We start from the raw sequence: 72,089 nt of genomic DNA on the forward strand, positions 1-72,089 counted from the left end.
CCACATTTTGGAAATGAAAACACTTTCACCAGAAAAATTAAAACTAAATGGAGGAGGGACTCACTGTGGACCCCTTCCTGCTCTGCTCTGTTCAGATTGGATTACTTACAGAAACACAGAGAACAAACAACCTTGTTACAGGAGACTTGGCCCCAGTAAATAAGTGTGAGCTACTTAACAATTAGCGATATGGCGAGAGTTTCTTAATTGTTCTTTTCAAACAAACCTGTTCTGCCATTTAAATGCAGGAACGAAAGGAAATATAATGCACAGATGTGTTATCAAAGGGAAGACAGAGATGCTTGGGAAGGAAAAGTGTCTCTTTGCTACAGTATGTGGTGGGGGTAGAAAATGTAGTGACTAAACACGTTGTGTTATTACATGACCGGGATCATTAATATGAGCACCTGAATAATTCACTAAGGTTAGCAGTTTTCCATTTTTATGTGATTATGTTACCTGTCTGTGTGCTATAGATGAGAGGAAAAGCCCATTTCACTTTCAAAATGTATTATTAAAAGGAATATTACTGTACCAGAACTTCATCATCCAGCTGTTTAACTGCAGATGCCATTCTTATAACAAGGTGCTGTTGCAACAGAGTTTCCCTTTAAGTCAGCAGGAACTGATTGTTGAATCTGAGTTATAGAACTGTTTTTAAGTGGTCGTTCCTTGGATAAAAGTGATCTAAGGTACAGCTTTTCTAGATATCGATGCTTTCCTGGTGTGAGAAATAATCCCCTTTTAACTCTATTTAGCTAGATATAGTTTTTCTTGTTTCTAGGTTCATAAGGATCCATAAAAATAGCTCAGATATTTGACTGAACTCATTAAGAGGACTGTGGATTGATCTAGAAATGCACACAGAAGTTCTGGTTCCAGGTCTTGTATCTCTGACTAATTAATTATTTGTGGATGTGAATCACTCTTTGGAAAGGTCAGTCTTAAGCACCTCAGATTATCTCAGCTCAAAGCAATGATATTAGGTGCACCCTTGCAGGCCTAAGTTAGCAAGAAAGCCACTTCATAGTGGAAGTGGATGACACTCTACACCTAAGCCCAGAAGTTTTATCACCCATTGAAGATCATCAAGTGCACAGGAAATGATTCTCTGGGTAGAATCTAGCTCTCCTTATCCAATGAAATGCCAGTTTACTGAGTATCCATAAAGGCTGCTCTAGGTAGAGATGTCTCTCTTGGTTGAACTTTGTACAGACACCTTTGTCTGTGATGTGTATTCAAGAGTGGGCCTTTTAAGGAAAGGCTGAGCCAACTTCATATGGTTTGCTCCATAGCTGTCAGTAGGGTGGCTGATGTGTCCTGTCCTTGCAGAAGCAGTGGCTGCTCAGTGAAAGTATTCCTTTATGGCCATTGCCATTCACCCTTTCATTTTGGAGCAGCACTAATCTTTCTCCTTTTAAGGTGTGTCGGTACATTTACAGACTATGATAAGTTGCCTTGCATTGCAGGATTTACAACTGTATGTATATTTTTTGATTTTGGGACATATATAGATCATGTTAAAAACCAGAAGTCCATTGTTCAATCAATCAAGTTAATCCTGGTGCTCCTTGATAACTATAGCTATCGCATTTCAGAGTGATTTTACTGGATATTACTGGGATTACTTGTAGTAGCCACTCAGTCTAGACAGGGGTTTCTATTACAGTGAACACAGACAAAAGGGTAAGAAATATTAATGCCCACCATCCATTACCATGCACAAACTGCATATCAGAGAGTGGATCCTGTTCTCTTGGCCATGGTTCTCCCTCCCTTTTGTTTCTCTCTCAGGAGGGTACTGCCTTTTCTTAATTAAAGAGAAGCAGGTTGTCCGAACAAAGAAAGAAACAGGGAAATAGCTGCTTGGAAGTGTTGCCATTTAGAGTTAAGGGGAGACAGAGATCTTTTGATGAACTGTACCAGTATGGACAGATTTTGGCCCTAGAGCTGTGTTTAGGATGGCCTGTTATGGCCTTTCTGCAAGATGTGAGCAGGATCCTCATCATCTTTCTGAAATGAGCAGCTTAGAAAGTTGGAGGATCTTTGAGAAACCTGTAATTGTGAGAAATATGGTGAAACTCACCTCAGAACTGTCAGCAGAGCCAGGTAAAATTGTGCTACCTGCCATTTCTTAAAGAAAGCCACTTAGAATGAGAGGCACTGCAGGAATGCTGCTCCTTGGGTAAACCTGGCGTGGCAGTGCCATGTAGTTCCCACCATTCCCTGGCAGACAACTTCACTAGTTAGTTAGGACATCTCTGCCCTTATTTAGGATAGTTGGTGGGTTAAAATTAGGCAGAGTTAAGAAGGCAAAGATTGGGATAATTAAGTTTTGAAGCAATTCAAATACTCATTTTATGTTACTCCACGTGTTCAAACTCATGATACATGGACAAACACTGTATTTGCTGCTTGTGTCCGAGTTTATTTTGGGTATGGCATATTTCAGATTGTTGTCAAATTGCCTATCAAAACTGAAGCTCCAGCAGTTTGGCTCTTCATACAGTTCTGGGTATGATAATAAGTGACTTGCAAAGTCTGTGTTGGAGCAGGGCAGTGCAGCTGGATTCTAGCAAATTTTAGGCTTAACAGTGAACATCTTTCTTTTGATGTGAACACGATTATTTCATGGTATTTAATTAGCTGGCTGGATGGGAGATCCTGATTAGCAGTTTGTGAAAGGCTGCCTAACAAGTAGACGTTTAACTGAAAATCCATAGCAGCATTCATCTCAGCTATTCTCTTGGCAAAACTCTTGTTTTAACATTGACTTTCAATAAAGATCTGCCATCTTCAACTTCTGTTTTATAGGGAAAAAAAACAACAAAAAACTCTTTTAAAGTTCTAGATTTAGGAGTTTTTACAGAGCTTAATAAAAATTCACTTTTGGGGCAAAGCACAGTTGACAGCTGCGCTGGTACTGATGGTTTCTATTTAAAAACACGTTCCTTTCATAAGCTGCATCTTGCAGCTGCTGAAAGTCTTCTGTCTTGCTTCCTCTATGTTTCTCTTGCCATCTTCCAGGCATCAGAGAGAGGAGCAAAGTGCCTTCAGCAGCACCAATAGAGAGAAGCTGCATTTCCTTTCTCTATCCCTCGACTCGGCTCTTTGTATCAATGTGGGAAAGATATACACAAGCACCAGAGATGGGACAGAGGCTTTTTGTTCTTCTGAAGCTGCATCTTTTCTTGAGCACTAAGGTCTAACAGAATCAGTTACTATGGGACTCCTGCTGAAGAAGTACACCTGTATGTGTCCAAACAGAGATGAGTTTCTAACGCCTGCCATGAGGCCTTCATGCTCCATTGGCTTTGGACTGACACTGAAAGGACAGGTAGGCAGCAGCAAACCAATAACCAGAATGAGATGTACTGTTCTGGGAGAATAACAGGGAAAAATGACACATGGGAATTTTCTGGGGAGAACCTCTGTCTGGGGGGTTTGGGATCTGGCTCATGCTGCTACCGGGTTTCTGGATGCCCCTTGCTTCCAGGAAGTGCTTAGCAATGTGAAGAAAAGGCAATCAAACGCTAATCTCTTGCCTAACTGGTAGCTGTATCTCTTTACCAGCTTAGCACTTCTGGGCCATATATCCATGTAAGAACCCCAGTTGTACTTCTTTTTATGTGTATTGACTTAGTGGAGTGCAAACATGTTAAAAAGTTCACTTTCTCCTTTATACGAGTCTATAAAAAAGCTCTTAAAATGGAGTCATAGGGTTTCAATGAGACAAATGAATGATCAGCCAAGACCCAACAGTCCTTTCTGATGGATTAGGTGCTTTACTGTGAGAAATCTGAAGATGCTAATCAGCCTGGGGAGTTTCCATGCCTCCAGCACTACGTAGTGACAGCAAATAGTGTGATCTCTCCAAGCTCTAATGGAATAGGATGCAGTAATAGGCATCACTCATGATACTTGATTCCCATTAAAACGATGTTTTCAGAAGTCTCCAGGCAGCAGAGATTTCATATGCATTTATGGGAATTTTAGTAGAGCTGGAGATACACACTCAAGCTTGGAAATCTTTCTAACAGCTATTTAGACAGTCATGGGCAGAAATAGCAGTAAACACTTGCACGAGTAGAGCAGTGTGTGTTTTCAGTGCCTGCCTTTAGGAGAAATAACACATTAACATATTCTCTGCATTTTACAAATGCGCTGCAATTCTGCAACTCAATAAACTTGACTTTATATGTTCTTATGCTGCGATGACACAGTATAATGTCAAGATGGTTTCCAGTTGGAGGTTTAGGAAGCTGTGAGACATGGCAGAAGTGTTGGTAATCAGGACATTTCGGCTCTCCAACAAGGGATGTATCTGTTTACAAGACTGGCTGTGGAAGGGTTCATTCCCATTGCCAGAGCAATAAAACACCCTCAGTGCAGTAGAACAGAAGCGGGTTGCAGCTTACCAGAAGGAATCATTTACTGCATGTAAGCATTACATTTTATATCTGCACGTTGGAAAGTTTGACTTGCATTCTGTCACACTTGCAGGCGTGTCAGTGCTGTGTTTGTATTCCATGATGGTCACTGAGATCACAAACATGCTCAGACACTAAGAAAACAAACAGACTATTTCATCTGCTCACCCCCCTCCATATTGGTATCATTATTCTGGGGAGATAAAGAGCGACAGCGGAGTGTTTGGATAGCTCTCTTTTGAGAGACTTTCTACAAACAAACATGGTGAAAACAGGAAAATTTAGCTCAAAAACACCACTGTGTCTTCTGGGAGCTCCTGGAGGTTTTCACTCTGAGAAGTGCCTGCTGAGCACCAGATGCACCTGAGCTCTTGCTGGGATGCGCTACTGATGAAGGCTGGAAATGGTCCCTAGCATGGGGCAAGGAAATCAGCATCCATCCCTGGTGCAGCTCCTGTGGGGACATGTGCCAGGAACCAGGAGCTGAACTGCTCACTGAAAACAAAGGGCAACACCATGAAATGCCTGTTGACTGAAGTGCTTGTCAAGGTGATGTGCCTGTGGTCTCTACTAAAGCGCCAGCTGAGAGGCATCTCTGTATTTCAGAGGAATGTGTGCCCAGTGCAGCCTGTGAGCATTTCTGTTGTCATTACAGTAGCAAAATATTATCTGCATAATTACAGAGTTATGTTCTGATAGGGATTCTTATTTAAGCCTGTTACATGCTCCAGCAAAGCAGAAAATCCCTTACTGAGTACCGTTAATAATGGAGCATTAAGAATACACTGTTTTCTTTTCTGCTTTATATGCATCTATTTATTTTTCAAACAACTGTGTTTTGGTACTTCCTAGGGTTTCACTCCCGGGTGTTGGAAGGATCTTTCCCCTGGAGCTGACTGTGAGAGGGGCTGTCGCTATGACCAGTTCTGGTGCTGTTCACTCTACCTTCAGAGCAATCCTTTCCTGTAAGGATTCAACAGCTTCTGGTGATGGTGAGACTCTCCTGGGAATCCTCTCTGGGGGCTGTGCAGATGAGTGGGGTCCTTGCAGCTCCTGGTGAGGCACTCCCAGTGATATCTGGCCATGTGGAGCACGGGGCTGCACACCCAGCTCTGCACTCTCCAAATGGGGAGAGTAAAGGTGCAGCATCCGGCACAGGTGTACCATTAGGATTAGGAAATATGAAATAAGACTCTTTCAAATGGGAAGAGAAGGAGCATGAACCCTTCCAAAAGAAGTGGGTGATAAGGAAGGCAGGTGGGAACAGGGCAGGCTGGGAACACTTTCTAGGTAGGCCTACCTTAGAGGCAGCCCTGATCCCAGAGCAGAACCTGCCTGGAGCCTTCTGGTGCTGTTGCTTAGGTATAGCACAGGGACTGGGGGAACAACAACAACAACAGCTAATAATAGTAATAATAATAGTAATAGTAATAATAATAATAATAATAATAATAAAAGTCCACTATCAATCAAGCTTTGTGTGCTGAGCCAGTGGGACTTGTACCCAGAAAGGCAGAGGATGTTGTTCTTTTTCACATAGAGCTACAAGTAACTGAGATACTATGGTGACACACATTGGAAACAGCAACCTGAGGGGCCCAGTTTCCTACTTGGATTCCCACACGGCAGAGTGCTATATCAGGAGGATGACCCAGCAGTGTATCCCATAGGATAGGCTTGACATAACTTGCTGCTGAGATGCATCTTCTCTGTACTGTGGGAAATGAGTTTTCTCTGCTGTTTAAGTCAAAGCTGTAAGTAAGCAGTGGAAAAAGGACCCCGAGTCAAACCCTTTCCTGAGCTGGGTGCTTGCAGCACTGCTGGTGTAACGTTAACATTACGTGGCTTTATAATGAACATGTGCATAGTTGGATTTAACAGCCAGCCACTCGGCTGAGCAAACACTTAGAGGGAATGGGAGGAGGGAAAACATCTATTTTCTTTAACCAATACAAAGGATGACTAATTACGTCAGGAACAGCTGCGGTGCCCCTGAAAGGACAGAAGACCAGCTGATTTCTGCCACGCTTCCCCAGCCAACTGGCAACACCTGAGCACTGCAAGGTAAAAATCAGGCTGTGTGCTTCGGCCAGGTCATTAGGGCTCCATTTGGAGAGAAGCGAGCAGGGAACAGGCTTTGCTTCACTGCTTAAAGAGCTACTCAGAAAGGGGTGTGTGGGTGAGGGGGGGGGAAGGAAATATAGGGGAGAAATATTTCAGCCCAAAGTAATATTTACTTGGGTGCTTAAAACTTTGTAAAATGCCCTGGAGGTCACAAGCCATTCATCCTGCTGTGTATTTCTCTTTAAGAAGGTGCTTGTAAGTAGTACTGGAACACGTGTGATGAGGGGTTGCCATGGCAAACAGGTTTTGGCAATATTTAAGACAGAGTTTTATAGCACGGCAGAATAAATAAGCATGTTAAAGCCACATACAGTAACTTGTTGGCACATACATTAATGCTCCCAAGGGCTGCAATAACTTAAGCACCCTCCCTTTAAATATTTTTCAGAGTTGTTTTTTTTTTCTTTTTTATTGACTACATGCATTTAGTATTAGGGAGAGGAATGTCCCATTTCCACTCCCTTTTGAAGTGAGTAATTGAGGCAAAAAAATAAATAAATAGAAAGGAGGACTGTCTCATAAATCATAAAGGGCCGTTGTATGCAGACAAGAGGGGCAATATTTCCTACCATACACGAGGAGAAGCCAAATCCTAACTTGCTCTCTCTGGACATGGGGTAGATTGGTGCATGTTTCTGATAGAGCCTGAATCATCAGAAATAGCTTTGCACCATTTTCTGTACTTTCTGTCTTGCTGTTCTGTGCCAAGCCTGTCTCCCACACCGTGGCACTGAGATAGTGGCTTGAGTGTTAGTGTTTTATGAGCCACCTGTTCTGTTCCCAGCTTGGCTCCCAGTCCCCACCAGTGAGTCCCTACCAGATCTGGAAAACCTCCCTGTAGCACTTCCTCAAAGCTGGGAGCAAAGAGGCAAATCTCTGCTTGTAAGAGGGCTCAGGTTTGTGGTGCTCTTAAAGGTGAACATAAATTACTCTTTATAATGAAAGCTCTGGTTTAAGAGTTATTAGTGTGTTAGACCTGGCTTTATTAGCTCGGAGGTTTCAGAGCCATGTGGGAGGTGTGACACTGGCTCCCTCTTCTGTGGGAAGCGGTAACCTTTCCGGTTTGGAGAACTGAAGCTGCCAAAGGCAGGCAGAGCCCGCAGCATCTCCCCATCCCCTCCCACCTCCGCTTCATTGGCATGAAAGTGCATTAGTGTGGACATGATGTGAGAATGCCCAGCCGTAAGGCAGGTGGCACAACCCTGCCTCTTCCCTGGGGGAGCAACGGATGGCTGAAGCCTTCAGCCAGAGCTGGCAGTAATCATTTCCTGTTAAAAAGTGGAATATTGGCAAGAGAGATGGACCTGATTCTCCTCATGAGCAAGGATGTTACTTGGGAAGGGTGACAGAAAGTACACACACTCAGACAACAAGAAGGCTTTGGTCCATACTTGCCCCTGCTATGCTCAGAAGTAGAATGTTTTGCATACTCCATATGGGGTTAGGAGGACCAAGAAGACCCCCGGTCCTCTCTGCGATCGCCAGAGCTGCTGGGCTCTCCTAATGCTTTATGTACACTCAGCAATTGCCAAACCACGCTCAGAACTCAAGAAACAGGGGAGGGGGAAGGTCGGTTATTTTTATATGTAATCTATATTTATAATATCGCATGCTGATAGGTTCATTATGAGTTGCAATTCACTGAGTAAAAGAATCCACGGGGGAGGGATCCTGCATGGAGAGAAAAGAAAGAGAAAGGCAGGAAGGTGATTTCTATGCCTATAAAGGCATCTCCTGGGCATAGACAGTGTGAAGACCTACCGCGTCCTTCTGGTGGTTTGGCTCTGTGTGCAATTAAAGCCTAGCGGAGCTGTCAGGGGCTGTTGACAAATATATTATCAGCAACTCGAGTTAAGCAAAAATGACTTAAAATTAATCCATCTCTGCCCGGTGTTCCTGTTTCACATCCGAAGAATGTGCCAGGAGGGGGAAGTACAAACCTGACAGCGTTAGGGGAACCTCCTCAAGGTGGAAATTTGCAAATAGGGCTACTGTAGTAAGTAATGAGAAGCTGCAGGGCTTTCAATTATCCCACATAGTCTGTCTCCTCGCAACTTGACTGACAGCTAATTATGCTGGTGCCATTTTTTTTTTTTCTTTTTTTGGCAGTGGAATTTAATCTCCCAGATGGAAAGCGAATCAATCTGCCCATCGCTGCAGCTGAGCTGTACTTTGGCTCAACTTTAATTTATTCTCCGAAGCCGAAGGAGGCTGGTCATTTCAAGGTACAGAAATATCACATTTCTCCTGTTAACCAGCCTGGTAAAAGGAAAGGGGGAAAAAATAAAAGGAAGAGTTGGGATTTTGAAGGCTACGCTTTGAAATGTTGTCCTTGCTTTGCATTAGGAAACAGCAGCATCATCTCCCTTTGATTCCTGTGCGTGGAATCTGACAAGGAAGAAGCATTTATGAGCCGGGTGCTAGTGATAATGGTTAAACATGAGTTGTGGAGGCATTAAGTGGGATTCTATGGAGGAATGAACTAAATCTCCGAAGAACTCAACACAAAAAGGAATTGGTGGCAATTCTGAAGCACTTTAGCCAGTGTGCAATAGTCTGGTTCCCATTGGGTTTCACACCAGGGATATAAATACAATCTTTCTACTTACCTGCGCTCTTCAGGCCTATCAATTATGCTGCTCCCTCTGAGTTGCTGTTACAACTGTAGGTATTACTGTCCTCTGCAAAACCAGCACAGAGCAGAGTATGTGACTAGTTACCATCGGCTGCAGACCTGATCTTTGAGCGGCCAGGCAACTACAGCTCCTGTCAGCGCTATTTTTCAGGCTGGAAACCCAATTTTAGCTGGGATCAAAGGGAAAACGAGCTCACAAAAACTTGAGGTTAACAAACATGGGGGAAATTAGAGCCTGGTTTTTCTGCAGACTTCTGCTTGTTTGGCTAACAAGGAATGTTCTCCCTTGTCAGCCTGTATGCGGTACCTACATTCCAGCTGAGTTCTTTACCTTCTGGTGTACCTTCTCTGAGTTCTTAATTTCTCAGCCTCGTTGGCTGTATACACTTTGGCTTTGGAGAGTTCACAGACCAAAGAGTTCCTGATTCCTTTTGACTGGAAAATAAGCATTTCTAAGAGTGCTTTGCTTATGCCTTGTGAGTCAGATTCCAGCCTCCTTGCACTTGTACAAATACTTGGCTGTTTTACTGCACTAAGTCCGCAGGCTGAAAGATGAGAAGCTCTCACATCTCGCTGCCGATAGCCATCTCTTCTTATTTACATACAGTAATTGTAGCCATGATGCTGCTCCCAATGAATCATAAACTGATATTTCACAGTTATCTTGTCCGTAGAAGCATTTGTTCATGATAAATCTCCCAAGATCAGACGCTCTGATGCTGTCCCATCAAGTGCATTCATTACTTTGCTGAGTGCTGTGTGACACTTTAAAGATGGAGCCTGTGCGATGCCCTCACAGTCTGTAGCAGAGAAGAGATATCACTGAATGGATGATCAGAATGTTCATGAATTGTGCTCTGTGGAAATAATGATCAGTACCTGGGGAAAAGCAGCGCAGGAGAACCAGAACGTGGGATTGGAAAGTGACATTGTGTGTTTTGTAGCACATATTTGTGGTTATAATACCACTGAGAGGTATTTGTATCCTCGGGTTGAAAACAGGGATCAGAACAGGGACAGCCCCCACTGCATTTCTGTACCTCCTGGCACCCGTGGTTATAGAGATCAGTCCTTGCTTGGCCGCTTTACTTTTCCAAATGCCCCGATCTCTGTGCAGCGCTGGATGCCCGAGGAGGCAGTGGAGAAGGAAGAGATGAAGCAGGCAGGTTTGTTTCCAGACTTCTGCCCAGGGCACATCTGAGAACAAGGGGGGAGATCTCAGTCAGGGTTGCAGGACAGATGTGGATGTTAGGAGCCTGCTCGTAGCTCTGCATCTGCCAGAATGCTAAACCCAAACTTCCGAAAAGGTTGAGATCTAGAAGGGAGCTGAAGGAAATGCAGCAAGATTTGTTACTGAATCTTAAATTAATCATGAAGGATGGAGGGCTGATTCCAGTGGAATGTAACATGAGACTGAAAGTCTAACCTGTCCATCACGGCGCTAATCATCCAGAAGACACATCTGCACTGCGGTTACCAAATACTCTGCCCTCCTCCAACTGCTTTAGGAAAATAAAGGTTACACAAATGTTGTTATTCATTGCTTCCATTTCTCCAGGGGGGAAAAAAGGACTTCAGGAAAGAAGGATTCAAAGGGGCAGATGAGCTGCAGTGTGATTATGAATTCTTCCCCTTCAGTGGGGAAAAGAGAGAGACCCCCAATTTGCATTTTTGCTTACTTCCTCTCAGGGGCAAAGTAACGCTTCTGTTAGCAGCTAATTGCATCTGAAAGCCAGCCTGGCAACCTGACCATGACTGCGGTGGGGTAATTATACCTGCTCAGCTAATCATAGTGGCTGACAACTTAGGATGAAAAAAGCTTTGGCAGGATGATAGCCTACAGAATTAGGGGGAACTGCTAAAGTACTACAATCTTTGATTCACCCAAAGGACAGTATTACAGCGAATTACCTACAGGAGGAAAAGTCAGTGGAGTAGAAGCAGAAGAGCAGTGGAAAGCAAGGCTCGGGGCAGCGGATGGAAAACGCTGCTGGCTGCGATGTTGTTTTTAACACCTTAAAGGATTCCGAGAACATTCATTTTAACCATTGTTTTCAGATAAGTTCCCTAAAGGACTGCAACAACGAAAGAACAAGCAGTGAAGACAAGTTGACTGAGACTTTAAGTGCTGGCCTTCCTTAAACGATTAATTTCTTTTTGCATATGGCACGTTCAGCTGTTAGAAATGCACGGAAGACAACCCCCAAAGTGATGTTGTTTTGGTCCCAGTACACATTAGCAGCAATTTCTTCTGTTTTTCTTGTTATACATGTAACCAGATACGAGTCTTTCAGGTTATCAAATCTACGCCACAATGTGCTGGGGCTGCACCACGTGGCCGAGTTCAGACTTGTTCTTGGATCTTTGGCTTCTGCTTTCCCTGCACGGCCTGCTGGGTTGCAGGACCTGAGAGCCTTGTTCTCCAGGCTGTGAGGATGGTGGGCGATTCACAGTAGGCAGTGGAAGCACCGGGGGTTTAGGAGCTTTTGTATGAGTGCCATGAAGGAGAAGGATGCTCTGGAATTTGTACAAAAGGAGAACGCAGTGATGCTCAGTGCTGTAAGTGACGTTCCACAGCTGAGTTATAATGAGAATAGAGACCTTCTTAAAGCTCTCAGGTCAGGGTTCTGCCTGCTGTGAGAAGCAAGGCATTGCACTGCTCACGGCCACGTGAGAAGCATTGATAACAGTTTCTGTTTACTGTGGAACATGACGCTGAGAGCTCTGATCCTCATCAGGTGGGAGATATTCACGGGTCCTTTTGCAAATCAGGGGCTGAATTCATACAAGGCAAACTCTGCACATCACAAGCGATGATGTGAACTGCACACAGAGCCAGTGGCTGAAGAAGTGGATGAGATCTGCAGCCAGAAGAAGCAAGTCCGTGTCATTTGAATTATGGCACAGTTTGCGTTGAGATTTTCTCAGTTCAAAGTTGACATCTCTTCATTTTGTGTAACAGCATAAAATATCTGTTAAATACCACTGCAGGCTCTATTTCTAAAGGCTCTGAAAATACCAGTGATTAAATACGTTAGAATTTACTGTAATGTGTAAAAAGACCAAGAAGCTGCAGTCTGTTGGGTACGCACTTGTTAGGATGTGCCCGTTCCTTCTGCAATGAAAAAGGAAGGGTCCTTCTCATCCCAGGCGTCCCCTCAGGACCCCCCTCCTCCATGCTCTTCTCTGCTTTTCAATCCTTTCAGTGACACCTAGTGACATTTGTGCAAAGTGCAGCTTCGTGTTTTCTGCATCAGGACCAACACAACGGCAGGAATGTGCCATTCACAACTCAGTGCTGAGGCACGGTAGCTGCCTTATTGCTGCAGGAGCTGCTATTGTTAAAGACTGACACTATAACAAATTGCAGTTTGATTTCATCGTATGGTCAAACACCTCGTGCTTGATGCATGGAATTCATCCACTCTCTGCTCCTAATTCTGCTCACTTAGAACAGCACTGTTCTATAAATGCCTTCCAGTGTTGTCACTGTTGCTCCTCTGCTGCCCTTCCCTCAATTGCTGAAAGTATTCACAATCCTATGCAAAAAGAAAACAAAACAAACACTCGACAGAACTTAAGCTTACCTGCTTTTAATACTTGGTACTGAGTCCCGAGTTTACTGAAAGCAGTCAGATATCTTCCATTCATTGCTCTGGATCAGCACTCAGGGGTGATGCGAAGCACTTTCATCAACAAATGAAGTTTGTAATAGAAATGGAAAACGTATGCCTACTATTGAGAAGGCGAGCTAAAGACTTCAAAGGAAGAGCTTCCTCTTCAGAGAGCATTCATATGCTTTTGAACGTGTAACCTTTCCTTTCTCAAAGTACAAAAAACAAGTGGCTTCCGTAAGGTTTATGTTGGTATGGATTTCAGCTGTGCAAGTGATATAGCAACCAGTGCAAACTGGGCTCATAAAGATTTGGAAATAATACAGAATGGCTTCAAACAACCCCATACTCAATGACTGGAACTAGTTCAAAACAACCCTAGGCCTTACTTGATTTAAGAGGCTGGGACCTCTCACACTAAGCAGCCAATTAAGTCAGCTCCTTCTAGGGGAGATCTGAAGCACCAACAGGAAAGTCTGAGTGCTCACAGAAGAAAGGGTCAGTTGTGAGACTTACTGAGTTTGCAGACATCCTCTCAGTGCGTTATAAGATGCCCAACATCTCCAGACAAGATTCCGGGCCACTGATGGAGACCTGCTGTAATTCTGACAGCTAACTTCTCCGAATTCAAAAGATAATAAAGGTTAAAGAGAAAAATTCCACTCCACCAACAGCAACAGTTCAAACATTTTACTAAATCAATTCACACGATCTCAAAATTGTAAATATAATTAAGGACAAGAGGGTCTCTGCATCTTTTTCTTCCAGATTTATCGTTAAGACAATAAACAAACACAAATTAGGTTTAGAGCATCTGTTCTTTTAAAAAATGAAAGGAACGCCACTCGATGGATTGATAAAGCACCACAACACAGTTACAAAATAGGGTCGGCCTGTTTCTGTCACGAGTAAAAGACTACATTTTCCTAACAGCTTCCTGCTTCAACCCATACTTCATTAAAATAAAACTATAAAATCTCCTAGATTACACTAAGTTCAGACGATGCCTGGTACACAGTGCATTAACAGCAGTAATGCCAACTATCAGTGCCAACATAAAACATTTTAGAAAGTAAAAAACAAAACTAAAATGAATCCAAAAAACCAAAACAAAACAAAACAAAACCACCTTTATTTCCCTAGATGAGCAAAATTTAAAATAAGGGATGTTCTGCTTCACGAGGAGTTAAGGTTTTGGAGAAGAGGAAGGGTAGAAAGGGGGGCTGGTACTGCAGCTTCCTATGCTCAGTTGGCATCTAGTTTGGCCATTTCCTGCACGTATATCCCTATACTCTCACTGTCAAAGAGCACGAAGTACACCGTCTTGATTGAAGAGGACATTGTTGACACAAAGTAGCTGGAGATGGCTTTCAGGATCAGCTGCGCAGCGGTTTGCTTTGGAAAACCGTTTCTAGTAGGGGAGACAAAAGAAGAAAAGAAAGAAAATCAAGTCCTGCTGAACAAGCTTTTGATAGCGTAAACTTGCATGGAATGCTCAGGCTTTTCCCTAATGCAGCACAGTAACTAAAGCTACGAAGCTAGTGTTTACCATCTGATTTAGAAGCTACAAAGTTGTTTGTTTAGGCAAGGCTTAAATGTTCAAACACAAGAAAGCATTCCCAAAATAGGAACGCAGAGTCCACATATGTTAACAGGTTGAACCGTTCAGTATCTGCTGGCTCCATTGGTCTGGTTTAGTGGACAGGTAAAGCAGTGGCCAGACACCTAAGAGCTCAGGAGAGCCTCACAGTCAAACCCAACCTGACAGCAAAGCTGACAGAGGGAAAAATAAAAGGGAAAGAGAACTTGGTGCAGAAAATAAGCATGAGAAGACAAAGTACAACATGGCTTTCCTGCTCTTCATGGTTAACAATACAGTGCAGAATTAAAGAAGGGACTTGCACGGTCTTGCAGCAGGCTGAAAGTGGAGAGAATGAGTGCTAGTAGTTTGGCAGTGAGAAAACAAGTCCAGCAAAAGTAGAATGGACTCAACAAAGCCATGATCTCAATTATAACAGCTTTGTAAGAAGTCATGGCACTGCTGCAATTCTGGCAGTTGGAATTTTGACAACAGCAGGATTTTTTTTTCTATCTATCTTTTTTATTCCTTGTAATTCCATAAGTCAGTGATTAACAACCCCCCCCCCCATGATTTATTACAGTATTTTTAGAAGAAGAAAAAACCAAGAGCTGTTTTTGACTAGAACCACAGCCACCTGGAAGTCAGCAGAATGCAGCTGCTGCCCACAGTATGGCAGTCTATGGAACTAATTATTTTGTTCATGTTATTTCTTCCAAGTGTGTGTGTTGCTTACAATTACACATGACAGGGGGAAATTCCTGCTGCACGTGCTTTGAAGGAGGAAGAGATAGCTCAGTGTCAGTGACAGAGGGCAGATCAAGCCCTATGGAAGTACTATCAGGCTTTTCCAATAACCACACTCTGCTACTGGTCACCTGGAAGCAGTATGAGCCAGCATCCTCTGCACGGAAGCTCAAACTGAAGGACCTCCTGAAATTAATGCTGCCATGAGGGGAGCCATGGAGAGCAGCAGCAGTACACCTCTGGATAATATAAATGCTTGAAATCACAGTACAGACATGTCTGTGACAGGTTTGATAAGCGTGATTCATTTTTCTAAGATCTATGTATACAAACAGCACAGCAATAGAATTAATTTAATGATGCAGTCGATAAAAAGAGACATGCAAGGAGCAGAGGAAGGGATGATTTTTCCTTGATTGTGAAGGCTGCTCTTCCCAAGCACATCATCCACTTTTCTTTCTCTGTAGATCACTACCCATCTTTTGCCTTACTACAAATCATATCTTCTTCCTCCTTTCTTCATTGTAGTTAAGAACAATATCTTCACTAAAACTATTTCCGTACAAGTCCCCATCAATTCAACCAGTCTCTAAAGAGACATAACCATATAGCTACATCTAGAGTGGAAATGCTAAGTCAGGGCTTGAAGCAGTGATGGAGCACCTGGTGAGAAGGCAGAGCCAAACCAAGGGAGCAGGCAGTGTAGTGAGCAATGGAAGTGTACCTGAGGCCTTCTGAAGGTAAGCAGCTGCTTTCTTTTATTTCTGTGCTTACTGCTGTTGTGTTTGAGTGAACACTCGCTTGCAGCAAGGGATCTCAATGCTTTGCTGTGATTTCCATCACTTTACACACGTTATAGTAATTAGCAACTTTCAGAGCTCTATCTTTGTTTCAGCACTCATTGTGCTGTTGGAAAGTGGTAGTGATAGGAATGGTACAACTTAGGAAACTTCCAGAATTCAGACTCTCCTGTGAACAGAAGCTCTGCTGCTGAATTCCAGCAGGGTCTGAGCAGTCCCCAAGGGGAACAAACAGTAAAAAAGAAATGAAATAATCACAGTTCTCTGTTGAAGGATGCTTTATGAAGTTAAGTAAAATACAGAACACTGATGACCTTTAACTTAGCCTTCCATTTGAGCCAACTAAAGCGTGTAATACTGACTCACAACATAGGGAAAAATTAATAACTTTCAGATTGTACAGATCAATGGATTTCTCAGTTTCCTCAAAAACTTAAGCTTAGAATAGAAGCTGGGCTCAGTTCATCTGTGCCATTAACAGGAGCACCATGACCATGGATTTGCTCACTGAAGCACTGAACTGATAACAAATCCTTGCTATGCTCTCGCTCTCATTACATGCAGCAGGACACAAAATGAGAAAGGCAACTTGCCTATGTTGTGGGCAGCTTACTGCATGTTACCTTGCCACAGAATATACTCCAAGAGCAATTCTGTAGTACTGCTGCTGTAATGTGCTGTTATTCGTGCCACCTGAAGACAGTGTGTGGGTATTTCAGAAATGGTTACACGGAATAGTACATCTGCTTCTTTCTTTTCTGAAGAAGACAACCTTTCCCCCCCCCCCCCCCCCCCCCATCTATTGGAGCAGAAGAGAAAAAAGAAAAGCACTCTGAAAACATTTGTACGCTTCCAAAGCTGCTTGAGTTGGCTGGTGAGAACAAGCTGTGTGATCTGATGGCAGTTGTGACAGCAGAGCTACTTCCTACTGTTGGCTTACACAGAGAAAAGGGCATGCAGTCAGCATGCCTCCACATCTGGTTGTTTGCGAGTTACTTGTGAGTGCTGCATCCTGGCACAAACAGAGCAGACATCTGATGAATTTTGCTCATAAGAAGGATCAGTCACAAGGGAGAACATAAAAATCAAGGTATACGCTGTTTCTGAATTGTTCAAAGTGGATTCTGAAGCCATACAGCTTCCACTTCCTCGATGTTCCTGCAAAGGTGGTCACAACAGGGTGAAAGAGAGAAGAGCAGGTTGATCAAGGGGAGGCATGCACAAAAGGAAGCTGAATAAAAGGAGTTGTTTAAGACCTGCTGTAGGGGGGAAAAAAAGCAGATGGAGAGGAGGAAAATCAGAAGTGAGATACTGACCAGTGGCCACGTGTGGGCTGTAGGGTGAAACAGAAGCCTCTTACAGTGATCTACTGTTCTGAGTTATGGTCCTGTGAAATGGCTGTTGGAGAACTCAGCCAAGTTGGTGTCCATTCTGTCCAATGTCCAGTGACCTCAGGATGAAATCCCTGCTTTGAGGACTATTTTATTTTCAATCTCAAACTCTTGTTTTCTGTATTCTACTGCTGGCCCTACCAGACTGAACTCCAGGCTACCCTTGTACAGCACCCAGTTTGTGCTTGCCACAAGTTGGCTGTAGCTGTGCATCTGGCCCACTGAAGGCTACAAGCATGCTATTTTATTTTCCCCCATGATTTATTTGAACTGCCCTCATGTAATCCCATTCCTCAACTATAAAAGAGAATGAAACTGTTTATGTGGATTTATTGGGTGATGTCTGCTTGACAGATGTCTGTACTAGAACAGCTGCATACATGTGGTGTCTTTGGTATTTGCTGTCTTTAAAAGCTTTACTTTTTTAACACTTCTGACTTCATAAGAAAACAAGGAAAGAGTACTGTCAGAATATACTGCTCTCAAAAACTAATTTATGCTTGAATATTTCTAATTAAAGAAGAAAGGGGAAAATAAACAACGTATGTTTCTCTGTGCCAGTTGATTTCTCTCCATGTTTTAAAAGCACCACTTCAACTGGCATGAGTAAGAGCAACATACATATGCCAAGTTGAACACAGCAGCAGATCTTGCCTGTCAGTAACTGCATTCCATAACAGGACGTGGATCTTATGATTATTCAGGGTTTCAACATCTCCCATCATCAATTAACTGCTTTGCAACAACAGTCTGAAATGGGCACCCTCCAGAAAAGAGAGAGATCTGTGGAACACACTTCTCATAGTCTTGCTTTAGGCACCTACGTACTGAACTCCTTAGCATCTTTACAGTCTATGGAACAGCACAGCTTCTCCAGAAGAGCAGTTCATAGAACAGCCTAGTTTGGGTATCCTGGATTATTCTGCAGAAAGCTGCTTGTTTCACTGAGCAATCTTTGAACCAACAGCTATCAATTCAACAGGTCAGTATGGATCCTTCACTCCAAAGTTTAAGTAACAGAAGCAAGCTTTGTAAAATGACACCCACTCAAAACAGCCTTATTTGGAGCTTTTTCTGATGTAAAACACTTGAATTTATTATCCTAGCAAAACTTCTATTTCTTTATAGTTATTCACCCTCAAGCAGTGCTTTCTGCCATACAAAGAACAGGCAGAGATGAATCCAGCACTACAAGGTGGCACCATGGGAAGAACATTCCTGCAGAAGATCAGCCAACTTCTTTCATGGCAACTTAGAAAGTGCCAGTTGTTTAGGGTTAAATATACCACTGTGTAATTCAGCATAGATCTGGTCTTCATAGTGAACCATCAGGGGCCATACGTTCCAAACCTCTTCCCAAATCTAAGTCTGTCACAATTCTGGCCTATATTTAGATTCTTAGGAACATTATCCAACTTCCTGATGGCACTGAGTGTTCTGCACAAACCTAGAGAACCTGAACTTCAGAATTGAGCTTTCAAAATCTTGGCAAAGACTTTTAGGATAACTTTTTCTTTCTGAAAGAGTCCCACGATGTAAACTTTGTGGAGCTGAGTTTATGGATTTGGGTGAAAGATTGAAGTGACTCTGCAAATCCTGAGAATCGGGGCTCTTCAGGTCTGCTGCTTAAACAAACGTTAAGACATCTTCTAGCCATCCCCAAACTGTAGTAGGCTTAGTTATGTGCTAAAACCAGGTGAAATAGGCTCTGTTTCTTCACGCTTTCCTCTCTATCTCAAATTGATACACTCTTAAAAGGCATTTTTGCTCTTTAGACTGTTTGTACATTGTAAGACTGCAGGGATTATGCTAGACATGCCAAAGTTTAACCGTTACTGGGAAAATATGACAGGCTCCATGTGCAGCTTGGATCCTAGAAGAAACATTTAGTTTGGGGAACTGAAATCAATGAACAAGAATGAAGTTAGCGTGGTAGAAATGGGTTTTGTATGCAAGAAGAGACAGGAACTTGTAACAGGAACTCTAACACTTAGAAAATGTAGTTGATATCAAATATCAGGTTTGTGTATTGGCCTTACCTGCCACTGCCAATTGAAGGAAACGCAATTGATTTCAGTTTCTTTTCATCAGCCAGAGCCAAGCAGTTCTTCACTGTCTTTTCCAGCAGCTCCTCGCATTTGTCTGAGCCCCAGCCTGGGCTATTACAGTGGATCACAAACTTTGCAGGCAATCCATGGCCAGCACTGACAACAGCTAGTAAGGGATGAAAGTGAAACACAACTCTCATTAGCATTAAAAGAATGCATCTGTGATTAAAACAGCAAACAATCGACAGACATTCCTTTATCCCCCCTGAATGTTTTAGATTAGAAATCACACAGGTTTAAAATATAACAACATGATTACAGAGACTTTCCCATTTCCAGCTGTACTTTGCCACAGTAATTTATCAATCATAACTATAATAGAGCTTATTTTGGAGAGCAAGAATTCATGACTGACATCAAAGGAAACACATTTATACTGGGGATTGTGGAAATTTGTGTAATGTCTGAGAAAAAGGCAGTAATCTCATAGAATGTGAATCTGTTCTAGGGATGATCTTGCTTTGGTTCAGAGTTTAAAGCAGAGCTACAATAAGTATTAGGATGCTGCCCTGCTGGAGTTATGACTTGTGTGACCTTCAGCTACTCTTGCTATACAGTTTATTTTCCAGCTAACCTCTGCTAACAATGAAACCCAAATTGGATCAGTTCAGAGCTTTCAGTGTTCCACAAACTGGTAAGGAAGGCTGGAAAAGAGGTAAATTAAAGCTTTTGTTTCCGCTTTTGTTTCTGAGAAATTGTAAAGACATTTTGTGCCATTTCATAACTTTGGGCCCAGCTCTATTTGAGCTTTTTAACGAATGGGTCATCAGAGACTGCTTACACAACGCCAATTCTGAGTGACTTTTTTCATGTTTTTGGCGGACTGTCAGACAGGATGCAATAACAGCTTTACAAACTTTGATTCACACTGTTTATACACCAACAGGTGAGGCCCTGTATGTACAGGGAACTTTTACCACACCAAGTGAATGCCATCCCCAGGGTGCTGTCAGGGACACAGAAGGATTACCAGGGAAAAGCAGAGAGAAAGAGAAAGCAGACTTTGTCATGTGACGTTCTGACAGGTTCATCAGGATGTTTTAAAGGACAGTGAAAGCACAAGGGCTGATGTTGAGAATCCACAAATCCATAAAAGCACATTGAATAACTTCAACTCTAGGCAGCTTTCGTTTGTCCTTGTAGGCAACTAAAATGTTGGCAGGTGCAGACTACATCATAAATCCAAGAAAATACTCATAAAAGCAGCTGATGTTTCTCTAATCAAATGTGAAATGCTGGTAATTCCTTCACACTGAAAGAATAAAAAGCAGTATTGATACACATCACCAATGTCAATATTTCTCAGACTGGGGGTGTATTCTAGAGTAGTCATTAACTCATTAGGATTCTGTTGAAGACAGCTGTTAATTACCCAGAGCAGCTGTCCCTTACTTTAAATGCAAATGTTTTGAAAGGGGAAGTAAATTTTGCTATAGAAATAAACAAAAAGAACCACTGCCACGTTCTGTGCTGGTTATAGGCATGGTCTGGATCCTGGTTGTTTTATTAAAGGGATACCCATATTATTGAGGAATCTGAAAACTGGGGATCCATTAATGGGGAAGTTGATTTGTGTCTGGTCTCTTCTGGCATCCAGGTTCTCTGGGGTAGCACACAGCTGCCCATGGGGTGAGTCTAACCTGATCTGAGGGGTGCGTTGATGTCTGAGAGAAACATTCAGTCTATTTGTGAGCACCGTTTATCTGGCTCAGCGGTGAGTTGGAAAGGAATAGTGGAGATAAAGGAGGAAAAAAAGATTCTAAATATTTTTGAAAAGTAAAGATTCCAAGAAAAACCGAGTAACGTTTTTAAACTCAGGGAAGAAATCTGTATGAGGCACCACAAGTAAACAGCCGCAATTCCTTCTGTCGTAGTTGAAGTCTTTCATCTCTCCCTCAGCTTTAGTCAAAATTGGTTTACAAAACTGCATGTACTGTATTTATTTTTATAGCATAAACACAGATGGCAGAACCAGCATTCTATATGAACCAGCGCGTATCAGCAGTATCACAGATGGTGTCAAATTGCCATTACCAAATGTTAGTACTCTGATGGTAGATTTTTCTCAAATATTGCATAAAATTTGATAACTAGACATCAAAAAATCATACGATTCTACAGTGATGATTTTGGCACTGATTAAATGAAGTACTTAAGCAGGTGCTTGGCTTTAAGCATGTGCTTGAGTTCAGTGAAAGTCAGTGGCATCTTGGCAAAGCAGACATTTAATGCAGTTGAATTCAATTAATTGCTTTTATGAACTGTACCTTCAATGGTCAACATTCCTTGTGCATGTGTGTATCTGTGGACAGCCTGCTCTTACCTGTGATATCACAGCACTATGCCATTTCCTGGTTACTTTAGTAATAGCTACTTAAGATGCAATGTGTTTATTATAACTCTAGAGAACATAGATAATATATAGATAACATATAAAACCAGCAGTGATGAACAGCAGGAACACAGGCAGTGTGATGAATGAGCCTCACCTCCAGCTATGTCCAAGGGCCCGTTCTTTTTCCGAAGCTCAATGACAGCTTCCACAAACTCCTTGCCGCCTTTCTTTTCCAAAGTGCTTCCTGAACAGAGAATTGTTATTTTATTCCTCTCATCCTGGGTTCTCACAGCAGACAGAACTTATCATTATTTGCAATTACGTTGTTCTAAATATTTCTGCCCAAACATTTTTTTTGGGGGGGACTGCAAAGTAAGATCTAAACCTTTTGGGACTTCAGAGTTAGCTACTCATTAAAAACAACAATGACAACAGAAAGAAAAAAAGAAACAAAAAGATAACCCTAAGAACCCAAAAACCTTCCATCTGTATCCCTTGCTAACATTCTCCAACTGATTTTAATGTCAAAACATCTGACGTGACATCCCTATCTCCTTCCTTATCACGAGCATCCATCAATGTGAAATGATGAAGAAGAATGTGCTAGCTCAAAAGTGATTGGAGTTCTGCCACTCCTTCCCTTAAGATTCATTTCCCCTCTCTCTCTTTATAAATGTTTTTAAAGAGCCATTTGCCACAATAAGAATTTGAAACTCACCTGATCTTGGTCCCTGACCCCAACAGGTGGCACCAGGAATGAAACAGTCTCGTGAGTGCAGCGGGCTGCTTTACTTGGTAACTGCCCAGCTTGTTGAGCCACCTTTAACCAAGAGGAAGAGCCTCAGAAATAAGGAGAATCTCTAAGGAACATATTCCTCCAATGAACTTCTCTGACTACAGCTAAGGAGCTGGACAAAGTCATTTTGGGAGGAGAAGAGCTGTGCAGTGTTTCAAGGCAACCAAAAGGTATGCTTTTACCAAAGGCAGTCCATCGCTAAATGGTTTAGATCTTATTTTGCAGCTCTAATTTTAGGTATTAATATATATATATATATATAAAAGAAAAAACAGCCCAAGAAAGCATTTTCCTAACTACATAAGCATCCCAAATAATTCTGCGCTGTGCACATTAATGATTAAGGCAGGTAAGTAAAAAGCAGTGGTATCATAAAGGCTCTGATTTCAGATATTAATCCAAAACTGATTTCCAAAAATTCAGAACTAGGATCCCTAAAGATTTAGGCTTTATTTAGTGAAGCCCCTCACTGTCACTGATGGAGAAAGGACAAAAACAAACCCATTTTCTGATGGAAGTGCACATACTGTATGCTCCGTGAAGCAGAGCCCCTCCTCCAAGGTTCAGTTAATAAATAAGAGTTATAGTTCTGAGAACTAAGAGGACTGCCAGATGCTTTCGTTTTGACCCCGTTGCTAAATTTCTTCCAAAAGGACCATTAGAAGTTTCTTGAAAACAAGGCAGCATTTGTTTGCTCCTTCAGAAACTGACCCTGCCTCTATTTTGCTGTTGGTTTATTGCTGTTGGGGTACAAAAGCTGAGGATAATTTTAAAATGTACATCTCGTAGTTTGCTTTTTCATAACTAATTCAGAATTGCAAGATCAGACTGTAAGTCAGAGTGTAATTTGCTCCTTGGACTCAATTAAGCTTTATTTTTATGTCAATATTTTGCTCTAAGCTTCTTTAGACAAACTCCACACCAAGATTGTTATGAAATTCAGTTAGCTGTGCAGCTGAGTACAAGGTACCAACTAGCAAATCTCTTTGACAAGGCAGCAATGTGTCCTAGGAGAGTGGCGTGCCCAGGACTGGTGGTACAGAGGAGCACTACCTTTACAACAGCTTTGGCTGAACCTATTTACCTGCTGTGGCTGACATGAGGGAATCTGTAAAATCACTCTGACAGGGAAGGGATAGGAAAGAAACAGTTTTCCGTTCTGGTTATATTCCTGTTCTATGTATTTCCATATCCCTCCTGCTCAGATCTGTGTATGCATTCCAGTTATATTCCCCTTGAGTCCATGAACTCAGATCAGCCCTCAAACCCACGACATTCATAATCCTTAGATTTTCTTGTTTCAAGGGGAGACATAATTAAGCCTTGAACAGAACCTAGGAACAGAAAAGATCTATTAACTGGGTCATCTCTTTGCCATTGCAAAGCTGTCGTACATTTAATGGAATTTAGCCTAGTTTTCCCTAATTCAATCTAAAAGGATCAACTTATTCCCTTCTACTGGGAATTAATTTATAATTAAAAGCAACGAGCAACCCTGTCAGCTCATTTCACTGAGCTCTTGCAGATATGGTTGAAAGAAGAACATATGTGATACCAGTGATGTTTTCTGCTCTTCTCAGTAATGTTCTTCTTCCGATTAATAGTGAGGATTTATATTGAAATTCCTTCATTTATGTTGAAATTACATTTCAGAACTACGTTGCCAACTGGAAAGGACGCACTGCCTTTAATCATTTCCCACCACATTAGCAAGTTTCTTGATGGAAGTCTCGCTTCACAGCTTCAAGGTTAGTAGCTTATTTGCTCACAGGCATAAATATGTGTCACTCCCATGAGAATAAGGTCATTATCTCATGCTTTTGAAGCAGGCATTGGTACCAGTGTTGAAAACAGCGTTAGCAGAAATTTAGGCTCTAAAATTCTCAGGGTAAGCCCCCAGTACACTTACATTGTTAGGGAAAAAAAAATAACAACAACAACAAAAAAAATAATTAAAAATAAATTTAGATGGGTATAAAAGTTAATCACTGGAAGCTAGGCATTTGTGCACTTCTATTCTTTCTTACAGCAGTCAGAGGCAGCAGGAACCTACGCTAAGGTATGAGCAGTGCAGCTCTGAGGGATAATTGTCTTTGTTGAGCAGCTTCTTGAGTATTTCTCTGCCAAAGGGCAGGAGAGAAGCACCTTGTCTAAAGGAGCCCGACAGGCTTTAGAAGCGTATTCTTCCGATAAAAGGAGTTATGACACTTTTCTTTTCATGTCCCTGCATAATGTTTAGCCAGCCAAGTCACAGCTGTTCCCACTCTAACAGGCCATAAAGGGCTACGTTCCTCTGTGCCTTACTCAGAACGGAGCTCCTTGGGAAACAGCGGGTGTTGCAAGGCTTGCTGACCTGCAGTAGGACAAGGGCCCTCCACAAGGGAGACCCTTCATGCAGCGACAGTGAGGCCAACAGGAAGTGTAAGAGGCTGGGATCATGCAGTTGATTGATTTCAGTACGGTGTTATCGCCCTAATCAGTAACTTCCATATTCTGATTTTGCCTTCTCCAATTACTAAGGCAGATCAGACAAAGCGTGGCTACCTGTTTGTAACATCCTTCAAAATATTAAAGGTATAACCAAGATAGGAATTACTCAGGGCAAAGCAGAGGTAACAACTGAAGACGTCTATGATATATGTAATACCTTAACTCATCAGTGTAGCTTAGATGACTAACTGTATGAAAAATGTGTATTTTCTACCCACGTGCCAGTGACACAAGCAACCACTGAGCAGGGCTACAAGCTAATTGGTCCACGAGTTGAAACATGAAAAAACAAATCCATCTTAAGAGTGCTCGGAAAATAAAGTGGGCTAGATCCAGCGTGTCAGATGTGAACATCTGAAACTTGGCATGGAGACAGTGTACTGGAACTGGCCAGAAATCTAAAGATCAAGGCACAAACTGTATTCCATGTCATACAATGTTGTAGTTCATTTTCCTTGGTCGCATGCCTGCACTGTACATACACTGTTCTCGCACTTCAAATTTTGGCGGTGCATTCTGTTGTTACTTTTGAAGGTCTGATTTGGTGATTAAAAATCAGAAAGGCCTACTGAGTTTGCAACAACTCATTTCTTTTTGTTATCAGTCAGGACTGCTGGAAGTGAGAAATAAATGCAAATCTGCATAGCTATGACAAGCTTGTGGCTGCTGATTGACCATGCACACACATACGAACTCCGCAGCACTGAACTTTCCATTACCTACTTCACCACCGGTGTAGATGTCAGAGTTTGTCGGGTGAACGACAGCATCACTGTCGATCGTGGCAATGTCAGCCTGTACAACTTGCAACTACAACAGGTAAACAGATGTATATCAACCACGTTGGACAGAGACCCAGCACAGGCTCTACATTTACACATGTACCAACGTCCATTATTTTCCTACCTTCACATCTCCAAACCTTGCGCCAAAGGAGTAATGCTGAGTGGTGTGTGCAGGTGTGTGTAGAGAAAGGGGTGTAGGGAACAGGAGGAGGAATATTGAGTACGACACGATCAAATAAATGTTAAAATGACAAGTCAGAGCAATCACACGAGATCATTTCCAAAGATTTAAGATCGGCTAACACCCCATTTCACTTGGCAGCATCCTAGAACAACTAATTCCCCACAGAGCATGACACTAAAACATGGAATCTGTTTAAAAAAAGAAATTCATGATTGTCAAGCCAAACAAAATAACTAGTTTCTCCATTTTGTCAGCATCAATAAGCTGACAGAAACTTCTCTTCGTACGCAGAGCAATTCATTACTTGGTTTCTAAAAAGGACGGTTTCCTTATATGGAGGAAGCAACGTATGGCAGGATTTTACTGAATTTGATTTAAAGCATGGCAATGATTGAGTTTGTACTTTAAAGGTAAAGTGTATTTTCTACTTATGCACCGTAAAGGATGAGACAGGTGTGAAAACATACACGTATCTGAGAAAGACTGATCCAAAATTACCCTTCTTGAATCTTTTTCTTGTTAAATTACATACAGGAAACACGGTAGCAGAATTACAGGTTGCATTCCATTAAGGAAGCTTTAAAAAAACAACAGCAGGTGTAATCAAATAACAGTGGAAGGTGGTACATAACGTGTGGAAAGTCAGTTTTTCTTTTATGGTTGGTGAAGAACAGACAGTTGATGGATCTGGGACAGCAGGAGGTTTAAAAGTGATACAACATCAATGATAGTATCTGCAAGTTCAGCGTTGGTGTACTATCAGTTTTTGTTTTCAGCTGAACATGGTTGTGACAGGGAGTAACAAACAGAATTGAAAGAAATAATTGGACTGAATTGCACATGAAATCAAGATGCAGAAAATTTGGGTTTATTCATTTAATCGTTCCCCTTTAAAAAGGGTTATGGCTACTCTGAGTAGCAGAAATAACATCAGAAATTGCAGTCTGAATGGAGAAACTGCTTATTTTGAAAACAACCTGACAAAAAAAAGTATTTTAGTCCTCAAAGAAGCCACGTAAAAACCCCCCAAAATAGCTAACAGTCACATATGATCATTATGGAAAAGAATTTAAATGGAGTTTTAAATTGAATTCAACAAGAAGACTAGCGGTGGTTGCAAGATTTCCAATTCGGTGGAAATGTCTTTTGGATTTGGATCTTCAGCAAGAGAGAACTTTAGAATTTTGGCTCTTATTTAATGAATGAAGCCCTAGAGAGTAAATTCTGGGTTCCATAATTTCCATGTGACCATTAGTTGTGTCAACCCATGCCCCATTTACCTAGGTCATCTTTAAGGTCAATGTCAGCATTGGTAGGATTGATAATGGCCTCCACCTCGAAGCCGGCTAAATTACTGATTTCACTGTGAATAAGGTTCAGCTGAAAAGAAAAGCATGAGGTGGGAAATAACAGGACAGCTGGGAAATCACAGAGAAGCTGCAGAAAAGTGAGCTTTGCAACACAGATGGAGATAGCATCACTGCAAACAAGTATGCAAAATAAATGGCAAGTCATAAAGGAGGGCTGTTATCAAAAATAAATTAAACAACTGAAAACATCAAACCCAAGACTCAAACACTGTTGACGCTGAGAGGAAACAAATGTACCTACCAAAAAGGCCCTATATCTTGGCTTTCAGCTGAGTTCTATTTGAGGTTCTTATTTCAGCATTATAAAAAAGGTATTTGTCTCTTCTTGGAGACACCCTAACAATTCCTTACACACCCACTGGGGGCTGTGCCATGGCTTTACTGGAGCCAGTGAACCTGAGCACGTCTTTAGAAAAGCAGGCACTTGTTTTAAAGAGAACTCCACCAAGGAAAGGCTGCGTTTCCTTGCTAGAGTCACCACCTCCTGAATTGCAGTCATTTGGTCTTCACACACACAGTTCTGCTGGCATTGTGACTGACTGGCCCAGTACTGTAAGCAGGCACTGCTAGGGGCTTATTGCTTCTACTGATACATGAAATAGGACAACTGCATCACAACTTATGCTTGTATTTACAACATGCAGAGTGATTGTTTCACCACCAGCTACCTGGGGTATGTGGAAAGCAATTACAAAAGAGAAAGTTCTTATTCATTTATGTGAGCCTTCAAGCCGACCAAAATTAAGTGAGGCTTTCCTTCTAACCCAAACCAACGTATTCAACATACAAAACGTAAGATAATACATTCAAACATGGCAATTAATGTCTCCTCCACACATATGTGATTTTATTAATAGGGAACATGAATCAGTTCATGAAACCAACACAAATGAATGAGTCGTTTAAGGAGGCCAACATTCATCCATTTAAGTTGTCTGAAAAAAATGCTTCCGTTTCATTCATGTGATTACATGAATCGACTTTCTTTCTCTTTTTAGAAGTCGTCAATTTCATCTCATTTGCATATGTACCCTGAGTAAACTACGCTCCCTCAAAATAAGGTGACTGGCTAAAAATGAGAGTAATTCAGCCCTGCTTTGAGTACGGGTCTGTCTGGGAGTTTGTAATAAAAATCGAAGCAAGCTCGCTTTCCAAATAGCTCAGAGTCCTGTAATACTTCACACCTGGTGAGTTATTCATACTGGAGTTTGAGTCTTGAGTTTGACTACAAGCAACCGCTGTTTAGAAAAAAAAGGGGGAGCGGGGGTGGGGGGAGGGAAGTCAAATAAAACCAAACCAAAATATTAAATCAACTATGAATTTAGAAATAATAATAATAATAATAATAAAAACATATCCAAAACCAAAATACATGCAGACACCAAAAGACTGTTTTGTGGAGATTTTCGTATGTTCCTAAGCATATTTCATTCATTTTAGAGGTGAATCTTTTTGATCCCTAATCGAGCTCTACAGATTTTTGCCCCCAGGTTTATCGGCTGCGTAGTGTGTTGGTTTCAGACCTTGAATTATCTCTGCACCTACTTACAGAAGGGATTTACATTGCAACCAGCTGCTGATTAAAGTTTCAACTTAACAGGAACAATGAAATGCTTAAAAAGTTGCCCATTACTGACGATCTGTGTTGGCATCTATGGATCATTTGATATTAAATTCTGCAGATGCTGTTCAATGCACTGTGAGCTGACTGCCAAACAGGACAGCACAAACCAAAGTTTTCCCATAGAACTATTGCTCAGCTTTACTTCTCAATAGCATGAAGCATTTATTTTAGACAGAAGAAATGAACCTTTAAAGGGCCACCCTTAAAAAAAACCTAGGACAGCTTGGATATCCGTGTGCAACCTTTACATTATTGGGAGTTTCACACAGGATGAGTTTCATAGTACACAGTGAAGATGTATTTTGCAGGCCAACGTGCTGCTATTTTTCTGAAAGCCCAAACTCTAATGCTCAGGCTTGAGGTCTGATGGTTTGCACTGTAGCTCACTTTCCCACTAAGAACACACAGAACAGAAATACAAGACTAATTAAACAGCTGTGATCAATAGGAATATTCTTACTTTCAAACTGAACAGCTCAAAATATTTTAACACGTTAAGCTTTTCTGCCATCCGTGTAAGGAGTGTAGTTGTATCTCCATTCCATAAATGGGGAAAGCAACAGAGAGAGAAGGGGTGGATTCACCGTATCTCTTAACTGGCCAAATCCAGAAGCCAGGAGTCCAATATCCCAGGCCTTGACCTGGGCCACCTAGTACCCTCCTGACCCCAGAGAGGCCAGCAGCTTTTCCCTCCCTCAAAACACTCTTTAGAAGTGAGGTTATGTTGAATGGAAGAAAGGTCATCCTGCAACCAGGCAGTCACCTTTTGTCCTCAAACACTCCCAAAATAAGCACCATGCAGGGAGAGCCTAAGGAATCAAACCACAGCACTGTTATCTACAACAGCTATTGAGGTAAATTCTGCTGTTACTATATTTATGAATATCACATGGCACTAATTTAAGGCATTTTAAAGTCAGTATTATCTTTTTAAACATCAGTTGTGTACAGAAGTGGCTACAAAGAAGCATTTAATTGATTCAAATTGCTGCATGTTGTTTCTAGATTTCCAAAATAAACAAACAATGATCCAAGATTTCCACCTCACAAATAATTATAAACCCTCACCACTGTCAGCGAGAGCCCAGGCTGCCAGACCTGCATGGCAGCAGATGCTCTGGCCCAGCCCAAGTTTAGGAGACAGGGAGCACTGAAGTCCCACTGATTCCATAGCTGAATATTTCATCTTTGGCTTTTTTTTATCCATCACAAGAAAATAAAAAATATTTTGATCATAGGGAAAATGCATCTTTGGAAAATAATTTTCTGAATTATTATTGTATTGTACAGTATTCTGTAAGGAATAATTAACGTATTTCTAGGAATACGCCAGCAGAATAGGGATATCTTTTGGTTTGTATGCTAAATAAAACATCTTTGATGAGCACAGGGCAAAGATTTTGTTTTCTAGGCTCTCTTTTTCATTCTTCACATGACTGCTTGAAAGAACTCAGGATGGTCTAAACGTGCTATTTTGGGGGCACGACAGAGCATACAAGACTTTCATTTTTCACTGACACATAATAAGATACTGAACATTCATATGTTTGGTAGGAGTGTCAATGGTCAAAAATGCAGTGCTAACAGATGAAGAACCGGTGTGAGGATGGATACAAAGCACCAATGATCTGGGGCTGCACTCACAAGAGTACAAGAAAGCCAGAAAGCCCATTTCCCATACAAGGTACTGCTGGAAAGCTCCAGAACAGACAGAGGCTTTGCTCATCACTGCTTTAAGCAGTTCCGGAGTTCACAACTCTCTTCCTCTGAGCCCAGTCACAATGCTCCATTGACCTGCAGGGTCAGTCTTGTTAGAACACGACATTACTTCCTATTACAGATTTCTTATGGTAACTATGAGGAGCTCAGAATCAGACCCAAAAGCCTTACATCCTTAGCTTTCTTCAGACAGTAACTTAGTGAGTTTTGGGTTCTAGTTCAGTCACCTGCATGTCTTTTAAATTACATTCTAAACCACCCCCTAGAGGTAGTCAAAGAACAAAAAACCTAACAAAAAAAGCCCTACAGAACTCATAATCTGGTTCTAAGTGTACAATTACCAGTGGAAAGCAAGAAGTCTTACAAGGAATAATGTTACTTCTATGCACGTTAAAATTAGCAAACAAAATGTGGAAGGATAAATGGAGAACATCCTCAATATGAAATAAAAACGGGTCAGAGGATACATCCCACAATGGACAATAATGGTTCATCTTTTATGACTTACAACACAATGATCTGATTACTGAATGATAGAAGAAAGATGCAGTTTTACTTAATAAAATTTAGTGTTGCAGGTTTCAAGACAAAAGACCAAATTGACTTATTCAACTGTCTCTTCAAATGAATTGCCTTTTTAAACAGATGTCTTTGTATCAAACCGCCCCATGTCCCAAAGCATATTCACAGGGAATAAAAAGAGCACGGACTCGGAGCTTTTCATAAAAGCATCATTTGTTATTACCCAGCAATAACTTCTGTGACAAATAGGAAAGAACAGAGCAGAACATGAGACAACTGTTATCCACAAAGGCCTAAAAGAGATTTTGAGGAAAAACTGTACATCCTCCACATCAGCAATGAGGTGGGATGCCCTTCAGAAAAGCCATTTTGTTCTTAGAACAGTTTTGTCCTTGGCAAAAGCTTAGCTGCACTGATTATACTGTCTGAGGGCAAGGCATGGTAGATTACAAGCACACGGGCTTTCTTTCTATTGGAATATTTAATGATGTAGGTCTATGAAGACTCATTTATGTATTTTTAAGATGTTCTACAAGTTGTGTCAGAGAATTTCTGTGTTCATAAACTAATATTATGTACCTCCACACGTGCGGTGGAGAAATGTCAATTGTACCTGGATATTCTGGGGGGAGAGGGAGGTGGTGGGAGGGGCTGTTCCCTAAGCAGCACAGAAAAACAGGTATTCACTTATAAAAGTACACAAGCATACCTTCTGGCCAAGGAACAGACTTTTTGTGGACAGGACTGTGAAGCCATCTGCAGGAGTTCCCTCTGTTGTGCTGTCAGCACTGGCTGATTTGCTCACTTCTCCCTGCTTCTTCTTCCAAAAACAGAGTTAATTAGTTCACTCGAGACTCAGGGTACAACAGTGTTTAATAACACTAAGATATACAACATACATAAAGGCTACTACAAACACTGGAGTTTGGATTTTATCCTTAAGTCTACAGTGGCTGATTAAAGCTGAAAGAATCATGAAAGAACCATAGCAAAAATGACCCCAATGTCTGCAATTCCTACCAGTAAGGAATAGGGCTGAACGTTGCTGTCTTGTCCTGTCACTTCCCTTTAGCTCCCATAGAACTGCAGAGGGGCAGTTTCCTCAGTCACCATTCCTTTCTTTCAATTATACGACTGAATTAAAATGATAAGTTTCAAACTGACTTACTGAATAAAAAAAGAGAATTAAGAACACTTTGAAAGGGATGCTTCATGAAGACGGTGAATTGACTGCTGCAGCTATCGACTCTACTGGTACCAAGAATCATTTCATACTGTCAACTCAATTACAACTTGTGATTTCATTTAAATCTTTGTTGCCTCAGCACTACATACGCCGAAGCTGAAGGCATACGTGGAACACTAGGCAGCCACCTTTCCCCTATCACTCCTTTCCAAATTATATAAACTAAATCTGCAGCTGAACAACTAAGATGACTGATACAAGGGGGTATTTGTGCTTCTGGAAGCTGTTGCCATGCTTTTCTTTACACAAATGTTCTGGAAATTAGATTGTCATGGGTCCCATTTCAGTTCCCCTAGAGTTTACTGTTAACTGACTACCAATATAGCAAGGAGACAATACAACTTATTGTGTGGAAGAGAAACAGAAACCTGCAGCAGACTTCCTGCTTCTGTAATCAAGTAGGACAAACAATCCAGATCTAGGAGAATTATTAGTGCACAGCTATTAGAAGCACTGCACGTGAAGTGTTAGCTGCTAGGTGCTCTAATAGGGAGAACTCAATCCAAAGGTTCAAAAAAACAAAGTGAAATGTTGAGGATAGTGACCACATAAGTAATGAGAAAGACATATGGGATGACTACAGAAGCCTTGTTTGACTCTGAAGGGAACATTTTCAAATGCACTGCCAATTTTAGGTAAAATGGGTGTACTTTTCTTCCTACTTCCATTCTCTATAGATTTACAATGGTTATTATGCAGAAAAATATGTCCTTGGTTACACATGAACACATTAGAAAGATTCTTTACTCCTGCAAACCAGAACTATATATGGAAAAAAGGCAGCTATGTGTTTTACTTGGCTTTCTAGTATAAGAAAATCACATTTTGAACCTCTTGTTCTTCCCCTAACTCCACCTTCCTTTTGAGTTAGTTTCACTGATCACTCAGAGTTAAAACATTAAGTCTAAACATAGAAGAATCTCATTTATAATATACAAACAGGTGGACGTTTCACAGAACCACAGAATGACCCAGGTTGGAAGGGACCTCAAGGATCATGAAGCTCCAAGCCCCCTGCCGTGCAGGGCCACCAAACTTCCACATATACTAGATCAGGTTGCCCAGGGCCCCATCCAACCTGGCCTTGAACACCTCCAGGATGTGAGTGTTAAAGACCCACAAAGACGTTTGTGGGTCTTCAGCTGAGCCAAAGAAATCACGTGTAGCCACAATTAATACAATTTCTCTCATGCTGCAAAAGCCTGAGCTACCTGCTCTAGGAAAACTGCATCCTACTTCAGAAGGACGATTTCAGTCTGGCTGAATTTCAGCAAATGAAATGCTAGAGCAAGAGGAGTTTTATATTAACCTGGAACAAAGAGATTGATCCAGGTTAATATAACAAAATACAACATCTGAAAACACAACTGACATGTTAATGGCTGCTGACATTGTTACAAGGCAAGTGACCTAGAGTACTGCTTCTCTTCAACATTTACAACTTTACAGTATACTCGAACAAAGTCCAACCAAGTTTACTCTGTCTATGTCAATGCAGACACTTGTGCAGTCACACTAAAGCGATCCCTACAGTTGCTATGTGAGATCCTGTGCACCCTCTTCTGCCTCCTGGTGCCTACATCAGTGCTCACCCAACAACCTGGCAAAGAGTAAAGCACTCATCACTTGCCTTCCTACCCTGCATGCCTGTGCCACTTCTTTCACCTACCACAGGGACTGGGCAGCACTCTTCCCTCAGCATTTGCTTGTGCTTCTCATGAGATCACCATCTTTAACCACACATTAAATTGTGTGATGCTCCCTACAGCTTGTTTGGATTGAAAATAAATGGATGACTCTACCTTGGATTTCCGTGCTCCTTTCTTGCCGCCTGTTTTCTTTGATACAGTTTTTTTCTGTGATGGAGACTTTGCCTTCTTTGCTGGAGGTGGAGTGATGATGGCTTCCAGTTTTCCTTTTGAGCCCCGCTTCTTTGCCAACAGCTCTGGGTGAATATTGGGCAACACTCCACCACTGGCTATGGTGACCCCTTTCAATAGCTGATAAGAAAAAGTTGTAGATAACAAATTCCAGCATTTACACACCAACAACAGAAAATGGCATTTACTGCAAACTTCATACACTGTCTTAAGTTTTAACTGATCCTTGTATGTTTCTCAGCATCTATCTTGAATAAGATGGCATGAAGCGTATGAAACATCTGAAGTTAATCATCTACCAAGGTGTAAATGTGAAGGGAATACGTGTTCTTGCACATATGCTATTACTGTGAATGTCACTTGAGTTCACGCAAAAGCTGTTTCTTCATTAAGCTGTGAAGCCATGCAATGAAGGCTGCAACCCCGCTACCAGAAACCAGGCTGCCCTGCAAAGCCCTCATGTCTGTGGCTGGGGATGCTCTATTTTTCGAGGAATGGGACCCCAAAGTCCATGGTACAGGACTGCAACGTGTGCCACGCTGTGTGCAACACAACACGTCTCTGTTGCTGAATTTCCTTCAGCAGGCATTTCTGAAACAGTAATTATTTCTTAGGAAAAGGAACTTCAAATGGCGGGTAACATTTATACAAATCTCTATACCTGGAAGTCTTTCTTTAAAAAAATCTTTATGCAGTTGAAGAAAAGCAGATCAATACTCAAAAGTGTGCAGTTCATTCAAGTCTTTAAAGCAGAGGTGAAATAAATCATGGTCTGTATTTAAAACAACTTAAAACCTTTTATTTTTTCCTAACAACTTACTGGGACTAATTTAGTGTTAGGGAAGATAGAAACAGTGACATCAAACCCTCTCAGGTATTCCCACTTTCTGATTCACATTTACTGCTCCCCATCCACAACCCAGCCAGGTTCTCAGCTTACAAACGGATGATGAAAGGAAAGTATTATCTACTTCCACACCAAAGCAGAAGGAGGATGATTTCTTTTCTGCTCTATCATGATACACAGAGTTGGAGCAATATGTTATCAGATGTTATTTTACAGCACCTCATGAAAAAGGGACATTAATTCCAGCCAGTGCCACTGGCTGACACCACACCACTGTAATAACAATACCCAATTATTTTTTTGCTAAATAAGACATCTTGAAATCTGTAAGGGACATGGACTTGCAAGATTCCAGAGCTCTTAATTCAGTAGACGTCAATGGGAACAGGATAGGTCCCATGGAGTCCTAAGCTGGTTAAGGGGGAGGACAAACAACAAATGAACAAAAAAGCCCTCTGAGAGTTTATGATAATGTTCTGGTCTTCAACAGAAGTGGTTGTAACAGTGCAAGCAAATGTCACACCACGTTTCCTTTCTATTTTCACACATTATAAGTATCCTGAAATACATAATTAAGCTGAGTGCTCTTGTTCGTTACACAGGCAGTGTGCTAGCGAGTGAATGGGCTGTTTCATGGTGGGCTGTTCAATAAGCAGAGGTCTTGAATTACAATTCAGCTACATGGAAAGACAATTTTAAAAGCCCTGAAGGAAATCCTGGCCCTCACACGGTGGGGTTTTTTCTTACCTGGTTTAATTCCTCATCATTTGCTACAGCCAACAGGATGTGTCTAGGAGTGACTCGACCCTTCTTGTTGTCCCTTGCTGCATTTCCAGCCAGTTCCAGAATTTCCGCTGGGAAAAAAATGTAAGCCCCTTTTAATTACATAGTGATTTTTCTTAATGACCACAACGTGTTATTTAGCATCCATTAATAATAATAATAAATCTGAATGCTATAATGCTATTCCTGACTGCATTCGTACACCCTCACTGAAATATCTAAGCCTAAAATCATTGTCAGCTTCCCTAGGTGCAGCTGCTGGAGGCAAAATGCACATTTGAGGACCTGTGGTCTCGGCTCTATTTACTTCGTTGTCCTTCTGTAGTTCTTGACTGTTCTGTGCTTTTCTCAAGTTTACTGCATGTTTATTTCCCCCAGTTCCCTTTTCTATAATGTGACAGAGGGCCAGAAGTACATCAGGTAGATTCTCGTAAAACCTGTCACAAATACGAATGCTGGTTTGCACCACTTCTACGCTTTTCATTACTAGAGAACCTGCTATTCTCAATTCCTTCCTTGTAACATTATGGAAGTGTGTAAGCACGCATCTGAGTTAGGATACTGCTCATACAAACTACTCAGATGCTATGCTTACTTAATGGTTTTTTTTTGTCTCTTTAAGAAGCTGGCCAGAAAATGTAACCAATAAAACACATTTTGTTTGCTTCTAGTAGATCATCCTCTTAAAAAAAATGTCCAGCCCCGACAAATTGCCTTTAACAGCTGCACTATGATGACTTTTATTGGAATTAGGAAAGATTAACTTGCTCTTCTGTAAGGATCTGTGAAGCACAGGGCTGGAGCCTTACCTGCTAACTTATCTATCTTCCACTCAACAAGCCTTGGGCAAAGAACATCATTAGCTAAAGCAAAGTCTGGGGAACAAGAAAAAAATAGGCAGCATATGTTTATCTGCCTTTGCAGTTACAAGCTATGGCTGTCTTCATTATCCTTTCAGCTCCCTCTGCACAGACCGTGCTTCACTACTGTTTTTGGAACTCTGCCTTCTCTACACCTAGAACATGAAAACGTGAAAATTTAACATTAGAACTTGCGTATCAGAGTGCTTTCACATTTAATACGGAACTACACCAAGAAAACCCTCCCATAAGCTTGCTTTAGAGGCAAATAGAAGTAAATTACGATTGTAATCTTAACATGAAAAAGATCATAATCAAGGGTCACATGACCATGTGCCTTTACTGTAGCACACAGTAAATCTTAAGCAATACAATATAGCACAGACTAGGGCTTTTCATTAGACTGAACTTAACACGATTCTCCAATTATTTTCAACCACAAGTCCCACAATAATCTTGCAATGACATCTACAGGATAAAGTACAGCTGCTTCTGGATGTTCCACAGTGAAGTTTCATCAAGGATTTTGGTGGACTTTCACTGTTTTTGTGTTCTTTGAAGTGGGCAATTTACTTTATTATAGGGCAAGACAGAACACAAAGTCTAAGCCCCAGAAAGTAACTCTTATAAGATTTCATGCTGACAACAATTAATTTATTTTTAAAGCAGGATTAGCAGGGTAAGGTCAACCTGGCTATGCTTTCCACACCTCCAAAGAACAGAATTAAGCTGGCATAATCCTTTCCACATACCTCTCATAAGCCACAGCTCAGACATATAAGGTTTAGCCCACGCTGCCTGTTGTGACAGAGGACCTGTATCACATTCCATAGGGCAAGGTGAGCTCTTGGTTGCACCCTGCACATTCCCACTGACCTCAATTAAGATTCTGTGTCAGTGCAATGCCACCACCTCCACCTCTCTAGAGCAGGAATCGTTTTGTTTGTATCTCAGAGTTTACTACAGGCTGAAAAGAACGGCTGCAAGCAGCAGACTGCTTTTTGGTTTGCCTCTGCTTCTCCCACCTCCGCTCCTTTACTGCGTCAGGCACCGCAGAACAGTTGGGCCGTGTTATTCTCTGCAACCCATCGGCATAACTATGCGGGCAGGTCATTTTGTAACTAAAGAGTCTAAGAAAGTGTTATGGCTGTAAAGCACAGAGGAATGTTTTATTTGTTCCTCATAAAACTCAAATGTCTGCCCTGTACAGTGGAGAACTGTTCTTGCAAGTGCTAAGCCCTCTTCCTTGGACAGGAAACTCATTTTGAAATTACAGTTTTCTAATGGTCCTTTAGGGAAGTTGAGGTACCCCACTTCCTTTTCGGGAACAGAACGCTTTGCACTGCTGCTGAGGACCACAAAAGAGGAGCTCAGGGAGAAGAGGAGGGTATGGAGGGTGGGTTTTTCCTTTCGACCTTCTCCTCACAGCTCTGGCCATAGCCAGACATTGCTGGTGCATGCAGAGAGCCTACAGCACAGGGAGCTGCACAACCCCGCTGTGCACACAGGGCAGGGCAGAGGGGATCCTCAAAGGGGATGGGGCCAATCCAGAGAACAATTTCTTGATTTAGCACTGACAGAGACAAAACCAATCCTAACCCAACCAATCAGAGCCCTTAGAGTATGCTGGAAAGGTGACCTTCTGGATCCGGGTGAGATCTAAACTACACGGCTGGATTCTGCTTGCTGCCAACTTTCATAACCATTCTATATTACTTTGACTCTACAGATTTAAGTCATGTTTCATCCATGTTTTAAGCTAATCTTCAATGAGATAAAATCTGGCCTTGTCAGTAAGGGAGCCCATTCACATTTCCAGAACAATCTCTCTGAATTTAGGTACGTGGCTCAAAGAGTAGTAGGTGCAAAAAGGTAATTAAGACTATAGTTCCATCCCAGTTCTGCAGTCAGATCCTTCTTAGGGGCAACGCTGAAAGCACCCATCTATCAGCTTTGAGGGGCTGAGTCAGTGAAGAGCTCTGTTTCATTAAAGGTAACATTCTAACGGTGTGTAGCATCCCTCCAGATAGCTCCATGAAGCAGGAACACAGGCAATCAAATGGAGGGCCTAACGCACAGATACAAACTTTCTTTTCTTTTTTTAGATACCATATCGGGTTTAATGATTTAATTAGAACTAAATTTGGCATTTATGAACACAAACCAAAGTATGTGAGCAAGTAAATAAATACCAATCATCTATGGGAACTCTCATCAAATGGATGCTCAGGAACATCCATGCAATTCCAATTGCAATTCCAGGAAAATCCATGCAACAGAATCATGACGTAAAGCTTCACTCTGGCTGAGGCAAAATAAAGTCCTATGAGCTTTTATATCAGACTCACTAGGCACATATATCCAACCAGAAAAACAAAGCAAGATCACTCTGCAAAAATGAAGGCTCACAGAAAGGATGCAAGTAGGTTGCATAACGTCTGTTCCACTCCTGCCATATATTTACTCAAGGCATTTCCACCCTAGAGAATAATTACATGGCCTCCACAAAGGCAACTTTGAGACATACTTTAGAGAAGGAGGTTTTTTTAATGTATTTATTTTGAGCATGAGGGAAATATACAAGTTGCTCATCACGACAAGCTCTCAAAGTTACAACTCTTCAACTTTTATATATTGAAATTTAGGTTACTAGGAGGAGATGCTCTTTATAGCTGGCTTATAAATGACTTTCCCTGTGCTTTTAAATGCATTTCAAATAACAACAAAAGCAGAGAAATACACATTACTTTACCTGCAAATGTAAGGAAAAAAACCAGTAAAAAGTGGTAGGAAGCAAATCATTGGGAAAGAAAAAACTAAATAGGAATGTAATGCCTGCATGTGATACACTGACATAAGAACTACTTTCCTGTAGCGACGGATGTGTTAGGAGTCAGACTACAGCACAAACACGTTAGTTTGATTCTAAATACATAATTTAAAGTGAATGCTTGAAGTGGGAAGAAAGACTTAAGTTGGGAAATTTTTTCTCAACTTCGATTTAATTCTCATTTATACCAAATGAAAAAATCCTTTGCAGTGCTTAGAACTAGGCAAGTGGATATTGGTAATGAAAACTGGTCTAAGCCTGTTCTCAGCACTCAAACAAAAGCACCAGGTTTTTTTTCTTTCCCTCTCCTGAGGTTTCTAAAGTTCAGTTCAACATTTTATAAGGAGAAAAGAAAACAGGTTGTATATCTTTGTACTTAAGCCTGAGATAAGACCACAGGAAAGGCTGTTCTCAAGGCTTTTCCTACTCAAACACTATCAAAAATTGTTAGAAGTCTCTATAGAAACCTCATCCTGGAGCAAGCTGCCAGAGCAAGTTCCTCACCCTTCACTTGCAGAGACCTCTCTGCTCTGATCCTCTCTTGGACATCCTACAAAGTTCCCAGTTCCATTACTTGCATTTATTGTATAGCGACACAGCTGCTCATCGAGTACCAGGGCTTTGGTGTTTCATAACACTTGCAGATTTTGAAACAAGAACTCAACACTGAGGTTGAAGTAAAACAAATCACTATTGGACATAAGCAAATCAGGCACAGTAGTAACTATAGACCTGGATATAAACAAAATTAAGCACACGTTTCTCCCATTCCTACACAATGCGCCAGTTCATTTACCCTAACAAAGTATTACCGGTCATTATAGACTAAGACTCCTTTAGAGCTTAAATGACAAAGCCTTAAGCTTAGCATGCATTCAGGCTGTCATACTTTCTAAATGTAAATACTCAATTTAATCTGGTCTGAGTTCATCCCAAAAGTGTTTTGGGTTGGCTATTTTTTTTAGTGTTGTTTATGTCTCAAACTAAAAATCTGTTGTTGCTTTGAATCCTTTTGACCGCCTCCTCTTCAGGGAGATGAAATCATAGCTCTGAAAATTCAGCTCTTAACAACTAACAGGTGATGCGTTGACATAAAGCCAATTTCTGAAGGCTGGAGCTCCAACAAGGAACTTTTTCCAAAAGCAATTTTGAAGCCTCTCCTCACAATAAAATATCTGAGGACGATAACCAGAAGTGAAAGAAAAATGAATGCTGACACAGTTCCATTGAGAAAAAGCGTATTGGCTACAGAGCCAGCTATATGACAAGGAGTCTGTTCATTGTACTTTAAATTAATCAACCTTCCATCAGCGTTTTATTGACTTCAGAATCATTTTGCATGATTCCGGAAGGTTTTAACCCAATCAACCCCAATCAACAAAGGTTGTTAAGAGCTTCCTGCATTCTTCTCTCTGTATATTCCACCCAATCCCCCCGGAATCCACAGTCCCAACAGTGGAGGCAGAATCATTCAACAACGCTTTCCCTCTTATGCATTCCAGTAAAACAGTTCTCAGCCCCGGTTCAAAGTCATGGAAATTCGATGCAGTGAAAATCAGCTCGAGATATTTTACTGCCATGAACAAGCTTTGGTGAAACCTCAACTCTCAGCAGGGCAATCATTCTCTTAGGATGCGATAAAAAACCTTCACGCTTCAGTCTGTGAGCTGTATCAAAACTAGGCCCCTTAAAGGAGAAACTGTGAACCTTGCCAAGTTATTGTAAGTTTGGTGTTTCTGGGAGGCAGATGACAGACTGCTGTTTACATAAAATTCAAGTTCAGGCCACAAAAGCCACTTCCACTTAGAGCCTTCTGATCTGGCCCACGCTGCTCTTCAGCTCTTTTTTCATTTCCACACTTCAGATGAAACTTTTTGCTTTTTTTTTTTTACCCTTTCCTTGTAGGAGATGCAGTACTATTTAACAGACTATTTTTTATTTTTATTTTTATTTTTTTTATTTTTTTATTTTTTTGGGGTAAATTTCCAGGTTAAAAGTCATCAGTCAAATGTATATGAGTTCACTTTATGGTGAAGCTTGAGAAGGAACTTAAATCTGAAATGTTATTTACTACCACAGTTACACTGTGAGTACTAATTTAAAACATGATAACCTATTTCTCCTCCGTTGCCTTAGAGAATCCCATCTAACTCTGCCTTTTTTCTTCTCTTCCTTTGGAGCTTTCCCTACCCAGCAGCTTACACTCTGCTCTCACTCCCAACAGTCTACATATGCTTTAGAAATACACTCTGTCATGATTAATTTAACTGCTGCCAGACATTACTTGATCAAGTGCAGCATGTGTGCTTTGGTCTGGCTGTTACAGAAGGCAGGAGACTGCTGATGTTCTCTGACTTGGTTCTAGCTTAGTCTTTGACCTTTGTAGGCACATTAGAAACTTACATTTCCAAACATTAAAGAAGTCAAGTGGCAGATGCCAATCATCTACTGAAACTCAGTAAATATTAATAATGTTATTAACCAAAGAAAATGAAGAAATGACTTTGTATTGAAATTCTGGAGCTTACTGAAGTGGCTCCAATCCCTGGGCAGAAAGAGGAAATAGCAATGTATCTCAAGGGCATGTGCAGCCATGCCCACATGGAGAGAAGCAAAGCTCACAAGTTACAGTCAGAGCCTTCACTAAACAATGACCTGATGCAACCCATGCACGTTGTGCTCCCATTTTTGCAGCATGTTCATTTCTACAAGATATGGCAGATGCCGATAATAGTTTTATTAGCTACTCCCTAACAGCAAAGCAAGCAGGATTCCAAGTTTATTACTGAAAACACTGTCTCATTAAGCTGCTGTTGTCTCTAAGTCTTTTCACAACTCCAAATCTTTTTTAGCACTAAGATGGCAACAAAAGCCATAATAAATACAGGTGTCTGTTGGCAAACACAATTGTTATTGTTTAGAAGAAAGATATTTACAAAACTATTTCTAAAAATATTTACAAAATACCCTTCCTACTACTGAAAATGCTGCTTTTCCAGAGTACTCCCCCTGATTCCAGTCTTATGCAACTTAGGGGTTTTTGAAGCTAGAAATGCCATCTTTCCGTTTAGCTTCCCAATGGATTTTATTTCTATGGATGCGTAAAATAGTCTTCTGAAGTCACTCACATTTTTGTAACCCATAACATCTTGCAACAAGGGTCACTACAACGCAGACATTTTTGTAATGGAGGAGAAGTACATGCCTATTTATTTAAATATTATTATGTTTCACTGCACGTCCCCTGAATTTCTTTCTTCCCCTTTTTTACACTGAGGACAAAGCATTTCATCCTGCTGCACCTAACAATCTGTATGGAATTTCACCTTTGAAAGAAAAATCAGGGATAAATGTAGAGTGGAAAAAAAAAATACTGAAGTCCCAATGCAAACACACTCTAAAACCAGAATTCAAGCGTTATTAAGCAAAACTTACGGCATAAAAGAAAGTACAGTTAGAATGATTTTTTCCCTTGATGTGAGACAAAATGTGAGGAAAGAAATTGGCTCTTATCAGTGATGTCATAAAAAAAACACCCCAAAGCACAGCTCTGACATATTAAAGTGAGAATTGATATTACTCTTTTAAACTCTCCATCAAAATTCATAAAAGCCTGTTGCTATACATCGTGGAAAATTTGTTTTGGCAGCATTGAGCCAGGATCTCTTCAAATTGCTGGAAAACCTCCATACAAATTCCAGTTCTGCAGACCAGGCCTGCTTGCAATTGAAACATTATTATAGGCCATGGACATTTAAGAACACAATATAAATGCAGCGCTCAGTCTGAGGACAGAATAAAATATTTGATAATTTGAAGTAATGAAAGCATTTACACGCATGGGCTGCAGTGTCTGAAATGTTAAAAACACCATATTTGATATTTCCACAGCGTGCCATTACTGCTAACTTACCCCAGTGATGTCCTGTATTCTTTCACATGTTCTGCAAGGCAGGGATAATAGGGACATTATGTGGGAGCAGTAAGGCCTGAAGGACTGACCAATCATGCTAGCAGCTCTCTCATCTAGTAGGACCATGGGATTTAACCCAGGTTATTTTCACCTTAACAACAATACATATTTCTTAGGGGAAAAAAAAGCCCAACAGATGTTTGAATTGCCTAAGATAATCAGTGATGAAGCACAGCCTTAAAATTACACATTTTATGAACCTAATAGCTAAATAACAGCTCTCACATGGAACTTCTGTCACTGTGTCCTTCAGACTAGCACAGATTTACTGAAATACTGTTCCTCTTTATCGTTATTGACCTTCAAGCCATGCTTTCAACGCTATTAAACTGAACAGCAACTTAGATCAGAAGTTGTTGCTTACTTGTAAATTAGGCAAGTAGGGATGGAACATTACTAGAATAAAGAGTATTAAGAGTATTAAAATTTAACTTGATTTTAGCAGCTGCCAATGGGAGACAATAATTTGGTGATCAAGATGTGAAAAACAAAAAAAGAAATGAGCACCAACAACCCTGATGTATCATTTTGGTCATGACCTCTGAATGAAACAAATGCAAACTTTGATACAAACATACAACTCTGAAATAGGCATCTACACTGACCAGTCAGTATGTACTGGGAGGGCTTTTATCATGTGAAAATGCTTTCTCTGATATTGTTTTTCATCTGCGTGGCTTGCAGAAAACAGCTGAACCCCGATCTGGGAAGTTGCTTTGTGTAAGTTTAGATTTTGTAACCAGGAGAGCCACTGGAGTTTGTGGGACTGCAAGTTAAGACAGGCACACACTTAAGGGATCACAGGATAGGAGCCAAGGAAGGGCTAATCGATGAAAGCAAGCTCTTCATTTACATACATTAGAAGCACACTGATTCATGCAAGTGTTAATTCAGGAAGAATGTTAGCCACTCCAGTTATAACGTGAAGTTTTAAATCTAAATTGTCACTTCTTAAAGTAAGAATTGCAATTTTAGCTGTGACAATCTCACTTCTGCTAAGACTGAAGACTTACATAAAAGAGGAATGTCACAAAAGAACTTTGCTATGATTCTGTTTTTTAAAGGCCTCTGTCTGCAAGGCTTTTGCATAAACAACTCTGATGTGTTTTAGGCCCGGTATTAATCTGTTTTAAAAGCACACCAGAGCTGAAGAGGTAGTTTCATGCTTGCTTACATAAGGCCTGGGTCCTACAAGCCCCTCAATGTACTTTAAACGTCTTCTGGGACACAGTTTGTGGCATAACACTGTAATATGGATTAGTGTTTCTGAAGCTGTCTGTTTAAATGGAAGGAATGTATCTTGGTAGTGAATGCATCTCAACTGTATCAAAAAGATACTGACAATTAATTCTCTTCTTAAATTTCATTACTCCCTAAGGATCGTTATTTATGGCAGTCTCAGAATGCCTGGAACTTCAACCTGCTTTCAACTTAATGCTTTTTTATTGTGGACCTCTCAGCTACCCCACTGCCTCAAAGCAGAAGCTCAGCAGTACTTCTGCTTCGACAAACAGGGCAAATCATTGTTTTCCTCTGTGACCCTGTAAAATTTTTCAGCAGCGAGCAGAACATGAGAGGTGAACAGCAGTTCAAGTTGATCAGCTTGCACTGTGGAAAGTGAGCATCTGAAGTGAGCAGTTAAACACGGTGCCTTCAGGAAGGACTTCTCTTTTGCAGCCAATCAGCAGCTGGCTTTAGAAAGTTTTCCACATCGAAAATTCATCAAGGTGAAAATGCAATGAACTGAACTCCATCACATGAACCCCCATTAAGGGATTCTGGTGACATCGGAAAGCCTGAGAACAAAAGGTGAGCAGCAGAATGCCTCAGATGCAGTTCTAACCCTGGGACTGAAAAGGTGCTTATTGCACATTTTAACAAAATACATGATCAACAATGGGCAGTAAAATCTCTCTGGGGGAAAAGAAAAACCCTAATGGAGAAAACAGACATTTTTTTTCCTACCTCACTTCAATAAGTATAGAACAAATATAAATCAGAGTCTTATTTCTTCCGTATTCCTGTTCTCCCGCTGTTCTATAAACTTCCCATTTTCCTCATTTGCTATGACATTTTAGCAATTGAAAATTGTTTACAGCATAGAAAAGATGATGGGGGCAAGGGGAACAGAAATTGCTTGCAAGCCTGGTTCTTGCTGCCTCTAAATACACTCAGGAGATTTTATAAATATATATATATATGTACACATATACACACTATTTTCCAAGGGCATGTACTGTAACCAAAGGACCATATTGTAACCTATGCAAGCTGCAGATCAAAAGAGACAATAACTGTCTACAAATATAGCTGGATGGGGCTGGACAAACACCAACCATACAAGGCCGTCTGAGTGGCTGCAGTGCCCCAGCAAAAGGCAGCAGCCACCTTCTTGCCTGACTCTGTATTTTATTTGATACAAACGCACCATGTTGCAAATGAAATAAGGAGCACAGTTTTCCACACATGTGAAGATAAATAAGCAATAAACTATTGTAACAGAAGAGCCACTATAAGCAAAGATGACAGAAGGAATTAGTAACATCAAACTTTTGACAGCTTGAGCTAGTTAATAATGCCTAAAATTAGTTCTGCGGCATAAGCAGAAATTAATCAAAACAAATAAGAACCATAAATTCATAATCCACGCTATTGCTCCAGAGTGAAGCAAGTACATCCACTTGCTTTATAATTGGTAAAACAGTGATATCTTCTGCACACACACCCTCAAACACACACTTGTATCCTATTTACAGTGGGCGATACATATGATTTCCTTAGATAAAAAGCAGGAAAGGATGAGCAGGTGATATGCCTATAGAAAGCAAACTGCCAACACTCAGTGTGCTGTGGGGAGAATTATCTTATAGTATTTGTTGAAGGTAACAGCAGAAATTTTAGTAAGAGAAAAATGCTCTTTGTACAGCTCTAAATACTTAAATATGTTGAAACGTATATAAGATATAGATAAGATGTAAGATAAGATGTAGATAAGGAAAACCAGTTTATTGACTGCAAGTATCATGGAGTTTTTTATTATTATTGTTAGAGTCACTACAACAAAGAGCACAGGGAAGATGTATTGTAGCCAGCCCCTGCAGAAGAAGCCATCAGAAGCCAAGAGAATGAAAATCAGCACAGCAAACATACACAGCATTTAGTTCACAGCAACCAAAGCAGCCAGACTAACCTGTGAGCTAAAACCATGTATGTTCCTGCACTTGGAGCTATAGAGAAGATACACAGGCTAATATAAAAGCATGAGAAGAACACAAATGTAGCCTGAAAAGAACTTTGTTGAACATAGACTGAAAAAGAGCTTAAATTACAAGTGGACACACATTTTCTCTGGGTATTTTCTCTTTTTGATGAGCACATATATAGTAACAGAGTTACCTTCAAAGTAAAAGCAGATAAAGTTGTAACTACAGATGGACCCAAAACTGAATTGAAAGTCTGAACAGCTGGAAGCATTATGGAAGTTTAAATCCCAAGCTAAATCAAAAATCCCAGATCTGATCACGTTATGGCCTAATTTCAGATTTACATCCAGAGTTCAACTTTCACAAAGGCCAGCAAAATTTAGCACCTCATCTTTTAGAGGACTGAAGTGAGACGCTGCACACACATGAACTAGTTTTCAGACCTTAGCAGGTTCCTTTCTATTAGGTCATATTTCTGCCATTTCATCTCAGTTTTTTTTTTTCCTGAAGATTTTCTTTCCTGTAACTGTGTTTCATATTTTACATTTCTACTCTCCCTCCTGCATGTTTTCTGACCCATGTAGTTTATTATCATGGTCTTATCTCCGTTATGTCATGTTCCTGCTTTTATTTTTAAATGGCTCAGACTCCACTGAGCCTCAAATGTGAGCATATTTAAGAGCCTCAAGAAACAAATCAAGATTTCTATTTTTGTAACCTAATAACTACCAACAGGATTAAAAAAAATGATAAAACCACATAGAACAAAAAAATCTCTCTGCTTCCCATTTTGGGGAGGTGTATCTGAATCAAACTGAAAAGGACGTGTTACTTGAAGTTCAGAAAATCTATTCATCATTAATTATTAAAAAAATGTGCTATACAGAGTGAAATAAAATAAAATAAAATAAAATAAAATAAAATAAAATAAAATAAAATAAACATACAGAAAAGCGGGAAAAAAAGTCATTGGGCTGAAAAAGTCATAAAACGTGAAACTAAGTAAGGGAAGAAAAGGAGTATCTTTGTTTTTGAGACACATCTATCTCCATGAGAATGAAAGATAATCTTGACTTACACGTCATGAGGGCTAACCAACCTTCAGAGGGAAAATAAAGAACAAGAATAAACCTTACAAATATTCTGAGGGAGAAGTAAAGATGCTTTTCCTCCTAAGCTCTCCTTCATCCTTCCTCCCTTGCCACCTCCTTTTCCTTAAAGTAGCAGCGTGTGTAATTACTCATTAAAAAACAAAAAACATCTCCTGAACCAGCATCTTTGGATGTACATTAGTTGAAGAGACACTTTTACTTCTCAAACCTATACTCTGCTGCCTAAACAGTCACTACCTCAGAAAACCTTCTAAGCCAGTGAGCCAATAACACATGCTGCTCATTAGCAGAGTCTTGAGCTCACCTGTATTGTTCTGTCTCATGAAAAGGGCAGCTATCAAAGCCCCATTCACTCTAAAGAGGCATTTTATTTGAGTTGTTATTGCTCTAAGCAGGAAACCCAGCTGAAGGAAATGTTAATTTTTAAGGCCATCTATGAAGTTTAAGAGCATTCTTTTAAAGAAAAGGTTCAAATAAGGAAAACAGTGAATATGAACAAATGAAAATAAAGAAGTTTAATGGCTCAGAAAATTCAGCCATGTAATAGGAGTACCTCACAGAAGTTAAGCACTTAAATATTCTCTGTTACCAATCTTCATTTTTAGGGGTGGAAGAGGTTTTATAGGAGAAAAAAATAGATCACCCTATTTCTGTCCTTCCTTGTCAATATCTATTATGAGTTGTATCTAAAATAGCCTTCAATGCCTATAGTCATAGCTGTCAGTCAGGGCACTTGTTAAACCACATGCTTTACTATTTTGTCCTCAAACTGAAAAAATGAAAGAATGAACTTAATTCTTCCCCAGAGAATCAGCTCAGGATTACAACTTAAAGATCACTGTTCCCTGGACACACTTGCACCTGCTGCAACCAGAACGTGGAAGTAAACAAACGCACAGTAAAAAGAGCTGCTGTCCCGAGATGTGAGATCCAGTCCATCCTCACCCATGTAAGAATCCCTCTGACCATCTATATGGAAAGAGTCAAAGCAAATCAAATACTGAACTGCTCAAAAACTATCTGAGGCAAGAGCGGGGGTGACTATATCTTACTTTTGGCTTAGATGTGTTGACAACAGCAGTTACTCAAGCCATAACTTATTTATTCACTCTAAAGCCTTCTGTAAATCAAAGGACCTTTTTACGCTTTTCCATTAGCACACTGTGCAAATTCAGTTTGTATTATTTCTTTTGCTGTTTCATGTTGTTCTGCAAAACCTACCTGTCAGATATTCCAGTACAGCAGCCATATACACTGGAGCACCAACACCAATTCTGTACTTCGGATGGCCTTTCTTAATATAACGTAGCATTCTTCCAACAGGGAATATGACTCCAGCTTTTGCAGAGCGTGAAGTCTTGGTTGACTTCTTCTTTCCTCCCCTGCTGGACATTTTGTCTGTGTTGGGTCTGGAACAGCACTCTGTATATTAGGGGGAAAAACAAAAACAAAACTTTATCAATAAGGAGTATGGCATTTAAATAATTTCAAGTGGGGATCGGGGAAGTAATTTCACATAAATCTGCTTTGGAATTACTAATCTGGAATTCCTAACGTGTTAAAAGCTGGCACCATTAATTGAGTCAAGCATGGTAACTACCCAGCACATAAAGCAAGAGTTTCAACAGAAAAGCAGAGGCTGCTTTCTGCTCTTCTGAAAACAAAAACAAACCGCTTTTGCACTCATGAGCAACTATGTTCCCAACCAGGAAAACGTAGTCGCTAAAGCTTTTGTACGTTTCATTACTCTTCCTTAAGACACTGGATTTTCAAGTATGAATGACTTTACGGAACACAGACCTACGCAAGGTAAACTACATCTCCTCTACACTGAATGTATCTTTCAAAAGGACGTGAAATGAGCCTGCTGCAATTTGAACCTACCAGCAGCCATCTCTGTTTACACTGAAGCCCATCAGATTCCTAGAAGGCACAATGTAGTGGTACAGCTTTCAATCGTTCCATAACATAACAGTGGTCTAAACATCCATCAGCTCTCTGACAGCTGTATCTCTGTTTATCTTGGTGAAGTAACCTCCTGCTGATTCAGCTGTCAAATATTATTTTTCTCTTTGATTTCTGCTTAGGCTGTAAATACAAGCTGGCAAATCCAAAGAGGAGGAGAGTTTGCAGGTTTTCAGTGTCACGCACTGGGTTTTAAAATTAACTTGGAGAAAAGGAGACTGTCCAAGTGTTCCCCTCCCTCCCTTCATCATGTCTGAACTCCAGGAAAACCAGAGATATGAATCCTAGCTCTTTTCTACATGTCTAAACCCCAACTGAGGAGAATGAGAGTCATTAGTGTGATTATACACTCCTCAAAAGAAGCTCTTTAAGCCTTCTTTCCCATTATACCACTTCTCTGTTTCCCTTTTATTTTTCTCTCATGTTCATACTGAATTCTCTCCTTCTCCTTATGAACTTGACTGTATTAGTTAACATCTGATTCAGGACTAAGTAAGCTCAGAATTAGGCTAAACAGGTTTACCAAGTCTACTTCTGCTACTTCTGCTCTAACTTCTTCTCTGCACCGACACATCCTGAAGTCTTTGAAACCCCAGTGAGTCACTGAGATACAGACTATGTAACTATCAAACAAAGACCACTCAGGATAACTAAAGAAACTCAAAAATCATCCATTTCTTTTCCTTTCCACTTCCATACTCTGCTCATCAAAGATTCCATAAGTGCATAACTTCTTAAATGAAGGAATGTCAGCTGGCTTATAGATTGTTGCAGGTAAACAAAACAATCCCATTTTTTTCTTAGCCAGACAAAAGTCAGACCACGTTTATGAAAGCGATATCAACAAACAGACAGGAAATTGGAAGGGAAGCCAGTGAAAGCATTGCTTCCCCTCTCCTCACTGTGAGCTCAGCTCTGCAGCCGCACTGCGAAGAAAACAAATGCCCATTTTGCTCCCTGGAGAAAATGAAAGGCACAACTGATTTTAAAACCCTCCAATCTAACTACAGCTTTCCCTCTGAGCTCTGTCATTGTTTGGAGGATGGCTGGGTGTGGTTTTGAGTTGGCTACGGGCTTTCTGCCTGCAAACATTCTCATAGTCTGCACTCCATTGTCATCATTGCCACAGATGTTTAATCTCATTAAGAAGTTCACTGAATTTAAGCACTAGGAAAAGCATGCACAATAAATATCCATGCTTGTAGCTTCCCCCTTCGTTCCTTTGTTTTGTAACTGATCAGTGAATGACAAAAACCAGATTTATTTTTTCCCCCCAGTGGAAAACCTGCAACACTTCAATGGTAAAACTGTATTAACTGTTTGCCTACATGTTCTGTGCTCTCCTTTTAATGCCATGCTGAGCATGGATACAAGTTACATTCAGATATACTTTCATTGCTCTGTGCTAACATATACAAATAGCAACTTGTGAGAACCTCAAGTAGCTTGCAAACTTCATCAATGGGAAAAAAAATAAATCAGGTTCTTTATTGATACAGGGGAATCTTAGTAATCTGCATATCAAGCATGCTACACTGAACGCTAAATTAAACATTTAATAATGAAGTGTCTGTATAAGACAAGAATTGGATTTTAACTGCCACAGTAAGGTGCATTCTGTAATGCACAACTCTCCTGAAAGCAGGTAATTAATTCCCTGTGAAAATCAATTTACTTTCCACAGCTGCAGCAAGGGTACTGATGTAGAACAGGATAGTGTGGGGAACCAAAAGTTCAAACTGAATACCCCGTGTTAATTACAGATCTTGCCTTCTCACTGGTTTGAGGCTAATAATTGGGATGGCAGCAGTTAAACAGCCTACCTGCACTTCCAGCAAAAAGGAAGGGAAAAAAAAAAGGAAGAAATGACTAAATCCAGGAGAACTGTTCAAAAGGGACCGTGTTCATTCTGGGCTGCGTTTTTCCATAAAACCAGAATACAAAGTTCTTCCCTCCTTGTAAAAGGAAGACAAGAGTAGAGTAGAAAATGGAAGAAAACAACCTTCAAGTTCCCTGCAAAAGTTCTAGGTCCATCCCACCTTCCCCATGCTGGGCAATGCAGTCAAAGGGAAGGGGGAAGAGAGCCCACAGAACACCTTGCTGGATCAAGCCTTCCTTGGGAGCAATGCAGTTCTGAGCTCCCACAGAGCCCCTCTGCAGATAGCTGTGGCCATGACCTATGAAACCCAGTTCACTGAATCTATAGGATAGTTAGACTGGATTGAAGAGAATACGGAAGTTCTTATCTTCTGGCTGTTTTTATTCCCCTTCATGAAAGCCATGATCCGCTACAACATTTGGATCACAGCACGAGTAAAATATGTGGCGATACAGAATTATTACCAAAGAAGCTTTGAAGAATCTGAAGTAAATACAGCTTACCAATCTAAAGGCTCAAATGGAAGACATACACAGATGGCCATGCTGTAGCTGACAACAGAAAGAGATGAAAGAGCACTGCCCTTTCATTTTTAGTTCCAAGGAAGTGACTGTTCATAGCAAAGTACGGGAAATGGTTCCTTCCATGCAGAAACAAATGGGTACTGTATATCACTGTCTCTGGCTATATATCACACATCTGAAGTGATGCTAACTCTGTTGTTGACACGCTGCCTTTTGTTGTGGCCACGCTCGACCATCCTCCCTTATCAGTACACACTTGGCTGCTCCTTTGCAGCATCTTTGATTTGGCACTCAGGAGATGTTCTTCACTTTAACATACTGTTTTCTACTTAATAACTTCAAACCTTCTGTCATCTGGAATTACCTCACACCACTGTATACAAAAGGGTACATTCCTACATAAGCTTACTTTACCACTTCTGCATCGTCTAAGAGGTTCAGTTTCCCCTTTATTTTGTACTGCTTGTCACACTGATCTTATTTATGAGGGAAAACTTGCCTAAATGAGAAAGGCGGAGTCTTGAATGTTGAACAAAGCAAGCACTTCTGCAACTTCAATATATCAAGTAAAATGTGATGAGTTTCAGGGCTTCCTGTCTCAAGGATTCCATTCTTAGAACACACAGAAACTCAGATGTTGGGGGGTGGGAGAGCAGCTCTAGTTAGGTTTTAAGTACCACTTTTCATTTTGATTGAGAAAGGGCAAAGAAAGCTTGGAATGGGAGTTCTTGGGGCTTAATTATGGATTCAGGATCATTACTTTAGAGAACCTGCTTAACCTGCCTTTGAGTAAGGGATGGATGGGCCAAGGAGCTCTCAGTCTTTTCTCTAGTTCTCTATATGAAAAAAAGTATGGAAAGAAAAGAGACTTCACTTGCAACAGACAGAAAGAAATTTATTGAAGTTAGATGTAAAGAGCACGGCAACAGATCAAAATCCAAAGAAAACAGCGTGCCTTACATGTTCTCAAATGGTTTATCTTTGTAACACCAGAAACTCTGGATCACTGCCAACGTTAATGAACCAGAGCTGTCTGCTGAGTCACGCAGATGAGGGAGGCAGTGCTCACCAAAGGGTACTTTATCACATCTACCATAGTTCAGACTGGATTTGGGCAGGAGGAAAAACAAAAATAGAAAAAAAAATTACAATCCGTCTTTTTCTTTCTTATTCCCCTCTTGCCCTGGCAAGAAAATTACTGAAAATTACTCCAAATGTATTTCAAAGTATATATATGTACACACACAATTACTGGAAAGCTTTGTCGAATGCACAGTCTTCAAGGATTTGGCAACCAACTGATACAGTTTAAAAGTGGCTGTTCACAAAGCTATCGCTGCGATAATCAAGGGATAGCACTGAGGAGTCAACCTGGGAAGTCCACCTTTTGGCTCTGAATAAAAGTTGCTGCTCTGTTTTTCAGTGGCTTTTCTGTGCTACAGAATCTGCAGCACCTGGCCTTTTGAAAAGCTCTTAAGGACTGCAGCAAGATTCACACTGCTTTCTAACAACCCCAAATTCACAGAAATGAGAATATGATGGTATATTCACTCACAGTGAAGATTCAAACTACAGTGCCTGCTGTCAGGTCTTTGCAAGCCAGAAGCAGAATAATAACCAGGTATGGCAAAGAAATCAACATAATCGATATTTTTCTGGTTGAAATTGGCTGTCGGCCATAGTTTTCTGTATGAAGATAAATACCTTCAAATGCCAAAATGACCATAGGCATCTGCTCTTCTGAAAGGTTTAACATCATGTAGCTCTGGAGTACTTGACCACACATCCTGCTATCTCATTTCCAATAGCTCAAATTCCAGTACTTCAATAGCTCAGCCAATGTGACCCTTTACTCAAACAGCAGTAATAATAATTAAAAACAACAATACTAACAGCTTTCAGGTACTGGTTCTTAATGACTTAACAAATTAATGAGGGTTCTACAGCTGTCAGACAGGGGTTGTTCTCACCACAGGCTTACCTTGGTGTATTAACTGCATTTAAATCTACAGGATCACATCTGTAAGTATGGTGGAACGCAGTACACCATACAATAGGAGAAACACTAAGGTTGAGCAATTCCTTTCCTCCCCTGTTCAGGACAAAGACTAAGCTGAAAAGTTCACTTTTGTGTCACAAGGGCTTAACAGCAATGCTATTTTCTTTCCATTGTTTCACAAGATTAACAAGTAAGAGCTGCCAGTCCATCTTAAATCTATTTACGTACCATAATAATAGCTGCTCACTGAACTCACTTTGAAAAGGTTCGCTTGAATTTGCTTTGACAAATAATTTGCTGTGTTCTTGGCTAATCAGCAGCTAGTCTGACATATTTATAAAGTGCACTGCTTATGGAGTCTGTATAAAATGGTCTTTATTAATGCTTGCCTAACACAACAGTGTCTCAGTCTGTGACGGTGGTTTCTAGGTACTACAGTAATACAAGAAGAGCAACTCAGCAATCATCTGGTCTGGTGTGATTTAACGTTTTAACTTAAGTGCTTTATCAAAGCACTAATTCTTTGTGGTCTGAGAGAGAGGAGTGAAACTGGTTGCAAACCAGCTGCTCTGGCACTACGTTCGTTTCTTATCTCAAAAGGCAGAAGTATACATTTATTTTCACTCAACAAACCAAAGAACATTCCTCGTCTACGAATGCCCTACAGATGTTAGGGAGATTAAAACTACCATCATGGCAATGTAAAAAGAGAAACAACATTTTCACCAAATCCGTGTGCAGAAGAAGATACTATTGCACAATTTTATTCAGCTGGCAGAAGTCCCTTCCTCCCACAATGGGACCAAAACCCTGAAACAAATAATCCCCTTAATGGTGCAAGCCTTCAACTATGAACAGTGATGGGAGTGTGACAAAAGTTTGAGCTGGGCACCCTGCCATTAATAGACAGGAAAACGTAAATACAGTTGTCTTCACTGACCACTGTTGGGAGCACTAGCATGAAAGTAGGACTATTAGCGTGTTGCAGCTTTCCGTATATTAGGTAGGAAGCACAGGATTTGATACAAGTCGCTAGACTGCTTTACAAACTGTTTAAAAAAACAACCTCAACTGTTTCAAAGAACATTCTGAGAACTTGTTTGCTGCTCGACATTTTGGACAACAGCAAAAGCACAAAGAATTCAGGCGGATGTTTCCAATGGAGAATTCAGAAATGTAATATAGACGTTGTACTGCCGATGGAAGAGTGCAAGAGCTCAGCCCGCTCCTGAGACCATGAATGATGTGCTTCGAACATCACTGCATCACTGTTTTAAGAGTACAAGCTGAATCCTGTACATCCTCTCTTCTAGATAAGCACCCGAGCCTCTCTGTATGCATCCCCTCAGTGCACCTTCCTACAGATACCACATCTTGCACAATTTTTCCCCTAAAATCCACCCCAAGGAAGCAAGAAGCTGACAAAGCCTGATGCTCCTCGAACTGGCTGCTGGGTTAATATCCTTTCTCCCAAGGAAGGCTCTCTCTAGAGGCTCCTTTTTCTCCCATGGCATCAATTACATCTTCCTGCCCTTTTATCCCTGCTTTGTGAGTTCACAGAAGGGGATTTTTCTTTCCATTAACGCTGGTGTAGGAAATAAACACTCTTCCTACCTTACCGTCATTACGCCAAGTTCTAATCTTAAATAGGAATTTCTAAATCAGTTACAGGTATCAACAGTTATGCACAATCAGTGTCTGGTTTTACTGGTGATCAGAAGCAAATACCTCAGTTCTGCAACAAACAAACATTTATTTTCACTCAAAAACAGAGTTACTCTTTAGGACCATAATGGGTCAAGAAAACGTTGGTGTGAAAGCTTATGTATCATAACAAAGCGAAACAACCTCTAACGCTACCTGGAAAAAGAAACAAACAAAGTAGCACTGCATCAGAACAACCCGAAGCCACTGGCTGGGAAAAACACAGTATAACTCTTTCAGACAACTTTAAAGGCACAACAAAGAGATGGCTAGATGCTGCTTGATACAAAATACATCAATCAATGGCATTCATGTTCGTCAGAGCAACTGTAATGGTCTTGTTCATGCCTAATTCTTCCTGCTCCCTGTTGAGCTTAAGATCCCAAGTTCTGCTTTCAGTAATTGCCTCCCTGCTCCTCGGTTCGTTTATTCCTGTTGACTCTTTGATTGGGGGAGGTGGCAGATCTGCAAAGTTCCCCACAGACCTGTTGCTAAGTCACAGCCTCACATAGTTGCGGGTTAAAGATGGCCATTCACTTCTGCAGTCAAGAAATAAACAACAAGCCTCCTCCAGATACCTCACAGCTGCGTCTCCTTCCACCAACACCAGTGAAGCAATGAAGCATCTCTGCTAACAAGCCAGCTCCGGCCCAGCTCCCGATGCAGCCTCCTGCCACTGACTTCTGAAGATGCACAGGAACCCGAGCACTGCAGACGGGGCGTTACAGAAGCAGAGGGTCCCTTACTGCCTCTCCTACCGGCACAGACGTGCCTGCCTGCCCGCACCTGGGCGCTGCTGGAGGACACCGCGTCCCCCCACACTGCACTACGGCTGTCCGCGGCCCCGCAGGCAGACACACCGCCAGCTGACAGCTCTGCCACAACCAAGACCCCCCCTTTGATAGCCGAACGCTTCTCTTCACCGTATCAGGATGCTTCGGACGGCTCTGCCAAAGGTTCTCAACCCGCCATAGGGCTTTGTTCCATATAGAATAGCAGGCACTAAGCTGGGTGCAGCGCTGACAGCGCACCCCGCTGCTCCCCGCCAGGAGGAAGGCGGGCAGGCTGCAGGAGCCGGGCGCTCCCGGACCTCCTTCCAACCCCGCTCCGTACACTCAGTACAAACAACACCCGCCGCCACCGCGACGCTGGGAACGGGCAGAGACAAAAATAATAGTAATCAAAGCAGACAGCTCCCTCCGCTCCGCCTTTCCCTCAGCGAGGCGGCAGCCGGGACCCCGCAGCACCCCCCGCCCCGCGCAGCCCTCGGAGCGGGGAACGGCCGCTGCGAAGGGCGGGCGGCGCCCACTTACAGCGCAGCTCCCGGCGGCGGTGGCGGCAAGATGTCTCCCGGCGGCGGCCCCGCTCCCGCTGCCTGCGCTCCGCCCGCGGGGCCAACGGGAACGGCTGGACGGGCTGGCGGCGCGCTCCCACAATGCTGCGCGCTGCCTGGCGTCACATCCCCCCAGTCCTCCTCCTCCTCCTCCTCCTCCTCCTCCTCCTCCCTCACCACAGCTCTACCCGCGCGGGGCCGCCCCCTGCCTCGTGCCGCTGCTGTAACGGTCCCCCCTGACGCAGCCCTGCCTCCGCCTCGCCCCCTCCTCAGGGCTCCGGCCCTGCTTCCCCCTCACCTCAAGCAGCACCCCGGTGGCCCTGAGGAGCCTCCCGTAGCTGCGAAGAGCCCTGCTGGCAGTCAGGCTTCTCCGTGGGGAGCCGCTCCTGGCTCGCTAATGTGCTCTGCTCTTAAATCCTCAGAGGGTGGGGAGGACAAAGCAAAGGGTTAAGGCTGCGTTCTTTGCCTGAGCAGCGTTTCTTGTTCGAGGGGATGAGAACCACCGACTGGATTGCTGCTGCCGCCGCACCACACGCTCGCTCTGCTTCTCGTGCTGTACAAAAATGGCTTGCTGCCATTTTGCAAAGGCCCCAGATGGAGCTTCAGGAGGAATTCATGCTGTGGAGGCACAGATGTCCTTGAGCACACCTTGCTGTGCTGGGAGCGCTAGCTCCCACTTCCCATAGTCAGCACAGGGCCCGTTGTTCCCTCAGCACACCTGTCTTCATCCAGCTGCTCCCAGGCCCTTCTGCTGTTCCTCTGCAGTGCAGCCTGTAGCCTTCCCCAAGTGCTCCTTCCTGTTCTTTGTAGGCTGGAGCTGTGGTAGCACTGCGACACAGTGTCACTGCTATTAAACCCTTGGCGAGAAGGGCTGAGGAGCAGCTGAGAGAGGGAAGGAGCTTCTCTCATCTACTCACACTCCAGCTCTCCTTATTCTTTCTTTGTCATATGAAAAAGAAAGAGGGTGGTATAAGGAAGAAAGAAAAGGCAGGGACGAAAAGCAGATCATCCTAAAGAGATGAAGGCTAACGTTGCACCTGGTCTGAGAAACATCACTTAGGAAAAGCTTCTAAAACAAAGGGAGTGAAGGCATAGCACAGGCTGAGCTGTGCACAGCGCATCCGGCCTACAAAAACAAAACCCTGTCTGCCCTGAATGTAAGGATGTGACTACATTCCTTATTAGGCCATCTACCATGGGATCATTGCACACAGCTGAGGACACCCTGTGTTCCCATCAACATGCTCCATCTCCCACCTCCTCCTCTGCCTTCATACTGCAGCCAAGCTTCACTCCCTTCCCTTGCCCACACAGAACCCTTGCTGCAGGCTGCAAGAGCACAGAGCAGAACAGCTCCTGTGGTGCTTGCCTCACCCCACCCCACTTTGCTGTCACCCACACCAATGTTACTAAGGGACAAACCAACCAAAGACACCCAAATATCTCTGCTGTCAGAAAAAGCTGCAAAGGTCTGTGTGGAATCTGAAATATGCAACATTGCCTGTCTAATGGGGCTGATAGAAGTCTACCAGGCGAAGACAATTACCTCAGAAGCCAGCATAGCTTGCTTTCTGTGCCTTTCTGCTGTCGTTGTTCATATTGTCTCTTTTTAAAGGGAATCTCTGGATTTTGAGCTTTTGAAGAAAGCTTTCCAAACACAACTGGGGACAGGGGCTGGAGCTGTCTGAGTTTGCAGAGTGCCCAAACAGTTGGTGCCTGGAAGCTGTGGATGGTCCTTTTAACACTAACTTCGACTGCCTCGCCTCCCACCAAAGGACAAATTCATCATACCGACTGTCCGCAGGGTCTGCAAAGAGGGTTCATTCTATCAGGCTTTGAAAGCACACGGCATGGCACAAATAATTGTCTAAAAGGGAGAATTGCTTACAGAAGTCTGTAAAACAACACTACATAAACTACCTCTCTAAAACAAATCTTGGCTTAGGTTTTATTCCCTTTGCCAAACTAGTGATATATTTATTTAGATAAAGAATGATAAAATGCACCTTTCTAAGAGCTTTGCTGCCCTTATGGTTTATATAAACAGTCGGTGTTCTCACATTCCCATGTTCATACTCATTTTGACACTGACTCTGTAATCAATATGAGCAACACCAAGGGACTGTTTGGAGAAGACAGTTTTGAGTGATCGGGGTTCTAAACATCTAACTTATTTATGCCACATAGATAGCAGGGAAGGAAATATTCCTTGAGAGGGGACAGAGTGATGGGCAGTGGGGGAAGGGGAAGGGAGTGGGGGGAGGGTTGGAAATCAGCTGATGTAATCTTAACAGATAAGCACTTCTTCACATTGGAATAGCTACCTTAATTCTGATGGTGTCACCTCATTAGTCGCTGGTGTTTTTGTGGATATTTCGAATGCGTGGCCTCAGTTACTTCAGTTTGCTGAAATATTTCCTCAGGATTTAGCATGCAAAGCCAACAGACTCCTGCTGGTTTCCTTCCACCTTCACTTGGTAGAGAGAAAGTTCAGATTCTTCAGGCATGACCGACCTCTCAGGAGGGGCTTCTGAAACTCCTTTAGTTGCTTAGTCTGCTCTCTTTCTACAGACTATACCACTAATCCATGCTTCACTTAACCCCTTAAAGTCAGGTAGCAGTCACATCTATGTGCCTATGGTATGTGTGATGCCATTAACATCCTTGCATTCTGCATCAGACGGGCACAGTGACCTCCTCCCAAATCCAGTCAATGCTCATCATGCTGCTAATGCATTGCACAGACCTAGCATCCATCCCTCCTGACAGCAGAGGGTGATTTCCAGCGGGCTGACACTGGCCTCCACACAGATTGCTGTAATCCAACATGATTGTTATTGTCATGAGAAATTCTGCACTACAGAAGTTGAATGTATGGGGACTTAGCCCTGCCACCATAAAGTTATGCAGATCCACCATTACTCAAAATTAACCCATCCGAATCAGGAGCTTTTGCAAGCGAGACTGATCACCAACACCTAGCACTGGTGCTGGAACATATGCTGATGAGAGTTTTAGTATATATTTTGTGCAGGATCAGAGCCATTGATCATAATGATTCATTTTTGGATTCATTATACAGATAGATAACTGCAGTTTAGTTTCCAGCAAGCCCCAAAAAAAGCAGCTTTTTGAGATGCTCTTTGATATCCAGCTGTCCTCTACTACAGTCAAACAGAGTTAATTCCATTTTTGGGTAGTCACTCTTTGCTCTGACATCCACATCCCAGCGATTCTGAGCATATAGTTCCCCTCTTCTGAACCTTATTTTCTCCTGCCTCAGTTTTCTCAGGGCACTGTTGGCTCTATATGGTTGCCAGGCTTGTTATTCTGTAGCAGAATTGTCTACTGGTGCTAACATGTTATGGTTAGATTGATACTTTTCAAGTGGGTGTCTGGGACTCATTTTTCAGGCTGGTAAACACCCTGCAAGTTACAGCACACAATTGACTTGTTTTGTTCCAAACTTCTTTTGTAGGCAGGCCACCTTTTGTGCAATTCCAAAAACTAAGTTTGGGACAAACCACGTTTCTGAATAGCGACACCATTTTTGTCATTGCTTTTTTTCCCCATTTTAAATTTGGAAAATTAAAAATAGCACTTTTTAAGCTGGATTATGAAGTCCCTTATGCAGCTAAATGGATGCTGCGATTAAGAACATGGCAAAGTTGGCACAATCACAATTAACCTGGAGAGTAGAGAAAATATTGACCTCCAATATAACGCATTTCAAAGCCTCCTCCTTCAACATAAAGCCCCCTAATGCATTTCAAAACATACTTCACCTAAATAAAAGATAAATGCTGTTTTGAGTTATAAAACTTGTACCAAACTGCTGCAGTGCGACGCAGTGACATCAGGAAACATCAGTGTTTATCTCCCAGCAGCATGGAAGAAGCATGCTCTAAAATAAGACTGAAGCACACAGAGCAGGAACACTTGTCTGCCTCCGATGTCAGCCCTGTGCTCGGAGCATCACCTGATTCAGGCTGTGTGTTAAGCATCGCAGCTCATTTTCTTCTGATATTCTTCTGGCCTCTTGCATGACTGCTTTTTTAATGTCAAGTGGATGGGGGGAAAGTTCTATGTTATTGTTCAAATGAAGTATTAAACCTAAGAGTTATGATTTATATCATGAAGCCAGAGGATTCAAAATTATGTCCCATGATGATCCGTTCAGAGATTCCTTGTAGCTGGTGGAAAGCTTGGTGGATAGTCATGCAACGACTCATATTTCTTATTTTTAGTTATTAAATCCCATAGCTTCCACAATGTTAATTTTCCATGTAAGCAATGGCTCCAGTTGCCAGAGGGATTTTATGTAATTGCAGATAGTAGGAGACAGAGTCAGTAATTGCAGAAATGCAAAGGGAGATGTCCGGGAGATGATCTTCTATTAAGATGTGGCTGTTGCTATGGAATACTTTACTAACTGCTCCTCTGTGTGAGAGCTCCACAATGCATCACTTCACATAACAGGTTATTTTTAAAACAAACCAATTCTCGTTTCTTTGCCTCCAAAAGCAAAATCAGATCACGTCTCTGAGGAACGTTAATAGAGAAATCTCCCGTGCTGGACAAGAGACATTAGCTAGAATATGGTTCATGGAGGAATTGAGAGACTCGGAGCCTGCTGTAACACCATGCAGGCAGTGCTGCAGTCAGGGGCTTACAAATTCATCTCGTGAGATAAACCCTACCTTTTAAATTAAAACCTGCAGTTGTGAAGATCCTTGTCATAGCAGACAGAAGGCCACTAGAGGCAGACATTCTCAACTTAAACTGAACTTTATAAACTTGCTTACATCTGAGCAACCATCGCAACATCTGTATATTCTGAAATAAGTTCTTGAAACATGACGGAAAGTGCAGCAGTGACAGCAAAGCAGCAAGGTCCAAGGATGCAGGAAGTGAGGATTTGCTTGAATGCAACAGCTGTGGGAACAGAAATAAAGGAAAGAAGCTTCTCATCTTCAGAAGGCCTCAGGCAAGTAAGTACCTCTAACAAGATTGTCTCACTGCCAGCCTTTAAATGATGCCTGGAAAAGGGTGGATCCTAGCTCCACACCTTCTGGTCACTCATCTGCATTGCATACACCTGAGCTCCCCTGGGCTGGCTTTGCCTTCCCATCAGGTGTTCTATCACTGCTTCAAGCCCTGACTTTGCATTTCTGCTACACTTCTCCATGCAGATAAAGGAGTGTAAAGCAATAAATGGTGGTATTTGATATCTGTTTGCAATTGAGACTGAGATGTGAATTGTCCCTCTTTGTGGTGGAAGTGGCTGAAGGACCCAAGGAAGTGGGTGCTGGGGGAGCAACAGCTGCCCTACTGCTTTGCTGGGCTGGGTGCTCCATCCCTGTCTGGGGAATATAATCAGGGTGGGCTAAGAAAACAGGTATGGGTTGTTATAAACACTGGCTCAGCAAGATCTGCCAAGTTACTTTGTAACAGTCCACCTTCAGCTCTTTGTGGAGTAAGAAAGCTATACATAAGGAAAAATCATCATTCAGGAATGTACGTAATTCTGAAGGTCTAGTGCTTATTTGGTTGTCTTAAAAACCTATGTGTTGAGAAGTCTGTACCAACTGGAACACATGGAAGTTTTTCCATGATTAGATGGGAAAAAACAAACAAACAAACAAACAAAAAACTCTAAGAAATAAAGAAAGCAACATCTCCCTCTGTGGGAATCATCTGTATTGCACCCCAGCCTCTGGCTCCCAAACCTGCAGAGCTGACCACACATCCCCAGCCACTTCTGCTGCTTGCAGATGGACTGTAGGGATGAACCATAACCAATTATTCCAAACCAAAGCCTTGGTTTCTTGACAGCTATTCAGAACTTGTGCTTTTAAAGAGTTTACACATGCTAAGGAGAAACCCAATGACTGTTTCTGAGTTTTTGCTCTTTTATTTATTTGTTTGTTTGTTTGTTTGTTTTTCTTTTCCCCTTGTGCTTTGCAATATGATTGTGCTGCTATGTCCCGCTTTTGATAGGGGTAGCCAGCATGCAACTAAGTGTGCATCCCTAAGACCATATTTCTACGTGAGGCCTGGAAAAAGGAATACATTATACAAAGGCTGGAAAACATCAGTTGAACTCAAGCACAAGCCTAGAGATGTGAGGCAGATTTCTTTGTCATTTTCACACTATGTCACAGAATACAAGAAGAATAAGCAGGCATCTTTAATGCACAAATAGAAATGATTTATTTTTCTTTCTTTGTTTATTTCTTCCTTCCTTCCTTGAAGAAAAATATCCTTGCTGTTGCTGTTTTCACATAAAGCGCTACAGTTGATTTTGGTGTTGTGCTATTCCCTTCTACTTGTTCCTTGCTAATTCATCTGATTACATATTTGTTCATAAAAAGTGGCTTATGGCAAGCATTGGGCTGAATATCAGTGAGAAATATGCCAGGATATTGGTTTGGAGGTGTCTTGAGTCATTGAGAGGCTTCTGGATGAACCAGGCAAGCAGGGTCAGTCTCATGTGTTGGTTGAACTCATCTCAAACCCTGGAAATCAAAGCATTCTCCAGGTGATAGTTGTGGTGAACACCTTCCAAACTTATCATACAACAGAAATACAGACACATAAACGGTTTATTGGAAAGCAAATGAATGTGAACTACAAATATAAGAGAAAATAAAAATCTACATCCTTCTATGCATATTTTGAAAGGGAAATAATATTTGGTGACTTGCAGAGCACTGATTGTTGTGGACAAGGCCCACGTCATGGGAATATGCCTCTCAAATTAGTTTTTGGTTTCTCTATATGCTCTGAACTGAATTCTCAGAGGTTTCCATCTCATTAATGTGATAAAATTTTTCTAAGGCCTGGACAGTTTTTAGAAAGTAAGAGATGTGCAGTCTTATGCTAAATTGCTCTTACCACAGATGGATGCATTTAGTAGTGCACAGCACTTGAACACATCTCATGTTCTTATGCTTCTTCTGCCCCTCATACTCATCTACTTTATACATTGTTTTTCCACTGAAGTTGCTTTTTAGGTACTAAAATGAGGAAAACAAAAGCCAATTTTTCTTTCAGAACATGGTTTTGTAAGAACATAGGAACTTTCAATAAAATTAATGTCCACTGTCTGCACCAACCTCATCGCCTGCATTTGCATGCATATGCAACATGCTCTGCATGTGTATGTATGGTTAAGTCCAGTGTTACATAATTATTTGACAGTTGTGGGAGCTGGATTTGGCAAATGAAGCACCATCTGGTTACTCAACCACTATCTCAAGCCTGCTTCATTAAACACTCCCTCCCTTCCTCCCTCCCTTCCTTCTTTCCTTCCTTCCTTTTCTCACATTCTTTGTTTCTTTTTTGGAATGATACTATGATATTTTCTACTCCTCCATAGTCCAATCTGCATTCCAATATTTCTACACTGTTCTGGCCAACATTTTCAAAAGTGATCAGTGATTTTGCAAACCAGAGCTGTGTCTATTTAAGAGGGGTTTCAAAATCACTAATCCCCTTGGAATGTCTCACCTAGTCTTTTTCTCAGTTGGATGTATCACAAGATTATTCTTAAGCCTTTAACCACTGAAAAGGGATGAAGCTTAAGCACTCTTGGTGAGAAGACATGATGCCATTAAGGAGCTCAGCCAGCAGGTGGAGTTTAAATTGCATTTAAGCAGAGGACTTCGGTCTCAGTTTTAGGCTTAGTGGGAGACGTGCTATTGGAAGTGTCTCTTACCGACAGCTCTGGATGAGCTTTGGGTAGTTAAAGCTTCCATTTGCTGTCAGACCATTTACTTCTGTGTCATGTCACTGGCGTACTGTTGGCACATTAACTCACACTGACTTTGAAGTAAGTGTGATGGAGTACTGAATAATTGTTATTATATGTAAACTAATGTTAAAGTCATCTGTCAATTTGATATGCACCTGAATCAACAAGAAGGGAAAAGGGACACTCAGCTGACCTGAATTCCCATTTTAGCTTTTTTATTTTTTGCCTTGGTTCCTAAGAGGAAAAAGATCAGATAAGATTTGATGGCAACATTTCATTGCAAGCTGCAGTAAGAGATGAGAGGGTCAAGAAGTAGCTGACAAAAATCATAATGTTCCTTTGGTAGCAATGGGAGGCAGATGAGAGAGGGGTTTATTACATCTGTCACTAAGCTGTATTATGAATCCAGAGCTGAACAGCAGCCAAAGCAAGAGAAGCCAGAGCTGGCCAGTCCTAGGAGCAGCATGTCTGGGGCTGGCATCTGCCTGGGAATGGAGCCAGGCTCCAGGGCTTATACCTCCAGCCCTGAGATGAACTGTGTGGTCTGGCATCACTTTATCTTACACCGAGAGCTTTGGCTTAAGGTTAAAGGCAAGACCTGATTTATGAGCATTGCTGTGATAAGCTGCTCTGTTCTGGAGGCAGCCTCTGCTCTTATACCAAAGACAGCACAGGAAGCATGCAAGGCTGCAAAGAAAAACAATCATGGGATGTGCTTCAGCTAACAGAGATATAAGCACTACTGGCATCCAGAGAAGTCCTTAGGCTGCACTTTACAGCCAAAACCAACCAAATAAATAAATAAATGCACCATGCTGTAGGGATTTGAGGGGTAAAATTTTGTACCTTTCCAGCACGAATAGCTTGCAGAATCTCACAGAGATGAAGACTATAAAATCCAGGCTAATACCGGACAAAGAATGAGCAGGAGCATGTAAAAGGGAAGAGAAAGCCAACAAGCCAGGCAGCTCAGGGCCTGCCAGGTTACCCTGACTTCCTCTGAGCTATGTGGGAGAAGAAAGTATATTGGCAGCCATTAAAAGCAGATGATGACACAACCCTATTGCTGCTGAGACAATGTGAATTACAGACAGAGCACTGATGAAAAATGTGTAGGCTGCAATTTCACTTTGTAGAGGCAACAGAAAAGCTACTGCTTTAATCTAAACCAGATCCATTCCTGAACTGGTGGCACTGAACCTGTGACAAAGGGCTCAGAGAAGAAATTCAAAGCAAAACCAAAGGCATGTTCAAAGACATTGACACAGGCTGCTGAAAACTACTGAAAAATGCCCAGGTTTCAGAGGAATTGAACATCTTCCAGGTCCTGGCATCTGCATCTGAGCTCATGTGGTGAAATCAGCAAGGCACCTGCTCAGCAGAGCTCCTGGGAAGACAGAAGGAAATAGTGGAAGCCGTAAAACTGAAGAGTGAACTGCTGTTAATGTCTCAGCACCCATCAGGGACACAGCAGCCAATGAGCAGGCGGACAAATGGTGCTGTGTCCAAGTAACATTAAACAGAGCTCCAGAAAGAATTTACTACCAAGTACCCTCAGTTCAGCGAATGTGTTCCACCTGGCAAAAGGGAAAAACTTCTCCATACTGAGTACCAAGATTTGAAAGCTGGCCAAAACTGCTGGGCAAGGCAAGCAAAAGCTGGACAGCATCTCAGCAGCAGCCCATCTTGCTGTCCCAGGCAGCACATCCCATTTTCTCTTGCATCAGCCTTTTGATTAACACCTTAGAACTCAGCTGTGTGACCACAGTCTGCCCCAGTCTTCCAGCAGCTTTGCTGATAGATGGACCTGCTCTATGCCCAGTGTTCCAGCTTCATGCTATCCTGCAGCTCACTATCAGGCAGTGCTGAGTCAGCAGCTCACAGCACAGTGACTCCTTAAAGAAAGCTGCAAAAAGTAAAGAAAACATCTGGCATTTCACACTTGAAAGGATATGCTGTAAAACGCCTTCCCAGTCTCCCTATGCAATGCTGTAAACCTCCCTAAACTAGATGCAGGATACTCAGCCAAGATCAGACTGTTTTTTCTTTTATTTCATCCTTTCTCATGTTATTTTCTTTAGACTCCAAGCAAAATCTAGCAGGCAATCAGTGGAGGATGAGGCCCATGCACCTGAATTCAGACAGGATCCCAACTGTTAAGCAGTGGTTGGGTTCCCACACATCTACTGCAATATTTCCAACATGCTGATTTTTACTTCAGACATCAAAAGAAGTGAACAGGCATTGAAAAAAGAGAAGAGGGAAAGAATTCCAAGTTGCTATATAAGATAAAAGGAGAGAGGATGAGGAAGCATATGATTTTACCTTTTAAGCTGTGTTTGTATCTTAGTCCATCAATCCCCCAATGAACTCCAGTTTCACTCAGTTTGCTGCTCGTTCAGTGTGACCTTGTCCTTCCCAGACACTGGGGAGATGGAAACAACTTCCTATGAGAGCATTACAAAACTGGCTGTGCTGTAATGTCTCTGTGCAGGGGCTGAACTATCTTTGGTCATTTCACATTTCCCATGGATGAGCAGTGCTTGGGCAATCACCATTAGGGCTAAAGCACCATAATCCCCCTGTGTGCTTTGGCACCCAGAGACATCAAGAAGAGGCCAGTGGCATTTTAGGGATGTGCCAGAACATTGGCAAATGGCACGCAAGCGGGGGAGAGCCAGGCTTCACTTCATTATCCAGTAAATTACAACAGATGGTTTTAAAATTACATCATCTGCTGTAACTTCTTGTTTTCGGCAGAGATTCATGCCACCACCTCAGCCTGAAGACAAAGCAGACAGTGGATGTTTTCTATATTTATTGTTGCCCATTTTTACCAGTCCAAGACTGCAAGGAGGGAGAAATACAAGATGAGGAAGTGCCACAGGAAAGTGTTATAGAAAATTGTCCCCCAAGGTTTCTAGGAAACTGGTGTTTCTTTCATTAAATACCTTGCTCCGGTGCTTTCTCCTGTACTGCATAACTTTATGTGTGCAGAAGACCTATGACAGGCTGTCATCAAAGGCTATAGCTTTATTTCCTCACCGTGTATGTTTATGAAATTGTCGCCTCCTGCTGCAGTGAGAGCTGTTTGTGTCTGTGGCTGCTGTGTGCATGCGTGCTGCTCCTCTGCAGATGGCTGCTCTGGAGTTGCTGTGATACAAACACCGTGCTGATTTGCAATACTCCTTCCTTTAAATTCGGGAAATAGCTCAACAGGCTGTGAAAAGCAGTAGTTTAATGGGCAAGTGGAACCCCTAATTTTTGCTATCTGACTGGACTAGCTACTGAGGTTATAATAAGGAGGTTGTGATCAGTTAGCAACATATAAGAATTGCCATTGACTGTTTATAAGGGGGGATTATAGAGTGAGAAGCAAATGGGTTTAACACTGCAGCTGGAACGAGCAGATATAAGCTACTGAGCCTGCAGGAAGATCCATCAGAAGAAAATTTGCTGATTTGATCTAATAAGGACCTCTGTCAGGCATACATAGTGAAGATGGGTGTTTTCTCATTAGGCAGCCCTTGCAGTGTATTTCATAAGGTAGTTTTGCTTTCCTTTATGGTGTTATTCATCAGTACTCTGGACTGTGTAGAACACGAGTACAGCATTCTCCCGTTATCCAGACAGCATTAGCTACATTGGATTTATTCCTCTGGAAGGCGCACAGGAGATCTGGTTCTGTATCAAAGCACTGAAAAGTACAACCCCAGTGACTATATTTTGGTTATCAGAAACACAAACACTTATCAAGCCAGATTTAATCTAATTAAACAACAACAACAACAAGGAATAACATAGGAATGCACAGAGAGTATAGCAGAATGTGGTGAAGACAGCTTCTGTACAGAGAGGTGATGGAGTGTAATCATATCCAGGATTTAGTCTGTACTTTCAAGAAGGAATAAATCCTGAGTGTGGCTGCAGGACAGCCAGGGAAAAGGGAAAGGGGGGATGCTGGTGTGCTTCTTCCAGGTTTGTCAATAAATGGTCAGAGGGTTAGAAAAATTGGGTGTAACTCCATCATTTCATTGTCAGTGTAAGGGTACAGGACTGGGACAGTGGTGTGACATGCACAGATGGACTGACAGGAGGAGGTCCCTGGTTTGCTCAAGAACATAAAAGAGTTCTGTTCTGCTTAGTGATCTTTCTGTTTTTCTTCATGAGCACCAAATACACAGAGACCTCACTGCAGGAGGTATCGCCTTTCATCCATTTCATAGTCTGTCTGGTACATGAAAATTGTCAGGAATATGAGCTGGTGCTGTCCACATGCAGCTGGTGAGTACCAGAGGTGGGATTTTCATTCCTGGAAGTATCAACCTTTCTTCGCGTGTCAACTGAATTTCAGCCTGCACATCTCATGTTGTCATCAGAGAGGTTTAGTTATGAGATGGAGATGGAGAGACTTTGTCATTCCAGAGATGCTCTGTATAGCTTTAGGCAGCTCTTAGCAGGATAAAGCATGTTGAGAGAAGATTCTACACAGGTGACAGGCAAATAAAGGGACAAACTGACTTCTTAAAGAAGATTCAATCTAAGTCTCCACTTTGAGATCTTCCCAGCTGTGGCTGTCATTCTGAATGAACATTCAAAGCAAGTATTTTTCTGATGCCAGGAGGGAAACCAACCTACATTTTCCAAAGGAGAGACTCATATCTTTTGTAAATGTGTGAGAACACGTTGCAGCCCCACCCCTGAGAAATGCATATGCTTTCAATACTCAGCCTTTTTTTTCGCTGTGTTTTGATGGGCTTGCCACAGATAATTGTATTTTTCCAATTTGGACTTGTGAAGACTAAAGTAAACCAAAATAAATCTGGAGAACATGGACATCATTTTTCCTTTTCTTTGTCTCATTCCTTCCTAGAGACATTCATCGTGTTCTGTAGAAAAATCAAGATACAGCTCATGTTGCTTCAACCAAAAAAAGAGACTAAAGGCCTTTTTGTTCATGCCTATACCGCTGTGCTGAGTGCTCAGACCCAGCAGGCAGCTGCCTGTGATGACATTGCAGTGTTAGCAGAAGAGTTACTTTATCATATATTTCTTCAGATCAAATTTGACCCCCCAAAGAGATTTTTAAAAACTTAAACCCCAAACATGCTGTGGTTTGAGAGAAAGAATGGAAACAGCTGAAAAACTAAACTGAACAATGGCAGGATTTCCTACACTTATAAATGAATGCACCAGAATCCAGCCAACTGACCAGGTGTGCTGTCCAACGGGTGGATCTCTGCAGTTCCACTCCAGATTTAGAGCACATAAGAATCTAAAGATGCAGTGCAAATGGCAATGAAGACAACTCACTGGGGTAGTCTCGCATTCAGGCCAACAGCGAATACAACAAACAGCGTGGAATGAAGGACAACTTCAAAACTGTCTTTGGATAATCTAAACTGGCTTCAAAAACACAAGCAAGCAACTACACTAATAGGGAATATATGGCACCAAACTGTCAGCTGGGGTAAACTGGCTCAGCTGCACTGAAAGAATGCAGCTGCACCATTTGACACCAGAAGATGATTTGCTTGTGGTGTTTTACCCCAGTGAGACCTTTCAAGCCAGCCACATTATGGAGATGCTCATGGCTTAACGTGGACTGGATGGCATCTCTGCTTACCCTCACTGCCTGTATGTAACCTACAAGTGCTGCAGGTTTGGTCCTGAATTGGTTGGGTTTACAATTCCATTGCTGTGGTGTGGGGCACCAGCAGTGCTGTCCATCAGCCAGTAGGCTTCGGTTCAGTGAGAAGAAAATTACAGCTGTGATTTTTTATTATCACTTTTCCACAACCTCTTTTCCTATGATTCATATTGCCTTAAGAGATTAGTTTTCTTTACCATTTAGCCTCTCCCAATATTGCTGCCTGAACCAAATTTATGTCTCGGATAAAGCTCTGTCCTCCTTTTATTGAATCCAGGTACTTTTCATAATGAAACTGAGGTCACGTAATCTTTGATTGTGGTACTTTGAATTCTTTATTGAAAATGTATATTATATATTTTTATGACATTAATTAAATGTCTCAAAATAAATGACAACATAAAAAATAATTAACATCCCCGTTTGGCTCATTATCTCTTCGGATCTGATTTGTGTTTGAAGAGCTGGAAACTCCATCTGACCCACATAGGTTTAGATGTTTAGGAGTGCTGCCTCATGGTAAAGTTTGGGACTGAACAGAGGAAGTTTGTATCAGGAGTATGGTACTGTACTTTTTGATTTGCTTGCAAGCTCCTTGGGTAAATTGCATTCTCATCTATACAGGATGTTATTCCACCTTCATCACCACAGAGTATCTGAATGCCTTCCAGCTAAGCATTCTGTGATCCAGCTAACATCTGCCACATTCATTCTCTCTTTCATCCTTACCCAAGCGTGTGTACGTTTTGTTGTTGGTTTTAGATCTACATGCTGCCATGTGTCAGTGTTGCACAAAGTCATATGTGCATCAAACACTCTTCTAAATAACCTGTATATTGATCTTGCAGTACCCCTCTGGTTTATGGCCTGAGATTCGGAAAGCTGAAATAGGGGGTTGCAGTTATTGCAATCTCACTAAAGAGAAATAATTATAAAAACCACCAGGATTTCATTATCTTTATGTACATTTTTATATTATTCCAGAATCTTGGAGATCCTTAACTGTGAATTAGACCATTTGTACTAGAAGCTGTACAGTCTGTACTTCCAGATCATTTACAATGTAGTTATAAGACAACGGATCTTGTCTTTTGATACATCAAAACATCTTATCATAGAAAAAAGGACACAATTTCCTATTAAATCTCAGAGAGAAGTTCAGCATGCCTGAAGAATTACTTTTCTCTTTAGTCTGAGAAAGAATTCCTGAATAGGTATTATTAACATTGTTTTTATTATTAATCATAATAACAATGTGCTGCACAAACACAGCTAGCTATGCCCAAAAGGTG

The 72,089-nt window shown here is 41.6% G+C and overlaps 1 protein-coding gene across 4 annotated transcripts; it reads right to left on the reverse strand.

The window, feature by feature from the left end:
• Positions 1 to 13,478: 13,478 nt before the first annotated feature.
• On the reverse strand, positions 13,479 to 57,506 carry MACROH2A1 (macroH2A.1 histone). Of its 4 annotated transcripts, none has more exons than XM_072348096.1 (9): positions 57,372 to 57,506; positions 49,209 to 49,409; positions 35,974 to 36,080; positions 34,302 to 34,499; positions 31,963 to 32,070; positions 25,769 to 25,859; positions 21,918 to 22,007; positions 19,360 to 19,534; positions 13,479 to 14,214 (listed from the first exon to the last, which is right to left on the reverse strand). In XM_072348096.1, the coding sequence occupies exons 2-9, from the start codon at positions 49,378 to 49,380 to the stop codon at positions 14,049 to 14,051; spliced, it is 1,107 nt and encodes a 368-aa protein (XP_072204197.1). In that variant the 5' UTR covers positions 49,381 to 49,409; positions 57,372 to 57,506; the 3' UTR covers positions 13,479 to 14,048. The 4 variants fall into 4 exon arrangements, with proteins under 4 accessions (XP_072204197.1, XP_072204195.1, XP_072204196.1 ...); XM_072348094.1 differs by lacking the exon at positions 25,769 to 25,859 and adding an exon at positions 27,299 to 27,398; XM_072348095.1 differs by having other exon boundaries at positions 31,963 to 32,073.
• Between the last annotated feature and the right edge of the window lie 14,583 nt (positions 57,507 to 72,089).

The sequence above is a fragment of the Excalfactoria chinensis genome, chromosome 13, assembly GCF_039878825.1.
Source record: "Excalfactoria chinensis isolate bCotChi1 chromosome 13, bCotChi1.hap2, whole genome shotgun sequence".
Lineage (NCBI taxonomy): Eukaryota > Metazoa > Chordata > Aves > Galliformes > Phasianidae > Excalfactoria > Excalfactoria chinensis.

Coding starts and splice junctions, on each gene's coding strand:
- MACROH2A1 (XM_072348093.1), bottom strand. CDS start 49,380: ATGTCCAGCAGGGGAGGAAAGAAGAAGTCAACCAAGACTTCACGCTCT. Junction 36,081..49,208: donor TGTACTGGAATATCTGACAG/GTAGGTTTTGCA, acceptor TTTTTTTCCCAG/CGGAAATTCTGGAACTGGCT. Junction 34,500..35,973: donor ATGATGAGGAATTAAACCAG/GTAAGAAAAAAC, acceptor TTTTCTTATCAG/CTATTGAAAGGGGTCACCAT.